This window comes from Camellia sinensis, chromosome 1 (genome assembly GCF_055761805.1).
Source record: "Camellia sinensis isolate YWXY chromosome 1, ASM5576180v1, whole genome shotgun sequence".
Classification (NCBI taxonomy): domain Eukaryota; kingdom Viridiplantae; phylum Streptophyta; class Magnoliopsida; order Ericales; family Theaceae; genus Camellia; species Camellia sinensis.
Genome location: NC_138961.1, coordinates 156,942,438 through 157,014,526, shown reverse-complemented (window position 1 = coordinate 157,014,526; position 72,089 = coordinate 156,942,438). Strand labels below are relative to the sequence as shown.

The 72,089-nt window shown below is 35.0% G+C and overlaps 4 protein-coding genes and 1 long non-coding RNA gene across 18 annotated transcripts; all 5 read left to right on the top strand.

Moving 5' to 3' along the window:
- The first annotated feature begins 24,930 nt into the window (after nt 1–24,930).
- On the top strand, nt 24,931–29,286 carry LOC114323283 (glutamine synthetase cytosolic isozyme 1). The gene is made up of 12 exons (XM_028270852.2): nt 24,931–25,238; nt 26,141–26,180; nt 26,260–26,363; nt 26,502–26,550; nt 26,667–26,773; nt 26,902–26,989; nt 27,448–27,576; nt 27,685–27,759; nt 27,883–27,936; nt 28,092–28,129; nt 28,221–28,380; nt 28,679–29,286. The coding sequence occupies exons 1-12, from the start codon at nt 25,165–25,167 to the stop codon at nt 28,829–28,831; spliced, it is 1,071 nt and encodes a 356-aa protein (XP_028126653.1). The 5' UTR covers nt 24,931–25,164; the 3' UTR covers nt 28,832–29,286.
- Nucleotides 29,287–29,842: 556 nt separating this feature from the next.
- LOC114323290 (uncharacterized) lies at nt 29,843–51,774 on the top strand. 14 transcript variants are annotated; one of them, XM_082887711.1, is made up of 6 exons: nt 29,843–32,635; nt 33,292–33,434; nt 33,758–33,939; nt 34,348–34,461; nt 34,910–34,973; nt 51,123–51,774. In XM_082887711.1, exons 2-6 carry the CDS (start codon nt 33,316–33,318, stop codon nt 51,184–51,186), a joined length of 543 nt encoding a protein of 180 aa, XP_082743837.1. In that variant the 5' UTR covers nt 29,843–32,635; nt 33,292–33,315; the 3' UTR covers nt 51,187–51,774. The 14 variants fall into 14 exon arrangements, 8 of the variants coding, with proteins under 8 accessions (XP_082743837.1, XP_082743859.1, XP_082743833.1 ...); XM_082887733.1 differs by lacking the exon at nt 34,348–34,461 and adding an exon at nt 33,081–33,184; XM_082887707.1 differs by lacking the exon at nt 51,123–51,774 and adding an exon at nt 33,081–33,184 and having other exon boundaries at nt 34,910–35,149.
- A 2,449-nt stretch (nt 51,775–54,223) lies between these two features.
- LOC145798783 (uncharacterized) lies at nt 54,224–54,793 on the top strand. Its single transcript, XR_014340402.1, has 2 exons — nt 54,224–54,355; nt 54,449–54,793. It is a non-coding gene; the product is annotated as an uncharacterized LOC145798783 (long non-coding RNA).
- Nucleotides 54,794–61,769: 6,976 nt separating this feature from the next.
- On the top strand, nt 61,770–64,886 carry LOC145820463 (uncharacterized). The gene is made up of 3 exons (XM_082916145.1): nt 61,770–62,109; nt 62,986–64,245; nt 64,642–64,886. The coding sequence occupies exons 1-3, from the start codon at nt 61,770–61,772 to the stop codon at nt 64,884–64,886; spliced, it is 1,845 nt and encodes a 614-aa protein (XP_082772271.1).
- A 414-nt stretch (nt 64,887–65,300) lies between these two features.
- On the top strand, nt 65,301–66,811 carry LOC145820459 (uncharacterized). Its single transcript, XM_082916129.1, has 3 exons — nt 65,301–65,919; nt 66,035–66,144; nt 66,362–66,811. The coding sequence occupies exons 1-3, from the start codon at nt 65,301–65,303 to the stop codon at nt 66,809–66,811; spliced, it is 1,179 nt and encodes a 392-aa protein (XP_082772255.1).
- Nucleotides 66,812–72,089: the final 5,278 nt, after the last annotated feature.

Sequence of the window (72,089 nt, the reverse complement as noted above, 5' to 3'; positions counted from 1 at the left end):
ACCCAAAGAATATGGTTTGCAAATTGACTAAATCCATCTATGGACTCAAACAAGCTTCTCGTTAGTGGTACTTCAAATTTCATCAAGCTCTCACTTCGTATGGTTTTGAAACTAACGTTGTTGATGAATGTGTGTATCACAAGTTCAGTGGGAGTAAACACATATTTTTGGTTTTATATGTTGACGACATATTGCTTGCCACAAACAATCTAAACTTATTGCATGACACCAAGAGATTTCTATCTAAGAATTTTGAAATGAAAGATCTTGGTGATGCTTCCTTTGTATTAGGAATCGAAATACTCCGAGATCGTTCTCGGGGTATTCTGGGATTATCACAAAGGAGCTATATCGAAAAAATACTCATTAGATTTGGCATGCAAAATTGTAAATCAGGTGAAACCCCGGTTGCTAAGGGAGACAAGTTTAGTCTCAGCCAATGCCCGAAGAACAGTCTTGAAATTCAAGAAATGCAGAAGATTCCTTATGCCTCAGCTGTAGGGAGTCTAATGTATGCTCAAGTATGTACGCGTCCGGATATTGCGTTTATAGTTGGCATGTTAGGCAGATATTTAAGTAATCTTGGCATGGATCATTGGAAAGCAGTCAAGCGTGTTATGCGATATTTACAGAGAACAAAGGAATATATGCTCACATATAGGAGATCGGATAAGTTAGAGGTCATTGGATATTCCGACTCCGATTTTGCTGGATGCCAAGACAGTAGGAAATTCACATCAGGCTATATTTATCTGTTAGCTGGTGGAGCAATTTCTTGGAGGTCTGCAAAGTAGACGCTCATAGCTTCATCCACCATGGCTGCAGAGTTTGTAGCATGTTATGAGGCATCAAACCAAGGGATATGGCTGCGGAATTTTGTCACTGGGTTGCGTATTTTGGAAGGCACTGAAAGACCACTTAAGATATATTGTGACAATAAGTCTGCAGTTTTATATTCCAATAACAACAGGAGCTCGACAAAATCAAAGCATATTGATATCAAGTTCCTAGTTGTAAAAGAAAGAGTGTAGAGTTGACAGATTTCCATAGAGCACATTGGGACAAACTCCATGATAGCGGATCCACTTACGAAGAAACTACCACCCAAGGTCTTTCATGAGCACACTGCTCATATGGGTGTTGTTCTATTTGAGAACATTCTGGTTTAGTGGGAGTTTGTATTTATATTACTGCTATATGTCAGCCTTGAGTTTTATCTATGTAATTAGATTAATTTCTGCAGAAATGAAGTATTCAGTTTTTACGCTCTGTTACGTATTGTGAAGTATTGATCTCAATAAAGTTAAGTAGGACCAGTTGGACATAGGCATGTATGGATCACATCACATGTAATTTCCATGCTACGCATCCATGATTGATCTATGTCATTTAGCTATATTTGTATACGTGACCATTTGTGGGTCGAGTTACGATTGATGTAACGAAGACCGCTTTGATCCTATATTAATATAGTTAATGGACAAGATTGTTTGGATACCCTCAAGTTATGATAACAAATTTCTGAGCTCACTAAAGTTAAGCACATTTTTCAAGATACATATGTGGTCCAGTGGGAGATTGTTAGATAATGTCTCAATGGGACCACATAATTAAATGTGGTGTTATCATTTATAAGAAGCCTACAATTTAAGTGATTCAATTTAGTTAATAGGCATAAGGGTATATGTGTTATGGACCTAATGTGTAGATACCAGTTATATAATTTCTATTTCTATGAGGGGCAGAAATAGAAATTAAAACATATTGGTTAAAGTTGGTTTTCATTACCTTTCAGTTTTAAAACCAATAATGGTTAATTTATTGGTTTTCATTACCTTTCAGTTTTAAAACCAATAATGGTTAATTTATTGGTTTTCATTACCTTTCAGTTATGAAAACCAATTACAACCTTTAAAAGGTTATGGTCCCTATTCCTTCCCAAGGGTGAAAAAAAAAAAAAATAAGAACACTGTTTGTTTTTCTAAATCCTCTCAAGTCAGACGCTTCCGTTTAACCGTTCATCGATGGATTCGGGTAAGTTTTAGTGTTGTTTTCTTGATGATATACATGGTAGATGATCCGAAACATGAAGTTTCATGTTCTGAAATTTATGTTTACAGGTTATACTCTTAGATTTTTTTATTTTTTATTTTTTTAAAAATAGAAAAAGACCCAAATAGACTATAAAATATTTTTTTTATTTTTTATAAAAAATGTAGACAAATAGTGAATAATAAAAAATAAAATTAATTAAAAAACCTACTTCACAACTTATTTAACAAACACTACTCAGCAACTTAAATCTATAATCCAACAGTTATACTAAATATATTAACAGTTTCTGATTAAAGTTGTAATCTATAATTTGTTAAGTTATCATCTATAATCTATTTTAACAGGTACACCAAACAACACCACTGACTTTAGAAAAAATCAACTTTCTCAGCAAGATGAGATCGTGGCCGTTTCTCTCGCTATTAAAAACACCTGGGCCGTGCGGTATAGATCTCACCACGTAAGCAGGACTGGTGCGTACATTTCAAAGATGATCGAAGTGCATTTTCCACGCTCCCCCTACAGCGCGTGATTATGTAACCCAGCCAAGAATCTTTTGCTCTTAAATTTTTCTTTAGAGAAATACAACACTGATTGAGAGCTGTAGGGGAGCTGCTCTAAAAGCAGCTTTTTACTGAGCTGGCAACCACTAAAAAAAAAAAGAAAAAAAAAAAAAAAAAACAATAAATGTTAGTTTAGAGCTACTCTTTTAGAGCTTTAAAATAATTTTAAGGGAAATATTGGTGCAATAATGGTGTAAATGTGAGATAGAAAATGTTTGGGATCCCTTTTGGGGAGATCCTACCACTTATATAGTGATGTAAATTAATAATGTATTTTTTTTTTCTTTTTTACTTGGACCAATTATAAGTGAGTGGAGATTGTGGGGATGATATTTTGTGGGGTAAACTACCAATAAGTCTTAATAGTTAGACTTAATTCCTATCAAGACGTATTGAAAATAAATCTTGATAAAATCGTCGCTAAAAATAATTTTTTTTATGACGATTTTTTATACATGTTGCTAAAAATTAACAATTAGTGACTTTTTTTGTGACAAAATTTTCAAATTGTCACTAAAAGTTGTAATTAATGACACTTTTTTGAGACGATTTTTTTAAACTGTCGCTAAAACTTATGATTAGTGATATTTTTTGTGACAAATTTCATGTTGTCGTTAAAAATTAACAATTAGTGACATTTTTTTAATAGTATTTAATGAAAAATGTCATTAATTATCATAGGACCTAAGGAGTCATTTGGTTTTGGCTTTTTTAGTTGGCTTTTTGGCTTTTTTGACTTTTTTAGCCTGGGACTTTTTTAGTCATTTGGTATTCTTGTTTGGTTTTTTTGACTTTTTGACTTTGGAATGACAAAATTGCCCTCTACTTAGAAATGATGTTTTTTTTACTTTTTGTTTGTATATAGGTCAATTTAGTAATTTTGTAACTTTTTTGCCTTTTTGTGATTTTATAGTTTTTTTTTTTTTTTTTGTCTTTTGTGATTATATAGCCAAAATGGTTTGCCAAACCAAGGCTTATTAGGACCTACACATAAGTCTCCCTATTTTGTGGAGGTCTGAATCTTTACTAATATGAGATAGTCAAAAATTTGTATTTTTATAGTGGTGCAATAATGGTGTAAATCTTCCATATGGATGGTACAAATTCTGCATGTGTGTTAGAATTATATCACAAAAATCTCTAGTGCAATAATTTCTACACTGTTATGTTTATGAAAAATGATCCGTTGCTCGAAAACGGTGGCTCGAAATTAGCTTGAATATACAAAACGATGTCGTTTTGTATATATATTCTTTTCTTTTTCGTGCTTTCAAATGAATACAGACAGACAGAGGGAGAGAGGGAGAGAGAAGAGAGAAGAGGAAGAGAGAAGAGGCGATGGCGGTGATGGCAGAGGAGGAAGAGCAGGAAGATCGGTGATGCCGGTGGGTATCCCTCCTTTGTTTTCTCTGTTTTTTTTTTTCCCCCTTTCTAGTAGATTTGGATCTGGATCTGAATTTTGTTGTTGATGATGATGATGTTGTTGTTGATGATGATAATGATGTTGATGAAGATGTTGTTGATGATGAAGATGTGTTGATGAAGATGTTGTTGATTCTCTCTCTATGTGTTAATGTCTCTCTCTCTATGTGTTGATGTTTGTTGAAGATGATGATGTATTGATTCTATCTCTCTTTTCTTTCTTCTTCTTCTTCTTCTTCTTCTGCTTCTTCTTTCTTCACATTCATATTCTTCATCTTCAGTAAAACGAGAAAGAAAAGCAAAAAAAAAAAAAAATCAAAACGACGTCATTTTGGGTTCGGGCTATTCGAGCCATCCCTTTTTCGAGCTACCAATCGGAGTTGTATATTTATTTGCAATTCCCATTTTTCTTTCCCAATATTTTTCAGTAATAAAATTCTCATAGTATAAAAAACGGAAATACTTCGGTGTGCAATTTTAATACAAAATTACGTAAATTTTCAAGAATTGACATAATTGATCTCAAAAAAATGTGAAAGTTGAATACAAATTCACTTAAATTCGTGAAAACTTATACAAATTTGTAAATTTAAAGAAATTTGTGTTCAAATTACATAATTTTATATTAAGATTACATTGCACCTGAGAAAATTTTCCTATAAAAAATATATAAAATGGTTTAAAATGCATAGTATTTGAATGACAACAGATTTAAAGAGAATTCAATCACTTTATTAATAATTAAAAAAAAAATTGTGGATATTACGTTGGAATGTGTTGTTTTCCTAATAATCTTTGAGGAGAAAATAACAATCCTTTAAGAATGTAAGGTTGTGTTTGGTTTAGAGGTGGAATCATAATTCCACTCTCTTATTTTAGTGTTGTGTTTGGATATAGTTTTTAAAAATTCATTCCATATTCACGTTTGAAAATTCTTTTCAGAACATGTTTAGCAGAGTGAGTTTTTGAATTTTGAATTTTGCAATTGGGTCTACCTGGTCTTTTTTTTTTTTTTTTGTATTTTTTTTTGGCCACCTATTATTTGAAAGAAAAAATTTATATTTGTTTTTGATATGTTTAAAATATATAAATTATTTTTTTTAGACCAAGATGACAAATTATTTGGCCATTTATTTAAAATTAACAAAAAAAATTCAATAAAAATTAATTTGTCACAGTAATTTTTTAAAAATAAAAAATATTTTTAAACAAAACAATTAAAAAAAATTCCAGTCAAATATACAATCAAAAGTAATTTTGAAGCACTAACTAAATACTTTTTTGTAACAAAAAATAATATATATTTTTTAATATTTTAAATAAAAAATATGTTTTGAATATTTTAAATAAAAAAATTATTTTTTTCAATAATTTTTTTTTAATTGAATTAAAAAAGAGTTTGATTATGAGTTTTGAATAGATTTTTCAATAGAGTTTTGAGTTGTGTATTTGGTCATGCGTTATAAGTTTTTTTATTTAAGTTTAAAATACTCTTTTCAAAATTCATAACCAAACAACTTTTCTTATTTTTCAAAAATTCAAAACTCTTTTCAAAACTCATAACCAAACAAATTTTCTCTTCTCAAATCATGATTCAACAACTCACAAACTCAAAATACATTTCCATTATCAAATCATGATTCTAAAACTATACCAAACGTTACCTAAGATTCTCTTGAGAGAGTGGGGGATTTAATTCCTAATTAGGGCATCTCCAATGGTGCATTACTTTTTTCACCAAATTTGAGTAAAAAATTGAGTAAACAACTCTCTTTGATATCGCCTGCTCCAACAGAGGGATTTGGCTTTTCATTAAACTATCGGTCAACCAAGTGGACGATCGGGCGGTCGACCAGTCAATGCAAAATTTTCACAACAATTGAGTTTGCATCAGATCACAACAATTCAAGATCCATTTGACCCTAATTTTTAGAAATCCCTAGGCGCATGTATGTTATAGCGAATCCGATTTTGACTCGACCCATTTGATGTTCCAAATTCAGGTTTTATAGTTTCCAGATGTTGTTCATATCCTTTCCCCTTTATTCTTATTTGAGTTTGGCTGTTAAGTCAGTTGGAACATGTTTGAAACAAGTTGATTGTTTAGTTTTCAAATCTTTGTTGCTTGGATTTTTACTCTTCCTCTCGAGCGGCACTTCTTGCGCTCGAGCGGGTTTTGCGAACTCTCAGTATTTTTGTAGGTCTGCAAAAATAGTAAGAAAGTGTATTTTACGCTCGAGTGGCTCTTTTGTGCTCGAGCGGGGTCAGCTCGAGTGGCCATTCTTGCGCTCGAGCGTTGGTCTGTTGTCTGCAAAACTACTAGATATGTGTATTCTGCACTCGAGCGTCACTTCTTGCACTCGAGTGGAACAACTTATTGTGTTTGACACTCGAGCGTTAACTCTTACGTTTGAGCGAACTGTGCGTATATCATTTTGCGACAGCCACATTTCTCATCTCTTTCTCTCTCTAAAACATTTCAAAACCTTAGATCTTGAGCACTTCATACTCTAGAACTCACTTTCTCTCTACTTTTTCACCTAGATCCATTGGGTTCTCTACCCAGTTGCCTTTGTTAAAAAGGAAGAGCATCTCTAGAGCTCCGTTTTGGTCCTAACAAGGCTTGATTTCGACGTCATTGAAGTTATTCCATTGTTGCTTTGGTCTTCTAAACTCGATGTAGGGATTTTCTACACTCTTTTATTGAGATTTAACTTGGTTATTTATTGTTGGGTAAGAAAGATTGGAACTTGTTGTGATTTTGAACAAACCTAGGGTTTTGAGTCAAAATCGAAAGAGAGGTTTTCAAATGAACGTATAAGAAGTGGTTATGGGAGTGGATATGAGCTTATGTGGTGTTAAAATTATTGATTTTGGTGTTTAAGATGAAATTGGAAAAAATAGAGTTTTACCCTAGAATGTCTTGAATGATTATTTTGTTTAGATAATGAAATTGGTATTGAAAGTGTAAAATTGAGAGGTTGCTTACATGAATGGTGTAGTTGGATTGTTTAATCTCTCACCCATGGAAGTTTGGATAATTTATCTATTGTAAAGATTGTATATCTATTTAGAAATATCTGTTTTGGGCTATCGGTGGAGGATAGCCATGATTGTTGTAAAAATTGCATGAGGATTAGGCAGATTAAAACTAATCTCTTGCTCGTTATCATTGAATACGATTATGAATTCTATACATTGTATATGTATGATATTTAGGAGAAAAAATGTGATATACTCCATATGTGGAAGAGGAAATGTGATATACTCCATATGTGGGAGAAGAAAGGGGATGGACTCCATTAAATTAAATTGCCCTGTGTGTCTAGGGTGAAAGTCCTGAAAACCACGCGTATACATGGGTGCCAATTTCTGCGGACAAAATTTCCGTAAAACGGCAAGTGAATGTATTTGTATGATAGTAATACTAGTTGGAGATCTGTGGGGCGCATCATCTGTTTGATTAATTAAGCGAAGTGGGTATAAATAGTGAATTGGGATAAAATGAATTAAGATGTAAGTTTGGTATAACTTGGTTTTGGAGGAGAATTGTAAAAGAATTCGTTATTTGGCATTGAATCTGTGCATTTTACTTATATCTCTATTAAACCTTATATATTGTGCGAAATTGTTTATACTGGGTTTTGGTTCACCCTATTGGGGAAAAATCATTTTTAGGTGTTGGTGACATACCTCTGCCAAGGCAGTAGCCTAGAGGGATTCAGAGTGAGAGTTTTTATTTTTGTTATATCTATTTTTGTATAGCCTAGGGCTTTAAATTGTGATTGAGCTAGACTCATTTTTGTTGTAACCAAGTAGTGACTTGAAACGATGTAAGCCATTAAGGCAATGATTATCTGTATAACTTTCATTCCTACTTGTATCTGTCTCTCATGTATATCAACTCTGATGAATTAAGGTATGTTAATTTAGTTATATTTCCGCTTATGAGATGGGTTTGTTGTATTTATTTTGGGGCGCTACATATGTTTACGAGTTCATCAGTTGAGTTTGTGATAGAGAAAGAGACAGACACCAAAAGAAACACAAGAGGCGGCGATAGAATCTTGAGAGACTGAGGTGGCGTTGCAGCCAGATCAGCAGCTTCAACTTCTTCTTCAATGGAAAGAAGAAACAACAAGTGGTTGAAAAGAAGAGAGAAATGGTTGATTGTTCCACCAATATAATAATACCTTGGTTGTTTCTCCAAATATATATATATATATATTGGTTATATATGTTTCACGAATTACAACCTCACGTATACCAACCAAAACACTTTCACTTCTACCACTTTTTTCTTTCTTCTAGATACAGTGACTCATTTTTATCCCAAACAACTCATGCCAAATTTTATTATTTGAATATGTATAAAATTCCTAGTATATCCCAAGGTTATCAAAAAATCTTGAATGTTCTATCATTAAAAGAAAATGCATATATCAGAAAGTATTTATCAAGCTGTAAATATTTTTTTTTATAGTATATATACAGGCTACAACATCATTCATATATCCTAATACCCAACTGGGATGGCGAGGGGTGTCGGGGTTTCCCCAACCTAGTGAACTGCCTTAACAACCCCTACTACTTGGGCAGGCGCCAAGTTCTTATCATATTGTACCTTAATTATGCAATTATCCCTTGGCACAACTTGAACTGAAGCTGTATTGCTCCAAGATAAAATGTTGTTACCCACAAGACAACCTAAGAGGGAGGGTGAATTAGATTTTTATAATTAAAAATTAATAATACCCTAATAAAAATTATGACTAGCACAATAGATAAATATAGCTAATGAAATAAAAATAATTAAAACAAGTGTTCTAACAACTATGTCAGTTAATGATTTTAGCACAGTGAAAATATGAAATATAGTTACAGCAATTTAAATAAAATAAAGAGATAAGGGAGAGAGAGGTAAACAAATTTATAGTGGTTCGGCTTTAACTCGACCTACGTCCACTCCTCACGTTTCACTTGAGATTTTCTACTATGCTCTAGCTTCACGGGGGTGCTAGCAACCTCTTTACAAATGGAGTAATCCTCCACGGATTTTACACAGACTTTCTAAGTCAAGAACACTGAGTGTACTAAACTCTTACATGGTTGAAAAAAAAGGTGTTTTTGCTTTCACAGAAAGTTATAAGAATTATCTCTCAAAGATAGATATAAAAATGAAGTTTTGATTTTTCTGTAAACCTCACAAAGGAAAGATGGGCTTAAAACTATACGTCTCAGTGTATAATTTTTGAAAGAGGATGTAAACAAAAATTGAAGAACACTCCCCAGAGAATTTTTCAAAGAATAGATGTGAGTGATTATAGATCAAAGAATATTTTCTGGTTTTTTATAACTTGTTTACATTGGAGACTTTGGTATATGTAATGAAACTTATAGCTGTTTACAGTCGTTGTATTCATTTGAATTTATAGCAGTTTATAGCCGTTGTGCTCCATCATTACTAATTTGAATATCTTCCACTCTATCATTACAAATTTGAATATCTTCCATTTGAATCTTTTGAACTGCTGTTGTGTTGGGCTGCTTGAACCTCTGTTTTTAGGCTGTTTGAACTCCTGAGTTAATCAAATATTAAATACATTCTAACAACATTTAGGATAAAGGTTTAGGTGAGAAATAATGAGACAAAATAAATTTTGATTCTATTTTTCTCTTTCAAATAAATTAAAACATAAAATCATCAAAATAAATGTTGATTCTATTTTTCTCTTTCAAATAAATCATCAAAATAAATTTTGTTTCTATTTTTCTCTTTCAAATAAATCATCAAAATATTTTGATTCTATTTTTCTCTTTCAAATAAATCATCAAAATATTTTGATTCTATTTTTCTCTTCCCAATAAATTAAAAACATAATTAAATAAATCATCAAAATAAACAAATCTAACAATCTCCCCCTTTTTGATGATGGCACACAATGATATTTTGATTTGATTTGAGAGTAAGAAAAGCTCCCTCTCAAGTCATGCTCCCTGAATTCATTTCTAAATACATAGGTTAGCACATGTGTAATAAATAAGTTTTAATTAGAGACATGATATAAGACTAAGATATCAAACTATAAATACATAATCATCAGATTAGTTCTCAAATAATACCATAATACATAACATCATATAATTTCTCCCTCTGTGACATTATCAAAAGGAAATCATGAGTTAGTATCTGGAAGATGAGGAGGAAAATGATAGGGATAAATGACATCAAAAAAATAGATAATCAAAACAATAGAAATTAAACTTAATGGGACGTTGGTGTTGCTGGAATGGTAATGTAAAAAAAATACTATGAGGGTTTAAAAAAAATCAATGTATGCAAAGTTAATTTTACCTCAAGATGCAGAACCAAAAAAAAATTACACGGTTGAAAATAGCAAACTGTTAAGGAGAATAAATGTATGAAGGACTTGAGAGCATTCAACTGATATAAATGTTTCCATATCAATATAGCAATACACATATATCATTTTAACAAAAATTTAAGTTTCACAATCATAACAAAACTTTTTAAGTAGAAATCGACATTCCAAACTCGTCACGAATAAAATTGAAGCGATTTTCGCTTAGGGGTTTTGTGAAAATATCTGCCAATTACTTGTCGGTGTTTACAAATTCAAGTACAATATCCCCCTTTTGAACATGATCTCTTAAAAAATGATGTCAAATTTCAATATGTTTTGTTCGTGAGTGTTGAACCGAATTTTTGCTTAAATTGATGGCACTAGTATTACCATATTTAATAGGGATATGATCATAATGTAAATCAAAATCCTCCAATTGTTGTTTCATCCAAAGTATTTGGACACAATAACTTCCGAAAGCTATATATTCAGCTTCGACCGTTGATAAAGTAACAGAATTTTGCTTTTTGCTAAACCAAGATACTAATGAGTTTCTAAGAAAGTGACAAGTGCCATTGGTGCTTTTTCTATCAAGTTTGCATCCGGCAGAGTCAGCATCCGAGTAACTAATTAAATCAAATGCAACACCTCTAGGATAAAACAGTCCCAAATTTTGAGTGCCAACAAGATATCTAAAAATTCTTTTAACAGCACTGAGATGTGATTCCTTAGGATTTGATTGATATCTAGCACACATACAAACACTAAACATAATATCGGGTCTACTTGTAGTTAAATAAAGAAGTGAGCTGATCATACCTCGATATTTTGTTTGATCAATGGACTTGCCTTTTTCATTCTTGTCTAACTTAATGGATGTGCTCATAGGTGTTCTAGTTATTTTTGAGTCATATATACCAAACTTTTTGAGTAGTTCTTTTGTGTACTTAGCTTGGTTGATAAAAATTCCTTCCTTACATTGTTTGATTTGAAACCCAAGGAAATAATTTAGCTCTCCCATCATGCTCACCTCAAACTCACCTTGCATACACTTAGCAAATTCCTTACACAAGGTTTCATTAGTAGCACCAAATATAATGTCATCCACATATATTTGCACAATAAGTAAATTATCATTTTTAGTTTTAACAAAAAGTATTATGTTAATCGTTCTTCTAGAAAAATTATTTTTAATCAAAAATTTACTTAATCGTTCATACCATGCACAAGGTGCTTGTTTCAAACCATATAAATTTTTTAATAGTTTAAAAACATGATTTGAAAAAGCTTGATCTTCAAAACCTGTGGGTTGTTTAACATAAACTTCCTCATTTATAAAATCATTAAGAAAGACATTTTTTACATCCATTTGATAAAGTTTGAAAACTCTAAAACATGCAAATGCAAGTAACATGTGAATGGCTTCTAATCTAGCAACCGAAGTAAATGTTTCATTGAAATCAATACCTTCTTCTTGATTGTATCCTTATGCAACAAGTCTAGCTTTGTTTTTTATAATTGTGCCGGATTCATCAAGCTTGTTTCGAAAGATCCATTTGGTACCGATAATGGTATGATCTTTAGGTTTTGGCACAAGTTCCCACACTTTGTTTCTCTCAAATTGGTTAAGCTCTTCATGCATAGCTATCATCCAATGTTCATCGAATTTGGCTTCTTGAAAGTTTTTAGGCTCAATCTGTGAGAGAAATGCCAAGTTCCTACAAATATTTCTAAGTGAAAAGCGAGTTTCAATACTTTTTGTAGGGTCACCTAGGATTAAATCCTTAGGATGATTATGAACAAACTTCCATTCTCTTGGCAAATCATCATTGTTTCCTCATTCTTCTTGAGATAGGAGAATAGGTTGTTCAATCTCTTTGTTCAACTTACATGGTTGGTTCTCTTCTTTGTAGATACTTGAATCTTCCACATTTAGTTCCAAATCTATACTATCACTAACAATTTGCTTTTGAGCAGAGATATTGGTTTCATCAAATGCCACATGCATAGATTCTTCCACAATAAGAGTTCTTTTATTAAAAACACAATAAGCTTTGCTAGTTAAGGAATAGCCAAGAAAAATTGCTTCATTAGATTTTAAATCAAATTTTCCTAAGTTATCCTTATCATTATTATGCACAAAATATTTACAACAAAAACACATGCAAGTGATTAATGTAGGGCTTTCTATCATGCCAAAGTTCATAAGGAGCCTTTTTGAGAATAGGTCCAATTAATGCACGATTTAAAATATAGCATGCGGTGTGAACGGCTTCGGCCAAAAAATATTTAGGAAGATTATTTTCGCAAAGCATTGTTCTACTCATCTCTTCTAAAGTTCTATTCTTCCTTTCTACTACACCATTTTGTTGAGGGGTTCTAGGTGCTGAAAAATTATGTCCAATACCATGCTCATCACAAAACAATTCAAATTTCTCATTTTCAAGTTTTCTACCATGGTCGGTTCGAATATTAGTAATAAGAAAGCATTTTTCATTTTGAATTCTACGACAGAGTTTTGTGAAAGAAGAAAAGATTTCATCTTTGTGTGCTAAAAACATAACCCATGTAAATTTTGAATAATCATCAACAATAGTAAGACAATAACGTTTACCACCTAGACTAGATGTCCTTGAGGGACTAAATAAATCCATATGCAATAGTTGTAAAGGTCTAATTGTGGAAATATGAGGTTTTGATTTAAATGATGTTTTAGTTTGTTTTCCTTGTTGACAAGCACCACAAAGATGATCTTTTTCAAATTTAATTTTTGGAAGTCCAATGACCAAATCATTTCTCAAAAGTTTAGCAATTAAATCCATATGAACATTATTAACATATAAACATTTAATATCACTAGCATAGAGATCATTAAGATGAAAAACATAAACATTATCATGGCAATTACCAACGAATAAACCTTTATGATCATTTGTGCTTTCAATTGTACAATGTGATTTATAAAAAATAACTCGATTACCTTTATCACATAATTGACTAATACTAAGTAGGTTATGCTTAAGTCCATCAATAAGTAAAATATTTTCAATAGAAGGGTTAGGAGAAATACCGATGCTACCAATACCGATGATTTTTCCTTTCTTGTTGTCTCCAAAAGTAACAAATCCTCCATCTTTCGATGATAGTTTAGTAAAGAATGATTTAGCTCCAGTCATGTGTCTGGAACATCCACTATTAAGGTACCACTTCCCTTCTTTAGCTTTGGACTTAAAACAAATCTACAAGATGACAATCAAGTGTTGGTTTTTGGTACCTATAGTTTCTTGGGTCCTTCTTGATTAGTTTTGTTAGATCCCTTAACAATCCAAATTTTTTTAATTCCCATGTTTATATTATTTTTGAATGGACAAGAAGATATATAATGGCCTTTCTTTATACAACAATGACAAGTAATATGATGGTGAGTCATGAGAGGTGCCTTTTCAAAAATTGTATTGAGATTCTTTTGTTTTTTAATAGGGTCATATCCAATGCCCACTTTATCGAAAACACATCTTTGATTTCCAAGAAGCATGTTAAGATTATTTCTATATTTTACAAATTTTTTAAGTGTTTTTGTTAAATCATTAACATTGTTTTGTAAAGCAGTTTTCTCATTAGAGATGGTGTCAAAATCATTTTTCAAAACAATTTTTTCTTTCTTTAATTCTTCTACATTAATAGATAAAGATGCAACAGATTTCTTCAACACATTATTTTTGGCACAAATTTTTCTAAATTCATCTTGTAGTTCATGGAATATACTTTCAAGTTCTTCATAAAGAGTAGTTACCTCATCTTAAGTAGAGACTTCATCTTCAAGAGTCATGAGACATAAGTTGGCTATTTCATTTTCAATTTCATCACTTAAGCTTTCATTTTCACTTTCTCTCCAACCTGCTACCATGGCCCTTTTTTTTTTTTTTTTGTAGTCTTTTCCATGATTTTTTAATTTTGGACAATCCATCTTCATATGTCCAGGATTTTTGCACTCATAGCAAATTATAGGCTATTTCTTGTTATCTTTGTTGTACTTTTTCTTGAAAGATCTTCTTCCTTCATAATTATTTTTTTTGAAGTGCTTTTTGAGATTTCTACTAAACATGGCATAGCTTTTATTCTCACTGAAGTTTTCATATTCTTCTTCATTTGATGAGGCTTTGAATGCAATTCCACTTTTCTTTTTGTTTTCATCATCCTCATGTCCTTTCATGGTGATCTCATGAGTTATAAGGGAACCCATAAGCTCATCCAATCCAAGTGTGAAGAGATTTTTGGCTTCTATAATGGCCGTGACCTTTGCTTCCCAATTTTTTGGTAAACACCTAAGAATTTTTCTTACCAACTCACTGTTAGTATAAGTTTTTCCAAGAGATTTCAAAGAGTTTACAATTTCAATAAATCTAGTAAACATACTTGAAATAGATTTATCAGAGTTTATTTTAAACAATTCATAATTATGAACAAACATATCAATACGAGATTTCTTCACTTAGTTTGTACCTTCATACGCTACCTCAAGTTTGTCTCAAATTTCTTTTGTCGAATCACAACTTGAAATTCTATTATACTCCTTAGAGTCTAATCCACAAACAATGGTGAGTTTGGCTTTAGCATTGGCTTGCAATAATTTATGATCTCTCTCATCACATTCATTTTCAGTTTTAGGTACACTAATATTGTCTACTAATTTGGTAAGAATTTTTAGACTTTTGGTGACAATAATCCACATGGCATAATCAGTGGTTTGTAGGTATAGGGTTGTTTTATTCTTTCAATGACTATAGTTGTTTCCGTTAAATAATGGTGGCCTATTTGTGGCTCGTCCTTCAGGTAAGGTTGCCATGGATCAAAACTCCTAGATGGTTAAATCTAAAACAAGAGTCTAGGTTCTGATACCAATTGTTACCCAAAAGATAACCTAAGAGGGGGGGTGAATTAGGTTTTTACAATTAAAAATTAATAATACCCTAATAAAAATTATGACTAGCACAATAGATAAATATAGTTAATGAAATAAAAATAATTAAAACAAGTGTTCTAACAACTATGTCAGTTAATGATTTTAGCACAGTGAAAATGTGAAATATAGTTATAGCAATTTAAATAAAATATAGAGATAAGGGAGAGAGAGGCAAACAAATTTATAGTGGTTCAGCTTCAACTCGGCCTACGTCCACTCCTCAAGCTTCACTTGAGATTTTTCACTATGCTCTAGCTTCACGGGGGTGCTAGCAACCTCTTTATAGATGGAGCAATCCTCTACGGATTTTACATAGACTTTCTAAGTCAAAAACACTGAGTGTACTACACTCTTACAAGGTTGAAAAGAAGATATTTTTGCTTTCACAGAAAGTTACAAGAATTATCTCTCAAAGATAGATATAAAAATGAAGCTCTGATTTTTTTTCTAAACCTCACACAGGAAAGATAAGCTTAAAGCTATACGTCTCAGTGTATAATTTCTGAAAGAGGATGTAAACAAAAATTGAAGAATACTTCTTAAATTTTTTTTTCAGAGAATAGATGTGAGTGATTATAGATCAAAGAATATTTTTCTGGTTTTTTGTAATTTGTTTACATTAGAGGCTTTGATATATATAATGAAACTTATAGCCGTTTATAGCCGTTGTATTCATTTGAATTTATAGCCGTTTATAGCCGTTGTACTCCATCATTACTAATTTGAATATCTTCCACTCCATCATTATAAATTTGAATATCTTCCACTTGAACCTTTTGAACTGCTGCTGTGCTGGGCTGTTTGAACTTCTGTTTTTGGGCTATTTGAACTCCTGATTTAATCAAATATTAAATAAATTCTAACAATATTTAGAATAAAGGTTTAGGTGAGAAATAATGGGATAAAATAAATTTTGATTCTATTTTTCTCTTTCAAATAAATTAAAACATAAAATCATCAAAATAAATGTTGATTCTATTTTTCTCTTTCAAATAAATCACCAAAATAAATTTTGATTCTATTTTTTTCTTCCAAATAAATTAAAAACAAAATTAAATAAATTATCAAAATAAATAAGTCTAACAGTAGTCAGCAATGTTCACAACTTTATGGATTTTATTTGCATCGCGACTCACGAGCCTGCCAATGTTATTTGAAACAGGGTGATCAAGCAATTAAGCATCAACACTGGGGCCTAGATAAGCATGGAGGCTCATTACCCGCTTGTCTACGACTGGACCTCCAACTGTGAAATGATATAGGCTCTGATAGTTTGATCTTCTCAATCCAAGAACCTAATGTACTGCAAAACAAACAACAACAAACAAAATTTGATTTGATGACCCAAAAAGAGAGATTGAGTTGAACTAACATTTGGCATATAATGCAAGATACTAGTGCCATGACGATTTATTCACATATATTCACAAGGAAGAAAGAAGAGGAAATTTATCAAGACTTATCTAAAAGTTATTCAACTTATGGGGAAATTGCAAATCAACTAAGCGGATGACCTTTTGGATATCCGGTCATTCGGTGCTAAAAACAACGGTTTTGAACAGTGAAATGCTGAAAGGTCCCAGATGTTCTCAATTTGGTGAAACATTTTTAATATTCTTGATTTGATACATATTTGGTGAAATCGTTGGAGCAAGAAAAGAAGCTACTTTTCATCAAATTTGAATTTAATGATGGATTTGGTACACGGTTGGAGATGGCCTTAGTAATGCTAAAATAAATAATAAAAAATCACTTTTCTATTCCAATAGATTTCAAATCATGATCAATTTTGTTTGATTTTCAAACATAAAAATTTATTTTTGGATTTTTTATTTTCATATATTTTATTATATTGATTTTTTTTCATATATGTATATATATTTATTTTAAAAGTAAAATATTTGTGAAGAAATTTAATTAAAAAAAAAACTTACTAAAAAATTATAAATAGCACATTTCTATTCTTTTTTTTTTTGAGTGAAATCTTTTTCTTTTTTTTTTAAATCACTTAAAGAAAAATTAATATATGAAAAAAATTCACTAAAAATAAAAAAAGTAAATTCAAAAACATATTAAAAAGCTAACCAAAATATTACTCTTTCAAACTCGGGCTAAAAGATAATTAGCTAGTTGAGCTATTGATTGTGTAACACTACATTATGATGCGAGATTGTGTTAAAAAATCATATGGACAATAGTTTGACAGGGTGACCTTATTTGGAGATTTGGATTTATAATCAAATTTTTTTTTATAAATTATCAAGTTTATATATTTTACATATATTTTTCATAAAAAATTAAAAAACCAACTCTCAAACAAAATCTGTTTGTGTTATCTGTTCTATTTTATTTTATTTTTTAGATGGGACCTCTTCTTCTATTAATAATTACCAAATTAATCCCTAGTAATCTATAATGTGTGCCACATGAATAGATTATGATAATAAAAAAAAAAAAAAATCGATATGGGGGAAGATTCAGAAAGACGGGGAAGGAATCTTATCCAAGTGGAGTCCACACAACACAACGATCCAATTGGGAGAGCCTCTCAAAGTCTACAAGGTGGGTGGTGGGCCAAGTGGATAGGAGACTCCGAACCTCTCTTCACCCGTGGACTCTGTATCTCTCACCTATTATCCTAAAGTCCACTTCACTTACGCCAATATCATCATCACCCAACCACCACCAACACCTCCCTTCTTTACCGTTCGATCAGATTCATACCCCGTCACCGGCCACACCGGTACTCAATTTTTCCCAATACTTATATAAAAATGTTAGAGATTCTATATGTGACTCACTTAAAACTCACATGATATGGGTCTTACTTCATGTGAGACGTTTAATAAAAATTTTAATAAAATTTTTAAGAGCTCTAACATTACTCGTACTTATATTCTAATTTCTTAAACATGAATTTTATTTAATTTTTTTTTTTGGTTAAGTCTTAAATAGGACTTGCTTGGTCTGTTATAAATTTTAAATGCCTTTATCACTTCCTTAAATAGTGAAATTAAAAAATTAAGAAGAAGTAAATAAATGATATGCTTTATGAAATTTTGATCCTTAATGCTGTATGTGGTTAGTGGATTTAAGAAGAAATTTGAAAAGAGAAAGAGAAAAAGTTAGGTGAAATATGAATAAAATATACTTATATTTTACATAATTTTACACACATTTTTCCTTTCCTTTTCCAAATCCTTTCCTAAATCCATCAACCAAACACATCATAAAAGATATAATTTATTAATTCAATCCCTAAACACACGTCTACATCATAAATAAAATTTAACAAAATAAAATTAACCTAAATTATGTGTGTGATTGCTATAATTTTACAACACACCAATTACTATACTGATTAATTTACCAACAAATGCTATAATAATATAATTTCAAAATTATGAATTCCACCTATTATACAAATTACAAAGATTTAAAGTCAATAAAACTATATCACATCATTCGTTCATATACTAATTGATATATCAATTGATGCATAAAATTTTATTCTAATTTTCATTTTTGTTAATTATCCATTGTTATATGGTTTTGATGATATTGAGGACCAAAGTGATAGGTATGTTAATAATTATTCACCCAAAAAATAGGTATGTTAATAATGCATACATAACAATGGTTTTGATGATGATATTGAGGACCAAAGTAATAGGTATGTTAATAATTATTCACCCAAAAAATAGGTATGTTAATAATGCATACTACTTAGGGCTAGCTTTAGGGGTGCAACTCGGGCGGGCTCAACCCGAGCAACCCGAGCCCAGCCCGAGTTTTTTTAGGGCTTGGGCAACTATATCTTGTAATCTGGACGGGCTTGGGCAGATTTTTGATGCCCGAATTGCAATTCGGGCCGAGCTTGGGCAGAACCAATGGCCAACCCGAGCAACCCGAACCCGAATTCAATTTAATATATTATATAAATTATATAATATATAATATATAATATATAATATATATATAATTTAATAAATTATGTAATATATATAAATTAAGTAAAAGAGTTAGTGTTAATTTTTTTTTTTTTTGGTTAGTCTTCTATTAAGTAAAAGAGTTAGTCTTAATTTTTATTTTTTATTTTTTTTTGGTTAGTTTTCTACCATTAGATTAGCATCTTTTATGTCTACCCTTAGATCTACCTACAGGTTTCTGAACTCGGGCAATTCGGGCAATTCGGGCAACCCGAGTTCAAAATACAAAGCTTGGGCCGGGCTTGGGCAACAATGTTCGGGTTCATGGTCGGGCTTGGGCGGGCTTGGGCAATGCCAAATACAATTCGGGTCGGGCTTGGGCAGACCCCCAACCCGACCGAACCCGCCCGAGTTGCACCCCTAGCTAGCTTTGGGCATAAGCCAGCGAAACCGTTGCTTTGGGTCCTTGTAAAATTGATAAAAAAAAAAGTCTTATATTAGCCTATAAAGAAAAATCTCATTGGAATTTGAATTGCCTCAACAAAATCTAATTATGATTCAAAATTAAAAGATAGTTGATGTGATAAATTATTTAGAATTAATAGATAGTTTTTTATTAGAAGAAACCAAAAAATTTATTGATGTGGTGAATTGTTTGAAATTATTGAATGGTAATTCTCTAAATATATGAATTATGTATAGAATACAAGTGACAACTCTTTTTAAATTAAAGTCGATTCAATATTACATTTGCTCAACTATGTCAAATGAAATATTAAATGGATTAACACTTTTATCCATCGAAAATTATTTAGCTTATAAGTTCGATTATATAAGCTAGATAAAAAATTTTACAGCTAAAAATGCAAGAAGAATTATGTTTAAGTAATTTTTGTTATAATTTATTTACTTTTTATTTGGTACTTTTCAATTTAGATTATTTTAATCATTTTTCTTATTGTAAACTTTAATATATATTTAAGTAAATTCTACTCCCTCTGTCCCAAAATAATGGTCCCTTTTGGGGAATTCAACTTTTTTTGGTAGTACAATTATTGCATTTGAAAAAAGTTGATTTTCCAAAATTATCCTTTTGATAGTACATTTTTTGGGAATATCAATGCATAATTGTACTTTTTATGTTGTTTATTAATTTAAAAGAAGGGTAAAATAGGAAATTTATATTATTTTTGTACTTGATTTTTGAAGAGGGACTAATATTTTGGGACAATGAAAAATGAAATAAGGGACTAATATTTTGGGACGGAGGGAGTAATAGATATATACTGAAAGTAACCATTTTACAAGTACAGTCAAATACCAAAAATGAAAATTAGACATATTATTATTATTTTTTTAAATATATATGAAAGATCTCGGATTAAAAGTTTGTTTTAAATTTCGAAAAAGTCAAAACTGGCCCTAATACTACTCATTTGAGATTAGGTTAATTTGACTCAGATTAGCAAAAATTACAAATAGATACAATTGAAACAATAGAAGTTTAAAAAGATTTAAGTGACATGAAAATGCATCTCTAAGAAATCATAGAGGTATTTTATCACCCACACAAAAAAAAAAAATATATATATATATATATATATAATTAGATATTTATTTATTTATTTCCTAAACCTTACAAAATTAGGTTTTAATTCCTGGGCCCCACTTTTGAATATGCATTTTGGCAAAGGAAAGGTAATTTTTCATTATTATTAGATAGGTCCACATCATCATACCACTCAAAACTTGTCAATTAGTCTAAAGTACTGTTTTTTTTTAAAGCCATAATGGCCTACACATCATATCAAGTAGTAACACGTTATATTATTTTGTTCTGTATTTGGTCAAGTCTTCCTCAGCTCATTTTTTCTCTTTATTTTTTTTAATAATAAAATGTTAATAATAACTTAAAAAAGGTTTATTAGCTTCAAATTTTTTTGAAACGTGTTAAATGGATTAATGACCCTTTTTTAAAACAATGTTTTATAAACCCAATTTGATTTGCAATGGACTGTTAACTTTGGCAGGGTAGTTCAAGTTTTGACTTCTCACCTGCTACTAGCTAACTAGATTACCAAGGCAAACTTTTTTGCAAGTTTTTTTTGATCAAATTCTTTTTGCAAGTTTTTTTTTTTTTTTTTTTTGGTGATCAAACCCTTTTTGCAAGTTGGTCACATGATTCAATAGGTCTTTCTTTAGAACAATGATTTATTATGTTTGAAGCAATTTAGCAAGTGTTTCGTAAGTCAGAAATACAAAATGAAAATAAAAAGTAAACAGTTGTCTATAGTAAAAATCATAGAGGCAAAATAAAGTAGAAATTTTTCAACAACAAATAAATAATGATAATAATAAAATAAAGAAGAGTATATCATTCACTTTATATGAGTGAAATAACTCACTTTTTCCTTTTTCTCTCGATGTGGGATTATAAAATAAATCATAGACTAATTATAATTTTATTTTTATATGGTTAAATGAAAATTAACTAATAGAGATTTTTTTAATTGTTTAAAATTAAGAAAATTAGTAATAAATATTGAAATTCTCACAAAGTTTCTCACTAAAACTCTCTTTTATTTTGGAAAGATGATTAAAAGTTAGTTTTTAACCTATTTTGAGTCACATTTAAAAAATTAAAAAAATAATTTTTAACTATTTTTCTAAAACAACTCATAATATATAGATAAATAGATAGATAGATACCCCTTTAAAAGTTGTGTACATTAGAATTTCTCTAATAATTAAAATTGTTTTGTTGACATATTTTATTTAATTTTATGTTTTTTGGACATTGAAGAACCTAAGCTCCATTTGGAAAGATAGTTTTGAGGTTTTTTTTTTGGCTAAAATAGTCACAAAAAACAAAATAAATTTTTTAGCTTAATAAGATAAAGCATTATATCTAACCCATAATCATTATATTCTTTTTCTTACAAAAAAGTCAAAAAAATCTAAAACCCTTCCTAAATCAAAATTTTTAACCTCAGACAAAAATAATCAAATTTTTTAACCTCACTCCCTAAACGGCACCCTAATCAGATCGTTAATTTTTTTGGGTCAAAATTTTACATGGAGTATTTTGGATTGCTGCAACTGGCATGGCCGTTACCCGGTTCAGGATTATCAAAATCCAGATGAAGATTCTCTCAACAACCCCCACTGTGAAACAACCACCTACCTTCCCTAATTTTCTGGTTTAGGGTTTTTCAAAAAAATTTTCAAAAAATTTTATTCTCTTATTTTTTGTATTTTTTTTGTTTTTATTGAATTTTTTTTCATATTTTAAGTATTTTTTTTTTACTTTTTAGACACACCTAACATAAATACACCTAAAAAGCAAAATAATTATAAAAAAAATCTTTTAAAAATTCACTAAATACCAAAAATACAAAAAAAATATAAGAATTCAGTACATTTTTTATATTTTTATGTATTTATTAATTTTTTAAAATATTTTTTCACAAATTTTTTACTTTTTAGATACATCTAAGTAAGGTGAATCTAAAAAAGTAAAAAAAATGTTTAAAATTTAAAAAATATTCACTAAAAACAAAAAAATACAAAAACTAAAAAAATTAATTTTCAAAAAACTTAATCCAGAAAACTCAAACCAAACACAGTGACTAGTTTTTAGGTATTTTGTCCTTTACTTTATTAAAAAATAATAAAAATATAAAATACGTAATTAAATTGAGAAATGTTATGCAATACACACGGTATAAAATTATGTAAATTTTCACAAAATAATTATACAAAAATACGTAAATTAAACATAAATTTATGTAAATTAATGAAATCTATGTGATTATGCGAATTTGTGTTGAATTTACACATTTTTATAAGATCAATTATGTAAATTCATAAAAACTTATGTAATTTTATGTAGAGTTATACATGGTGTGCAATGCACACTGAAATTTTTTCCAATTAAATTTATTAGAAAATATTTAGAGTGTACATAATAATATAATTGGACATACTTTTAGTGAAAATAATGAAAATAACCCATAAAAACATCTTTATTGAGTTCATGGGGTATGTTTGGTTCAATTTCTTGTAAATTAAAAATTAATAATAAAAAAGTAAAAATTAAAAGCATCACTCTCTTAATTTTTAAATAATTATTATTTTTTCAGTATATTAAAATTATTTATACTAGATAAGCTATATACATAAGTTACATTAATTTGTTTAAACAGTGTCACACATACTTTCAAAATAAAAAATATATATAAACTGCACTAAACAACCCTATTGTGTTGACTAATATATTTTTGAAAATCTAATAGGTAAGGTCTTGTTTGGGGATATAATCAAAAAGTTTTTATAAATTGTCACAATATTATTTTATTTATATTTTTATAAAAATTAAGAAAGTAACTAAAATAATTAATTTCCAAACGAGTTATTAATTTTGACTTATTATGAAAATAAGAAAAAAAATCAACTTTTTAATTTTTTTATAATTTTTTTTTAATAAAAATAAAAATATAATATGATCCAAATAAAATAATAAACTTATTTTTTTTTAGTTGTCAAAATGTGGGTACACAGTAGGGATGTAAGAAAAATCGAAAAAATCGACCAAATCGATTGAACCGAACCAAACCGGCTATATTTGGTATGTTTTTTAACAAGAATCGGTCTGTGCGGTTTTCAAATTTGAATTTTTTGGATTTTCGGTTCGGTATCGGTTTGAGCACCTTGTGCACCGATCTAAACCAAAACCGACTGCTTCAACATATATTGTATTTATAATATATATATATATATATATATAATCTATTAATCTAATGATATTAATAAGTATAATAAATTATTAACCTTAATTAATTAACCTTATCATATTCATAACCTAAGTTTGTAAACTCTTATTATATACTTCATCCGTCCCAAAATATTAGTCCCTTATTCCATTTTTCATTGTCCCAAAATATTAGTCTCTCTTCAAAGATCAAGTACAAAAATAATATAAATTTCCTATTTTGTCCTTCTTTTAAATTAATAAACAATATAAAAAGTACAATCATGACATTGATATTCCCAAAAAATGTACTATCAAAAGGATAATTTTGGAAAATCAACTTTTTTCAAATGCAATAATTGTACTACCAAAAAAAGTTAGATTCCCCAAAAGGGACCATTATTTTGGGACGGAGGGAGTATAATCTTAACTCTAACTCATTATTCTTGAAACCTCAGTATTTTTAAACTTTTTGTTTTTGTTTTTATTTTTATTAATTTAGGAATTAAAAAGTATGTATTAAATGGATGAATTGGATACGTTTGAAATGGTAAACAAATAACTAATTTAATATTTTTATATAGATTAATTATTATATTTAAAAATGACTCAAGTTTGAAAAATTTTAAACAGATTAAGGCCAAGTTTGGCATAATTAAAAAAAGACAAAAAGTCAAAAAGTCACTATCCTATTTAAGTCACATCATCTTATTTAAGTCACATCACCTCTCTAACACATCAATTCAAACCCAACCCATATTTCATAAAAAGTTAAAAAGTGCACTTATTTAGTCTTCCCAAACTAGGCCTAAATCACACCAAACAAAACTGTTTCAATTGGTTTGATTCAGTGTAATTTGATGTGAGAACTGTATAAATATTTAAAATAATAAAATCGACATTAACAATTCAATATAATTTTTTATTAAAATACCGAACGTACCAAACCGATTACATCGTGCTACACAGACTCGTAAAAACAGAAGGCATTAATTCGAGGGGGCTGCTCTGCTCTGGACTCTATAAAACCCACTCATGTCCTCTGCTCACGGCTCTGCATTAAAAGCACAGACAGAGAGAGAGAGAGAGAAGCAGAGCGAGAGAGACAGAGAGAGCCATGTCTTTGCTATCAGATCTCATCAACCTCAACCTTTCGGACACTACGGAGAAGGTGATTGCTGAGTACATATGGTGAGTAGTTTTTCATGTGATCTTTCGTTGCTCTTTGTTTTTGTCGGTTGTTGGGTTGCTCTGTTTCGACTCATGCTCTGTTTCGACTCATGCTCTGTTTCTTCAGTATTCTGGGATCTTCTTTGTCTTCCCATGTTCTTGGTTCTGCTACTATGTTTTCTCTTCATGGAGATCAACCTATCGTTTCTGTTTATAGTACTTACCCTTTTCAGAATTTCTTGCAATTGTGTGTTTTTCACTATTATATCATCGCTCGTTCACTATTAATGTTTTAGATGTATGTATATATTTATTTTATGTGTGTGAATCTGTTGCTTTGTTTTCGATCTATTTCTTATGAAAAACCCTTTTTTTACAAGATCTAAACTTTACGTTATTTATTTATTTTAATTGTGAATGGAGTTTCATTAGCAATTCTCTGTTCTGATGAGAATCATGCCTTTTTTCTTTGTTTGTAGGTGGAAATTTGATGCTTTGTTTAAGGTTTTTTATTTATTTTTTATTTTTAGAATCAATATATTTTCTAAGATTTCATACATTTGTTATCACTTGGCTTTAATCTTCAGTTTAGTTTTGTAACCACTCTTGTTTCTATGGAGATCTGGTATACTATGTTGTTGTGATTGATATGGGCTAATCTTTCCATGGTTTTTAAAACTGGGCTGTGTGTTTGGTTCATGAATTTGGTGAGAGATTTGGAAATGAAAAAAAGAAAAGGTGTATAAAATTAAATGAAATAACATTTTACCTACCTTTTCTATTTTCACTTTCCTAACACAGCTTATGTTGTAGTTTTATTGTTGATGAGTATGTTCTGTGACTTTTTTTCAGTGCTATTAATTATTTCCCTTGTTTATCTAGAATTTTTCAACTTTGATATTTAATTTTGAATCTGTGAATAGGATTGGTGGTTCTGGCATGGACCTCAGAAGCAAAGCAAGGGTAATAGCTTTTCTCCCTAATAAAAAATTGTTTCTGGTTATTGTGTATGGTATCTAATGTAATCGATTGTGCTATATAGACTCTTTCTGGACCTGTGAGTGACCCCAAAAAGCTTCCAAAGTGGAATTATGACGGATCTAGCACAGGACAAGCTCCTGGTGAAGATAGTGAAGTCATTATCTAGTATGTGATCTTGCTTTTCAATTTCTTTTACCTTTTTTTACACAATTTTCCCTTACATAGTGTTGTTTGTATATTTGGGTTCACTTAACAATAACTGAAATTAACTTTTGTAAATTGGTGATGTAAAAAACACAACAGCCCTCAAGCAATTTTTAAGGACCCATTCAGGAGGGGAAACAATATATTGGTGAGTTAAACTTGTATTTTTGCATTCAGTTCTTTTGGGTTTGGGGGGCACTTCATTGCGATGTCTTTAACAAAATACTAAACAAGTTCGTTCATCTCTCTTTGTTGTTATCTTAGGTCATGTGTGATACTTACACACCTGGTGGTGAGCCAATTCCAACAAACAAGAGGTTCAACGCTGCAAAGATTTTCAGCCACCCTGATGTTGTAGCTGAAGAACCTTGGTAACTATTATTTTATACCTCTCATAGTGTTGTCAAATTTTATTCACATTGTTGTATTTTACGTGCATCTTTATCCCCCAATAATTTTGGGATGTGGTAATTTACTGGTAATTCATGTTGTAAAATAGGTATGGTATTGAGCAAGAGTACACCTTGCTCCAAAAACAAGTTAAGTGGCCGCTTGGCTGGCCGCTTGGAGGTTTTCCAGGACCTCAGGTAAACGAAACCGATCCTCTTCTAAATACCAACAATTTGCAATTTTCTATCTTGTCTTAATTGCAGTATTTTTTTTCTTGTTTGATGTACTGATTATTGTAATTTACTTTTGGTTGTAAATTGTTTGTTGTTTGATGTATTTTTAGATTATGATTTCTAGTTATTAACTTTTGGTTTGCAAAAGACTACACTGCACCAAACAAAGAAATTTGATCTGATTTTTGTCGTGTATAATTCAATAGCGTTCAATGCCAACTTGTCTGGTAATTTAAGCAACTGCAAAAAGGGATTATGCTTTTTAATGCCTACATTAAATGCTTCTCCCAATTTAAATAGATCCCGAGTTTAGCAGCTGATAATTCTTGTGAGCAACAATGTTTCTATCTTTTGTGATATGTTATGGTGAATTCTTTTTGCCTAAAACAACTGTAATTGAACCTCTTGTTATTGCAACATAGGGACCATACTATTGTGGTATTGGTGTTGACAAAGCTTATGGACGCGATATTGTGGATTCGCATTACAAGGCTTGCCTCTATGCTGGTGTAAACATAAGTGGAATAAATGGTGAAGTGATGCCTGGCCAGGTAAAAGGAGTTACTTTTGAGTTATTTCTTTCATTTTTCTCCTCCAAATCTGAATCACTGTTGTTCTATTCAGTTGAAACTCAAATATTTCGTTGTTTTATAATACAGTGGGAGTTTCAAGTTGGACCTTCTGTTGGTATCTCAGCCGGAGATGAATTGTGGGTGGCTCGTTACATCCTTGAGGTAAAGTTCCTAGTTGAAACTACTTACTACTATGCTAACTATTAATTTTATTTAATTTTATTATGTAGGATTTAATAATACAAAGTTTGTTCTAAACTGCTTTTTATTTTCCTTTATTGACAGAGGATCACGGAGATTGCTGGGGTCGTGGTTTCCTTTGATCCCAAACCTATCGAGGTTAGTTTTTTCATAATTTACTTTGTTCTTCCTTCATTATCCCCCGAGGATCTTGATTTTCTTTCAACACTTGGTTATATACAATAGTTTTGCATTTACTTCAATATCGCTATTATATTCGTTCTAACTCTCACTGCGGGCTTCTTGTATATCAGGGTGATTGGAATGGCGCTGGAGCTCATACCAATTACAGGTAATAGATCAAACTTAAAATAGGGACTAACGGCATAACATGAAATTTGTTCTCCTTTGTGCTAATGATAGAATGTTAATCCAAATTTCAGCACCAAGTCTACGAGGAGTGATGGGGGTTTTGAGGTCATCAAAAAGGCCATTGAGAAGCTTGGCCTAAGGCACAAAGAACATATTGCTGCTTATGGTGAAGGCAACGAGCGTCGTCTCACTGGACGACATGAGACCGCCGACATCAACACCTTCTTATGGGTAAATAATTTGTTTTACAATTTTTTTGATGGTTGAAATCTTGCACTTGGAGATCACCAAAAAATATTTTCTCTATATATGAGTGCTTGTGGTTATTATTTCATTCGTTCTTGCATTTAGTGCCAAAAAAAAAAAAAAAAAAAAAGTCTGAATTGGGAAATTTTTATTTTCTATGAAAATAGAAGAATCCATTTTACTTAATTTATATCCAATTTTTGTAACAGCTAGTGCATGGACCTAGCTCATGTTCATAATACAATGCCATCCTCATGGTAATTTTTTGTTTTTCTTCCAACAGGGAGTTGCAAACCGTGGTGCATCGATTAGGGTCGGGAGGGACACAGAGAAAGCCGGAAAAGGGTATTTTGAGGACAGGAGGCCTGCTTCGAATATGGATCCATATGTGGTTACTTCCATGATTGCAGAGACCACTCTGCTGTGGAAGCCATGAGTACGAGCGTTGTTCACTTATGTTATGTTTGGTTGGGGATTTGAGGATGGATTTGGAAAAGAAAATGGAAAAGGTATGTGAAATGTGAAAAAAATATACTTATATTTCACATAGTTTCACACATTTTTTTCCTTTCCTTTTCCAAATCTGTCTCAAAATCTCCCAATCAAACACAGCGTTAGCGACGCCTACATTTGAATTTAATATTGTGCTCTGCTCTGTCTGTTTCATTGTTTAGTGATTTCAAAGAGGAAAAGAAATTGTATTTCATAATCCCAACCCAACCTTTGTGTCTATTTTTCCAAATTGAAGTAAGTGGAGAGTATGTCTTGTTATTTTCTTGGCACTGTGCTCTGTTTGTGTCTCGAGTAGCAAACATGATTTCCAGTCTGTGTCTTTGAATAAAAACAGTAACATTTTACATTAATAACAATATGGAGGGGTCGAATTTATTATGGCGTTGGGTGTGATATATATATATATATACATCATCTTCAGCAGTTGTATTATCACGAGTAGTGTTGCCTTTCCAATTCTAAAAAATAAAGTTGTTTTTGGAGTTTCGAAAACTGTTTCCCACTGCAATGAAAACTTGACTGCTTTTTTGGACATTTCATTATTTTTTTGGAAAACCCGAAGATGAAAAGGAAGATGAAAATGAAAATGAAAAAGAACAAAACCAAAACAAGACAAGGTCTAGTTGTTTATGTATTTAATTGTTTCATATACTACTCGATTATGAAGGTTGGGTATGTGGAGTATACAAATTGCCATATCATTTGTAAAAAAGTGTTGTTATGATAATACCAAGCCTGTTACCAGTAGTCAAAGTAGCCTCAAATTAAACAAACTTAAACAGAGATAGAACATAATCCAAGCATGAGCACTTGACTCATTATGTTCAATTGAAAACAGTCACTTTGGTAATAACGTGCTGGGTTCATTCAATTGTGATATCCTTGACCTCGTGTCGCCGTGTCAAGCATGTTTTTTTTGTTGAAGCATGCTTAGCCATGTCTTTGTGAAATTTAGAATTGATTGGCCTTTTCAGGTGCTAAATTTGGCCTTTCAAATTGTACTAGATAGAAGGACAGTTCAGTGCATGATGTTTCATCCATTACTATGCAATCTGAAGAAGGTTAAACATATACAATCTTACCTGGTTAGAATTCTAATATATATTGTTCATAAATCAAAGTTGTTCCATTGGATGAAAATCAGTGTGATGAAATTGCTCGCAAGTAAAGAGGTTTTTATCATTTCAAAAATATGAACATATGCTTTTTTATATTTTTTGTGTGAAAAGAACTTGTACATATGGACACACAGACTAAAGTAGAATTAAAGGCCAAACTGTATGAAATGTCAAGTGTACGAAAATTTTTACAAAAAATTTGGGAGAGCCAAATTAAGTTAGTAATGTGACTTCCCAATGTCTGGGTCTTGTAGCCAAAGACTAGATTATCTGAAAATTAGCCAGTTTTTTCAGAGTAAATTGAGGGTGTGAACCTCAATAATGCTGAAAATTCAATTGATCTTTTTGTTGGATTCCTTTAAAATTTTACCACTCCAAAAGGAAAGCATAGAAACTGATGTGGTGGCTTACTCTGTAGCAGCAGGTCAAGGTCCAAAACTATTTGCTTTTGGAAGGATATTGACAATTGAAGATTGTGTTTGGATCAATAATTTAATGAAAAATTTGTTTTACAAATTTTGTCTTATTTTATTTTTTATTTTTACAAATCCTCTCAAATCATTGATTTTAACAAAATGTTAGAGCATGCACATCAGAAATTGGACTTCTTGCTTGGGGTATGCCCCCTTGTACCTTGTATTTCTTGTGGATCTTTATATATCCTCACTTGCTTACAAAAAAATAAAAATAAAAATAAAATAATATTGTTCTTATTAAGAATAAGCAGCCCTTCCAGATGCAAATTGGCACATCATTGTGTACAGCTTCGCAGTGTTTGTTGAGATCAACTAGACCATTAGAATTTTCAGAAGAGGTTCAACTATTAGGCAATCATCTAAGGCTCATATTTGAGAATGTGGCCAAAATTTTAAAGCCCATAATAATATATATTTTCCATTTTAACAAATTTTAGAGCCCAAAATTAGCAAACTTCAAAAAGTGCATTATTTTGGGTTAAAAAAATAAAATCAGGCCTCACATAATAAAAAATTCAAGCTACTTCTCTTAAATTCTTTAACTTATATTGGCTAAAAAAAAAAAAAGTCTATATACTATAATCTTCAAAATAAAAATTGCCTTTTTGTTCTTTAACTTTTGAATGTAGAAGCGTCTTATGTTCCATTTGTTTGGGCAAAAAATATTTTCTAAAAAATATATATATATATATATATATTTTGGTACTTTATACAATGGAAAATAGAAGTCAACAAAAAACATTTTTTGTGATAAATAAAAAATATGCTTACATGGGCATAAAATATTTTAAATAAATTACACTTTTTCCCCTCTATATTTGGCCACTTTCCCACATTAGCCCTTCATGTTTTAAGTTTCTTTCACTTTACTCCAAAAACTAACTTGTGTTCAAAATTATAAAGAAAATGCCACAATAACTGTTATATAACATAAAAATATATTATTATATTAGAGTCTACGTTTATGTTAGAGGTGCAAATATTATATAATAAAATATTTTTATGCCACGTAACTGATAATGTGTCATCTTCTATCTTATTACTTTAGGAGTAAAGTGGGAAAATTTTGAAACATGAAGGGCCAAAGTAGGGAAAAACAAACTTGAAGGGCCAAAGTAAAAAAGTGGCTCAACATAAAAAGTGCAAAGTGTAATTTACCTATATATTTTTCACTTTTACAAGGTGAAAAATATTTTTCGTATTAAAGTTTTACCAATATCACTACACTACTACCACCATTCTCACCTGCACCACCACACCACCATTACCGCAGCCATAGCCACGATCACCGTTGCTATCACCGCCACCGCCACCTCCACCCCACCACCTCCATCTCCATCTTCATTTCACTACCACCACTAAACATAAAAAAATGTTTTCTCTAGAAAATATTTTCTAGAAAAAATTTTCTGTAGAAAATATTTTCCATTTGAAAATGTTTTTTGCCTTAATGAACACTACAAGAATTTGCACCTTTGGCGACCACTTTTGACGACTAAAAAAAATTTAGTCACCAAAAATGTCACTTTGGGCGACTAAAATATGTATTAGTCAGCGTTGGTATAGGATGTAGCTACTAAACATTTTGTGGGGAAATATTATTTATTGGTGACTAAATTGTTTTTTTGTCGGCAAAATTATCACTTTTAATGATTGAATTTTAGGCTTCTAATTTTTTTCAGTCGTCTTATATTATTTTTTGCCTACAAAACAAATGTTAGTAGCCAAAAACCAGGTATATTTTTATGGTTACTCTTTAGCAACTAAAAAATTTAGTGGGCAAATATTATTTTTTCCTGACCAAATGGAGATTTAGTCACCAAATACTTTTGGCGACCAATAAAATAGTCGCCGCTGATTTACCTGTGGCTACCAAATAGGATAGTCGCCAATAAGCACCCTTTTGCCGACAAAAATTTATTTTAGTTGCTAAAGCTTGAAATTTTTTAGGGCACGAACTCTTTTATTGCTGCTCACCCCTTTCTCTGTTACACAAAACAACATTCAAACCTCTCAGACAAAGACAATCATACACCAAACCTCAGAGAGAAACACCTCACCGCAGCCCACCGTACGGAGGACATTGCCACAACCACCACCGCAAAGCACCACCGGCACAACCGTAGATCACAGGTTCTCTCTCTCTCTCTCTCCCTTCCTCTATTTCCCGCTTTTCTGATTGTGGCTTTAGGTTTTATATGCTTGAATCAATTGAATTTGGTGTTCATTTCTGAAATGGGTTTGGCTATTGTGGATTGATTTCTAAACTAGTATGGGTTTGATGTCCGAAATATGGTTTGATTTTACTAGTTTCATATATTTCCCCATCTTTTTCCTTTCTCTTTCATTAGTTTGAGTATGAATTTGTTGTTGATATATGCACTTTCAAATTGTATCTGTAATTCTGTTTTGAAAGTGTTCCATGTTTAATGTATGTGGATAGAATGGATGCATTTGTCTGATTTCTAAAATTAGAATCACAACTGGGGATAAATTACAAATACACCTTTACAAATATTTTGTAGTTCTGTACTGTATAATTTTTTTTTACCATTTGCTGATAAATAAGAATTTGCAGTAGGTGAAAGGATATTTGGGTTGACTAACCTATGGAGTTGAATACTTATCAAAACTTTCTAAAGCAGCAATAGTTGATTTGGCTAACGGCTTCCTCATAATATTGTAAATCAGTTACTATTTGGACCATATTTTCACTTTGTTTATATTCTAGTTATGATCATTGTTAGATCTTTGATTTTTTTTATTTGTTTTTATTTTTATAACTTTAGGGAACTCCTGGAGTAACAGGATCAATGCTTTGGGACAGTGGAGTTGTATTGGGGAAGTTCTTAGAGCATGCTGTAGAATCAGGGACGATGCTTCTTCAAGGCAAGAAGGTCGTTGAATTGGGATCTGGCTGTGGATTAGTTATGTAATAATAACTATTTTTAAGTTCCATCTTTGTCATTATACCGTACCATATGAACAAACAGAGTCCATTTATTTTCTAGTTGGCGAAATGGCTTTCAAATAAGGGAAGCAAAAAAATAAAAATAAAATTACATGGTCAATAAAATAGGACTTTTATTAGAATTCTATGCTGATGAGATGGTAGACCATGTCTATGAATGTGATTAGTAAGTGCGTAGCATGAGGAGTGGAATTTTCACTCAGATTTTTCTATATTTATTTACTAATTTTACATGAAAGTCATTGCTTCTCTTAAATTATGATTTTCTTCTGTTGTGTTTCTAGCTGCATTGCTGCCCTTTTGGGCGCTGAAGTTATTCTTACTGATTTGCCAAATAGATTAAGGCTGCTGAGGAAGAACGTTGGAACTAATCTGTGCGGAAATGTTCGTAGTTCTACAGCAGTGAGTCGACTCATTTGGGGAGAGAAGCCTGTTGTAGAATTGATTCGACCATTACCTGATTATGGTACAAAGATCTTATATCTTCTCTTCCACATAACAAAGGTTTTAAAAATTGGTTGTTTCTATAACAAAGTAGGTATAATGGGTGTTACAACTCCCTTGAGTGCCTGTTATGGTGCCGTTACAACTGTTATGGCTATTGTAATCAATTTTCCTAAGAACCAACACCAGCTCTTGGTTATTGGATTTTGCACCAGGACCTTCCACATGGTGTGTCTTGACCTACGAATTTAGTCTCATGCTCCATATACATTGTCATCAAATTACCTAGTATTTGTTTTATGCTTTTGGGCCAAGTAATGATCTTGTATGAGTTGTTTTGGTGCTCATTTAAAGTTTCTGAATTTTAGAATTTATTTTATTTTTTATATAGACTCTTATTGTGTTTTTCTCTTATTTTGGATGAAAAAAGTGTTGGGGTCGGATGTAATTTATAGTGAGGATGCAGTGATGGATTTATTGGCCACATTACTAGAACTTTATGGCACCCAAACAACAATTATTTTGGCTGGAGAACTTCGAAATGGTACAAAATTTTAAGTTTGCTTTGTTCTACCAAAACCATGAGTGTTTTGCATTTATTTAAATTTCATGGCACAAAGTGCTCAAGGCAAAAATTACAATGGAATTAAAGAGAATTTTGCCAAAAAGAGTAGGTTGGGGGTGGAATAGGTTAAAAGGACATAATGAATTTGAGAATGACAAAAGTAGGCAGAAAAGATAGATGGTTGAAAATAGGACAATCTTGCTTTACATCTGCTTGTACTTCGGGTTATTTGCCCATCTCACTCAAGGTAAAAGGAAATCACATTATGATCTTGTAACTAACGTAGATTAACTAACTTAATTTGCCATTTGCTTGGTGTCAACATGAGAGTTTGATAGTTAACATGTTTTATCATTCTGTACAAGAGTAAGGAAATATGGATTACTCTATGAATTGCAGCTCAACTGTTACAATACCTCTGGTGCAGGGACTTTTGTATGCTACAAGGTGTCTCTTTGGAGGTGTGCTGGGCTCTGTTGGGTGTGGTTTTGGTATGTAATAATCCTGTTAGCTCTTCTTTATTGTTGTGTTCCAAATGTAGGCATATGGGAATATGAATAGTTTATGTTCCTTCAAAGAACCTTTGAGTAGTTCCCTTCCTGATGCTTTACAAACAATAAAATGGAGTTGAATTGGATTAATGCAAGTTGTTCCTTTAATCCCATCATATAATCATGGATCTTAGCATTGTGTGGAGTGTGCGTTGAATTGATTTTTGATAAATGATTTATGTATGTGCCTCTTGTGCAATGTCATTGAACTCAGTGAGCACATGCTGTAGAATTTATGTTGAGATTTGTGAAGAGATTAGGGGTTCAATTAGCTTTCCTGTCTAGTGGACACACTCTTGTGACTCCATTTACTGTTTGGTGGGAATATTGAACTTATTGAGCCCTTTTTAACTATTCACGTGTCTCTTTGGATTAGAATGTGAATAATTTTTTTTAACTAAAAGAAGCAAAATAAATATTAGATGACAACATAGTTGCATAGCTTTTGCAATCCCTACACCAGTGATTGACATGGATCACTTATAAATGTAAAGCAATGTTGATTATGCTTTAATCCTGCAGAGATGCTTGAAACTTTTCCTTACTGGGGTCTACTCGTTAGTGTAGTATAGTTCAACCTGCACAAAAATGTGGTTCTTTTTATTTTGTCTTATATGGATTCTTTGTTCTTAACTATCGTACTACTTTTGTCCTTTAAATTCTGAGATAATGGTACCATGGATTCTAGAGTTTGACTCATGAGCAGATCAATTTCTTAGGGAGTGTACAATAAGATCATAGTTAGATGTTGGTTTTGATGTTGAAATACTGGCTAAGTAGAATGGCATCTTGGTATTTGAGTGTTTTTTTTTTTTCATGCAGAGTTTTGGTGTTGTTCTAAAGATAATAGATGTCTTGAAGCTAAACAAATAAAATAGAAGTTTTTCTGGGAATTCACATTTTGGTGCTTGTGTTTTGGAATGGAAAACTTTCCCTTGAGAACACTATTTTTTTATTTTTTGTTTTGAGCAGCCAAGAATACTAAATTTGGAAACTTGGATTTTTTTTCTTATTAGGTTTCTTTTATAAGGCAAAACATCAAACAATGTTAGGTGTGTACCCAATCTTTCCCCTTCCAAATACATTAATGTGAATAGGTTGTTTTGTTTGTTCCATCACTATTTATTAGGTACGTATCTTTAATTTCTTTCAAATTTAGGGAAAAAAATTAAAACAGCCACTACATTGTTCGGAGACCATCATGGGTACCTCACCCTAGATTAAAAAAACTTTTAAGAGCAAGTGGCGTGTCGATAGGATGCACGATTAGAGAATTAAAGACAAAAATGTGAGAAAAAAAAGGCAAAAATGAGCTGTTGGGTTGGCAAAAATGCAAAACATCTGCCAATCTACTTGAAGACCATCACGAACATATCACTCTAGATCAAACAAACTTGTGAGAGCAAGTGGTGCATTGATAGTAGGGGTGTACACGGTCCGGATTGGTTCGGTTATGAGAAAATCCAAGAACCGAACCGATCCTAACGGTTCTGTGATTTTGAGAACCAGACCAGACCGTTACACTTGTAAAACCGGACCAGAACCAAACCGAAAAAACGGTTCGGTTTCGGTTTGGTTTACGATTCCAAAAATTTCTATTTACAAAAATAAATTATTAATATTAGCAAAATAATTACTCAAACTAATTACATTTAACTCATGATAAAAATTAATAATATTAAGGCATTACTTAATATTACATATCTATATCATCCTAATATCATTAAAATTATAAAAAATCAATTAATAAAAATAAAACTTGATATTATATATATGTTTTAAAATTCGGTTCGGTTCGGTTCGGTTCGAACCACGATTTTTTCATAAAATCCATTAACCGAACCGTTTTTACGGTTCTCATATTTCTTAATCCGAAACTGAACCAATTCTTAATAGAACCGAACCAAATAGTATGATTCGGTCTGGTTCGGTCCGGATTACCGGATCGAACGGATTTTTGAACAGCCCTAATTGATAGGATGCATAGTTAAAGAATTAGAGAAAAGATATGAGAAAAAAGGCAAAAACGAGCCCTTGAGGGGCATAAATGCCAAACAGCTGCCAATCTACCCAAAGACCATCACCGGCACCTCGCCCTACATTAAACAAACTTGTGAGAATAAGAGGCGTGTCGATAGGACGCATAGTTAAAGAATTGTAGACAAAAATGTGAGAAAAAAGGCAAAAACGAGCCATTGGAAGGCAAAAATGTAAAACAGCCCCCGAACCATTGTATAGATGTTACAGACAATTTCATCATGAAAAATAGGACTTGTGGGGATAGACTGGACATAATTAGCACATGTAGGTTGTGAGTTAGAGTCGAAAACGCCTTAAACTTAGTCGAAAAATGACGTTTGGGGGGCGAAAATACAAAACAACCCCCGAACCACTATACGAATATCACAGACATCTTACTCATGACAACTAGGACCTGTGGGGACATATATCACATAATTATCACACGTAGGTTGGGAGTTAGAGTCAAGTAGTTTCCTTGTGACAAATAGGATCTATCGGGACAGACGACACGTAATAAGCACATGTAGGTTGGGAGTTAGAGTCGAAAATGCCTTAAACTTAGTTGAAAAAAGGTGTTCAGGGGGCGAAAATGCAAAAGAACCCTCGACCCACCGTATGAATGTCACGACCAGCTTCCCAATGACAAATAGGACCTGTGACAATAGATGGAATGTAATTTGCACGTGTAGTTTGGGAGTTAGAGCAAAAAATGCCTCAAATTTAATCGAAAAAAGCGTTCAAGGGGTAAAACTACAAAATAGACTCCAAACTATCGTATGGATGCCACAACCAGCTTTTCCGTGACAAATAGGGTTGGTGATAACAGATGGAATGTAATTCGCATGTGTAGGTTAGGAATTAGAGCCAAAAACGCTTTAAACTTAATTGAAAAAGGGCGTTAAGGGGGCAAAAATATGAAACAGTACCCGAACCACCATATGGATATCACAGCTAGCTTCCCTATGATAAATAGGACCTTGGACAACAGATGGAATGTAATTCACACGTGTAGTTCGGGAGTTAAAGCCGAAAACGCCTTAAACTTAACCGAAAAAGGCATTCAAGGGGCGAAACTACGAAACAACCCCCAAACCACCATATGGATGTCATAGCCAGCTTCACCATGACAAATAGGGCTTGTGACAATAAACGGAATGTAATTTGCATGTGTAGGTTGGGAGTTAGAGTCGAAAACGCCTTAAACTTAACCGAAAAATGACGTTAAGGGGGGAAAATGTGAAATAGCCCCCAAACCACCGTATGGATGTCCCGGAAAGATTTTCCATGACAAATAGGACCTGTGACAATAGACGGAATGTAATTCGCACGTGTAGTTTGGAAGTTAGAGCCGAAAATGCCTTAAACTTAACTGAAAAAAGGGCGTCAAGGAGGCAGAAATGTGAAACAGCCCCCGAACCACCATATGGATATCACAGCTAGCTTCCTTGTGACAAATAGGACCTGTGACAATAGACTGAATGTAATTCACACATGTAGTTTGGAAGTTAGAATCGAAAATGCCTTAAACTTAACCGAAAAGGGGCGTTAAGGGGGCAAAAATGTAAAACAACTCTTGAACCACCATATGGACATCACGACTAGCTTCCTCGTGACAAATAAGACTTGTGACAATAGACAGAATGTAATTCGCATGTGTAGTTCGGAAGTTAGATGCGAAAACGCCTTAAACTTAATGGAAAAAGGGAGTTAAGGTGGCGAAACTACGAAATAGCCCTCGAACCACCATATGGATGTCATGGCCAGCTTCCTCATGACAAATAGGGCCTGTGACAATAGACGGAATGTAATTTGTACGTGCAGTTTGGGGGTTAGAGCCAAAAATGCCTTAAACTTAATCGAAAAAAGGCATTCAAGGGTTGAAATTGCAAAACAGCCAGTTTCCCTGTGACAAATAAGACCTATGACTATAGACGGAATGTAATTAGCTCGTGTAGGTTGTGAGTTAGAGCCAAAAACACCTTAAACTTATTCGAAAAATTGAGAGTTTGACATCCAATCAATGTTCAACATTTTGATTGTAAATGACGTCATTGTTTCATCATACGGTGGTCATTTGGGCGGTACACGTATTAAGAAAGCATCATATGGTTATGGAGACAACCTCGTAAGTTATTCATTTATTTTACTTTGACTAGGAAAATGGGAATGAAGAAGAGGTAAATAAAATTACAACCAAAACATTCTAGTAATAAGCATTTATTTTATGAAGAGATATGCTCCTAAAAATTGTATTTTTGTAAATTGAAATCAAGTTTGGAATAAATCTTTCGTGATACGTACATATGATTGTATTTCGAAAAAGGCTTAAATAGATTGTTCTACCTTAAATGCATGTTACAACCTTTTTCTTGTATCTCAATTAATTAATATTTTGTAATGGGTGCAATTTTTTTTAAAAATTTTTTGTAAATGGTTTTTGGCGTGGACTTGTGGATAATCCCTTTTTGTGTACAGAGGATGCTTTACACTTTTGTATTAACTGTCATCCTCTGTTTTTGTGTATATTAGTATTACTGATACAAATAACTTTTGTAATCCAATTGATAATTACTGGTGTGGCATATAGATCACCTTTTGTGGTGGTACAAATTACAATCCAAATGGCCATTTCGCATGGTAGTAAACATATATATTTTTTTTATATATGGTGGGTTGGATTTTTGTATGATTCCCTATTTTGTATGGAAATATAATTTTAGTTTGAACAATAGTTGGTTTGTATGGAATACATATATTTAAAGTTATTTATTTTTGGATGGTTGGAAGTAATATGAATTGTGGAATGATTGATAAAATATGTATTATTTTGTTTATATACGTACTACAGGTTGTACGGAATACGGACAGGGTGTGAAGAAATTACAATTTTGTGATAAAACATAATATTATTTTTTTGGCGACTAAACAATTTGTAGTAAAAAAGGAATTACATGTTTTAGCGACTAAAATGTCAATTAGTAGCTAAAACCCAAAATAAATTTCGAAAAACAATAATGGCGACTACGAGCTTTGTAGCCAACAAAAAAACAGACATTAGGCGACTAAATTTTAGTTGTAAAAAATAATCAAACATTTGGCGACTAAAATATTTTGTAGCTGAAAAACAGAAAACTTTTGCCGACTAAAAGTTTAGTAGCGAAAAATGTGTAGCTAATTAAATAGTTTTGCCTACTAAAAGTTTAGTAGCCAAAAAAATCAGACTTCTAACAACTAAAAGATTAGTAGCCAAAAAGAAAACCAAACTTTAGGTGACTAAAACTTTAGTAGCCAAAAGTAATCAAACATTGGGCGACTAAAATATTTTGTAGCCAATTTTTTTTTGATGAAGAACAAAAACACCTTTGCCAACTATAATTTTTGTAGCTGAAAATGTGAAAATTTAGGTGACTATTCTTTTATTCTTTTAGTAGCTAAAACATAATGACACTTTAGGTGACTAATATATTCAGTAGCTAAAAAAAAAAATAGAACGAAGCAAAAAAAATTTTGGTGACTAAATCTTTAGTCGTTGGATATAAATAAGGTTTTTGGCGACAAAAAAATTTTAGTCGCTAAAAAGTGATATTTAATTTTATTTCAAGGCTTTTGGCTACTCGCCAATTACCTTCCCCGACAAATTTTCAGCGACGAATTTTGCGACTAAAGATTTTAGTCGCTAAAGAGTTTGGACAACTAAAATATGGCTTTTAGCGACTAAAATTTAGTCGCCAAAAGTGCAAATTCTTGTAGTGAAACTGAGTGTTAGAGAATGTTTGATTAGTAGAATTATAGCATAGGATTGAGATTGTTAGTTCATGAAATCACAATCTCATGTTTGATTGTAAATTTTATTAATTGAATTACATGTATGGCGAACATTCAATCTAACAAAATTAACGAATTTTTAATATTGAGAGAGGCCAGGGATTATAATTTTAAGTATGAAAGAAAAAAAAACAATAAATGGTTATTTCACTAATTTAATTGGATAACTAATCCTACACTAATTCATGAAATTATTAATCCTTTCACTATTAATCATGTTAATCAAACAAGGCCTTAATTATTTTCTATTTAACTTTTGAATGTGAAAGAAACTTATCAAAATAGTGAAATGATAAAATTAACAAACTAAAATTTTACTGTGTTAACCTTTTCCTAGACCAAATCTCTCTATGTGGGCCGGGTTCCCATTTTAGACTTAGCTTAAAAATTTTGAAAGAAGGGAAAGCACCAGTTGTTGTATCATAGAGGGTGTTGATTTTCACCAATTGAGAGGTCATCCGGGGGGTCGACCGAGAAGTCAACTGCCTAGTGCAAAAATTTCACAAAATTTTGTCTTGAGGTGTTTATTCCGGAGGACATCCGGTGGTGAAAATACAACGGTAATGAATAGTGATTTGATGAAAGAATCAAAGCATCCTCAGTTTGGTCAAACATTTTTGATATTCTCAATTTGATATCTGTTTAATGAAACCATTGGAGTACAAAAAAAAGTACTTTTTCACCAAATTTAAATTTGGTGATAGATTTGGTATAGCGTTAGAGATGACCTAACTTGACTATATCTAAAGGGTGTTGATTTTCAAGAACACCTCATCAAAGTAATCATGACGATATATATGGTGACGAAGTGATGAGCAATAGAACACCACAAAAGACAACTTCAAATGTTGAAGCTCTACTGGTTTGATAAGGAGAAGTATTCCTTCCTTTTGACTATGTCGTGTAAGGCAAGATCTAAGAAGAGAGGTTGCGTATCGTTGAGCTTTGAGAATGAATTTTGAAAAATAATTTTGTGGAAAGAGTTGATAAAATTTAAAAATTATTTCATTATGAATTTTTAAAATTAATTTTTGAGTTGTATATTTTGAAAATAACTTTTAAAAATTTTAAAATTCAAAATTTGTTTAGTAATGAATTTTCAAAACTAATTTTTGAGTTTTTTTTGGATCTTGTATTTTTTTTTTGGTTTTTTAGTCAAAACTTTTTTACAATGTTACAGTCAAATTTATTTATTTATTTTTATACACTTAATCTAAATGTATTTTTTAGATAATTTAATCTATAGGAAAGAGTTTTACTCTGTATTTTATTATTTTTAATAATTTAATCAATATTTTTCAGGTTTTATATCTACTCAATTTAGAAACATTTAAAAGTTTCACATTTATATAAAAAATCTCTTAGAAAAGGGAGATTTACAGTTAGGTCCCGTTTTAGTAAGTAATGGTCCATTAAGTCCTACTTAAAAAACTTTTTACCTATAAGTCCCATAAACAAGTTTAAATGACGAAACTATCCTTACCAAATAAAAAAACACAAAATATAATCACAACTTTTCATTCTTCACAGCTCATTGGCGCTTTTTCACATCCCTTACAGATTTCATTCTCACATTCATCAATTTCGCCTCACATTTCGTCTTACTTCATCAATCTCAGCTCAGATTCCAGAACAACAAACTAGATCATCAAAGATTTTCAAATTCAAACAACCAAAATGGTGAAAACAAGTAATATTCAAATATCTTAAACCCTAGTTTCTGCGAAATCTTCTTCCATTTCAGTTTGAATGTTGAGTTCCAAAATGGTGAAAACAAGTAAGATTCAAAATATCTTAAACCCTAGTTTCTACGAAATCTTCCATTTTTGAAACTTTTGCTTTTGATTTCCATTTCAGTTTGAATATTGAGTTCGTTACTGCTGTTATAAATGTTCTAAGATTTCGAGTCGATTTGTGTCAAAAATCGTAGTTAATAATGTTATCTTCCTTTAGATTTTAGTTTGAAGGTTGATTTTGGTATCATTACTGTGAATGTTCTCAGATTCTGAATCAATTTGAGTGAAAAACCCCTAGTTAATCATGTTCTCATGCTTTCAATTTAGGTTTCATTGTTGATTTTGGTACCATTGTTGTGAATGTTCTCATATTTCAAGTCAATTGGTGTGAAAAATCCTAGTTAATCATGTTCTCTTACTTCTAATTTAGATTTCAATATTGAGTTTGGTACCATTACTGTGAATGTTTTCAAATTCTGAATGAATCTGAGTAAAAAACCCTAGTTAATCATGTTCTCATGCTTTCGATTTAGGATTCATTGTTGATTTTGGTACCATTGCTGTGAATGTTCTTAGATTTTGAATAAATTTGACTGAAAAACCCTAGTTAATCATGTTCACATGCTTTCGATTTAGGTTTCATTGTTGATTTTGGTACCATTGCTGTGAATCTTCTCTGATACTGAATCAATTTGAGTGAAAAACCCTAGTAAATCATGTTCTCATGCTTTCAATTTAGGTTTCATTGTTGATTATGTTACCATTGCTGTGAATCTTCTCAGATTCTGAATCAATTTGAGTGAAAAACCCTAGTAAATTATATTCTTATGCTTTCGATTTATGTTTCAATGTTGATTTTGGTAACATTGTTGTGAATGTTCTCAGATTTTGAATCAATTTGAGTGAAAAACCCTAGTTAATCATGTTCTAATGCTTTCGATTTAGGTTTTATTGTTGATTTTGGTACCATTTCTGTGAATGTTCTCAGATTCTGAATCAATTTGGGTGAAAATCCAAGCTAATCATGTTCTCATGCTTTCCGTTTAGGTTTCAATGTTGAGTTTGATAAGATTGGTGTGTGAATGTTGTCAAATTTTGAATTGATTTATGTTTAAATACTGATTTTGGTACCTTTACCATAAATGTTCTCAGACTTTGAATCAATTTGAGTGAAAAACCCTAGTTAATCATGTTCTCATACTTGCAATTTAAGATTGGTGTGTGAATGTTCTTAGATTTTAAATCAATTTGAGTGAAAAACCTTAATTAATCATATTCTCTTGCTTTCAATTTAGGTTTCAATGTTAAGTGTGGTACCATTACTGTGAATGTTCTCATATTTTTAATCAATTTGAGTGAAAAAACCTAATTAATCATATTCTCTAGCTTCCAATTTAGGTTTCAATGTTGAGTGTGGTACCATTGTTGTAAATGTTTTCAGATTTTAAATCAATTTGAGTGAAAAATCCTAGTTAATCATATCCTCTAGCTTTCAATTTAGGCTTCAATGTTGATTTTGGTACCATTGATGTTAATGTTTTCATATTTTCAATCAATTTGAGTGAAAAACCCTCATTAATCTTATTCTCTTACTTTGAATTTAGGTTTCAATGTTGATTTTGGTACCATTACTGTGAATGTTCTCAGATTCTTAGTCAATTTGAGTGAAAAACCCTAGTTAATCATGTTCTCATGCTTTCAATTTAGGTTTTAATGTTGAGTTTGGTACCATTGCTGTTAATGTTCTCAGATTCTGAGTCAATTTGAGTAAAAAACCCGACTTAATCATATTCTCTTGGTTTCTGTAGACACCCCATTTTTGACCGACCTTAAGACTCAGACGTCACCGATTGAGCGCTTGGTGATGTTGCATAATGTGCTCGTTCAGAAATCTCAGAGTCGCGGCCGTGAGCCCTGCCTCCGGACTTCCGAACCCTCTTCTGTGCCTTGTCTCGGTTTGCGAACCAGACTCGGTTTCCTTTGTTTCTTTTCCTGAGGGGAGGGAGAGGTCCCGTAGACCATCTCTTAATGTCCGTAGGCTACATTTGGTGGCCGCAGGCCATTTTTCCCATTTCGGAGCCCGGTTTTCGGTTTTCTAGGACCGTCAGGCCGTGTGCCTCGGTTCGGGATCGCCTAACCATCTCCGTTTGCTCTAATTTTTGGCATACTTCCTATTTGCTCCCTTTTGAGGGACACTGGGGGCTGAGAAGCCCACTTCGTGGCCGAATGCCACTTTCGGTGTTTAACAGCCTATTTTCGGGATCCCGAACTGCGCGTTTTGGTCCCCGAGCATTCGTTTTGCAACGATTTTCGTTCATTTTTGGCAGGTACCTCTGTTTTATCACCAGGGAGGTCACTGAAGGGTGGGAGGCTAGTAATTGTTGCAGCAGCTAGTTATATCTCCTCCGAAGCCCTCCGACGCCCGTTTTTCGCACTTCCGGGCTAATGTTGAACACCTTGGAGTTAATGTTGCCAACTTTGAACCACATATCTGTGATCTACACATCTGAGAGGCCCCTAAAAGTTCATGGCCGGCCATTAAGGTCACCTGACCCTTTTGACCCCTTTCTTCCGGGCTAATGTTGAACCCCTTGGACCCTTTTCCCCGAACTTCCAACCACATATCTGTGATGTACACATCTGAGAGGCCACTAAAAGTTCATGGCCGGCCATTAAGGTCACTTGACCCTTTTGAACCCCTCTTTCCGGGCTAATGTTGAACCCCTTGGACCCACTTTCTTAGACTTTTAACCACATGGTTGTGTTGTACACACATAGGGGTACCTCTCCAGTATCTGGCCGGCCAGAAAAGCTCACTGACCCTTTTGACCCCTAGGGGGTGTGGCCGGCCGGCCACCTCCAGTAAAAGTAAGAGGCCGGCCGTATTCTCCTCACTGTACCCTTTCCAGCTGTTAGGCAATATCCCCCAGATATTTTCTGTATCCGGGGGATATTTTGTGGGGGAGTTTTCCTCTCCATTTCCCCCACCTTTTACACCCCCTTTTGGCCCTTTTAACCAGCTGATGGCCTCCTCTACAAGGGTTAGAAAAACTTTTCTTCAAAGCTCCATAGCCACCTCCATCTTCTTCTTCTTCAATTCTTCAAAAAACCCTCAGTCCATAACCTTCATTCCTTCTACACCACCAAGCTCTACCACCACCATCTCATTTCCAGCAGCAAGGAGGGATTCTTGAAGGCTAAAGAAGCTGCAAATCCATCCAAGAAGTAACAAAAGTTCGAATCTTCAAGGGTAAGTTACACTTTTACCCTTTTAACCCTTTTTCTTGATCTATTTCTAAACCCCACTTCCTTTTTGTTTCAAGCTCCGGCCCTAACTGAAAAGGGCCATTTTTTGAGCTCATCTTCACTTCTCATTAAGGGCTCAACCCTGTTTGAGCCCTCTATAATACACTTGCTTCATTGACCATCTTGTATGTCATGGTTTTACATGCTATTTTTGACCCATGAGCAATTTATTTTCGAGCATGTTGTAAACTGATATTAGGCTTATTTTGAGCCCCTCTTCAACATTGGAGAAGGGCTCAACCTTGTTTGGTGTCTCCATGTGTCACTTGTAGTTCAATCCCTTATTTGGCCTCATTTTTGCATAAGTTGATAGCCCTCTTTAATTCTGTTTTTGGACCTTGGTCCGAACTGAAAGTGGCCTTGTTTTGGCTTATACTTCATGTTTCATTCACACCTTTTTTCTGTTTGGTGATTATTTTGTACACTTCATGTTTTAGCACCTTTTGAGCTTCATTTTACATCACATTTTTAGCATATTTGTATACTGATTTTGAGGCTTCTATATACTGTAAATGTTCATATTTTTGGTCCATCTTCAGTGTTGTAGAAGGAAATTTTTCAGTTTGGGTTTAGCTTATACCACTTGCTTCATTACCCCTCTTTTGGCCCCTATTCTTGCATGCTATTTTTCCCTTACCTATGCTTGCTGTTTGGCCATGTTTATAACTGTGAAAGTGCATCTCTTGGGACTGTCTAGCTTCTGTCTTTGCAATGCATGTCCATGTTGTGCATGTTTAGCATAGCTATAGGCCATTTCGGGCGCCTAATGTTGCATTTCGGGACAATTCCGTGCATTTCATGTCATTTCGCCTCATTTCGGGACTGTTTTTCCCATATTTTGTTGCTGAAATTCTGTTAGAATGCTTGCATATCATTTCCATGTCATGTCATCACATTTTGTCATTGCCTCGGTTTGCGTGCCCGTGTGCACGCATTTCGAGGCACTCCATTTTCATCCACCGGCATCCGATGTGAGTGTGGCTGAGGCTCACTCATGTTGGTATAAGCCCATTTGTCATTTCATATCATTTTGTCATTGCCTCGGTTTGCGTGCCCGTGTGCACGCATTTCGAGGCACTCCATTTTCATCCACCGGCATCCGATGTGAGTGTGGCTGAGGCTCACTCATGTTGGTATAAGCCCATTTGTCATTTCATATCATTTTATCATTGCCTCGGTTTGCGTGCCCGTGTGCACGCATTTCGAGGCACTCCATTTTCATCCGCCGGCATCCTATGTGAGTGTGGCTGAGGCTCACTCATGTTGGTATAAGCCCATTTGTCATTTCATATCATTTTATCATTGCCTCGGTTTGCGTGCCCGTGTGCATGCATTTCGAGGCACTCCATTTTCATCTGCCGGCATCCTATGTGAGTGTGGCTGAGGCTCACTCATGTTGGTATAAGCCCATTTGTCATTTCCATGTCATTCCATTGCATTTCATCATTGCCTCGGTTTGCGTGCCCGTGTGCACGCATTTCGAGACACCTCATTTTTATCCGCCGGCATCCTATGTGAGTGTGGCTGAGGCTCACTCATGTTGGTATAAGCCCATTTGTCATTTCCATGTCATTTCATTGCATTTATCACCGCCTCGGTTTGCGTGCCCGTGTGCACGCACTTCGAGGCACTTAATTTCCATTGCATTTATTACCGCCTCGGTTTGCGTGCCCGTGTGCACGTACTTCGAGACACTTCATCTTCATTGCATTTATCACCGCCTCGGTTTGCGTGCTCGTGTGCACGCACTTCGAGGCACTTCATTTCCATTGCATTTATCACCGCCTCGGTTTGTGTGTCCGCGTGCACGTATTTCGAGACACATATCATTTTCTCGGTTTGCGCGCCCGTGTGCACGTACTTCGAGGCATTTCATTTTCATAGCATTCTGTGTATGTTAGGACTATATCTTAGTTGCATTTCATGCATATCATGCATACTGCATCATGTTCGGGATAGGAGTTAGCCCGGGCACGGGAAACGAGGTACATTTCGTACTCCGAGTGACGGAATGTGTCTCAATTCCCCCAGTCTCCGACACTCCGGATTATCCATGATGGAGTTAGGTTTTAGCTGTAGTTTCATGTGCATTCATCCTATATTGAGTTGTGCATTTCGACTCCTCGGCCATCATGCCTCGGTATGCGTGATTGGTGGCACGAGGATCGAGGCATGCATATATCTGTGCAAATACATTGCTATGCCCCTTTCCTGCTCTCTGTTGCAGCAAAATCAGGAATCAGCAACTTTTTGGGAATTGGCACGCATTTCAAGAACAGGTGTAAACAGAGGCTAATTGGGGCATTCCGGTGGATTTCCGCGCAAGACGACCCGGACATGCATCATCCATCAGAAGCAAGGCAGTCCCTGGCTTGCACGCCAGTTTCATTTGCTTTCTTAGTTAATTCTTTAATTAATTAGGATTTTGTAATATTTTGGACTGTAATATTCTTTTATTCGGGACTGTAATATTTGGACTGTATATTTATTCGGACTCTCCGAGTGAGGGCACAACTGTAATAAGTGTGCGTGAGTGTGTTGCATGTCTTCCAACCCCACGTCTTTCTCCCTTTTATTTATCCGCTTATAATGGTTAGATTAGGGCATATTTAAATTAGCATACAGTATGACAGCATGTTTGCATCATTCATCTGTATTGCATGCACCGGGCTCGGCGCACCATACTAACTGCATCGTACTTTCAATTCCAAATTGAATACATGGTAGTTGTAGCATTTCGTATACCATCTTAGAATAGCCGAGCCTGCTATAGTTGCATTTTTGCATGCGTTGCATTAGGCATTTCTGTATACTTAGGATCATGCATGATTTCTAATACAGTTTTTGTTTTGGCTTGGAGTACCCGGTAAGTTTTATGCTTTAGCATCCTTGCATGCGTGTGAGTGTTGCCATGAATAGCATGCTTACCATGAGGCTATGTGCTTACATGATTTAAACTGCCTGAATGCCTGTGGGTGGAGGTTGTGTTATCTGAATTGGAGTAAAACATCAAATGTTTCAAGCCTACCTGCGGGTAGCAAACCATTTTCAAAAACAAGCATGAAATGTTTTGTTCCAATTCGGGCGACCCGGTCTATACTTGTATGCTGTGCGCATCACATAGTAACCTAGGCTAATAACCGGTATAAGAACTCACAATGTTTTCAAAAATTGATATCATGGTTAGTAGAGGCCGGTCTATGACCGGGCGAGCGGGGGTGCTCACGAAGTGACCTTCCCCAATCGTACCCAAGTTCCCGAGCCGAGGCAACTTTGGTGATGACGGACACGTGGCCTTTTGGCACCGAGTCAGGGTTTCCTAAATTTCCCAAAACAAAATATTTAGGTGGCGACTCTGTATCTGGCAAAGCAGTCCATGTTTGGCACTTCTTTCAAAAATCAGTTTTCCTAAAACGATTTGCCAGACTTGGACTCTTTGGTTCAGACTTAGAACCGTAACTACGAAAAGTCGAGTCCGAGCTGTAGCGAGGTCGCCCCCCGCGGGCTTGTTACAGTTTCAATTTAGGTTTCAATGTTGAGTTTGACACGATTGCTATGAATGTTATTAGATATTGAGTCAATTTGACTGAAAACTCTAGTTAATCATGTTCTTTTGGTTTCAATTTAGGTTTCATTATTGATTTTGGTACCATTACCGTTAATGTTCTCAGATTCTTAGTCAATTTGAGTGAAAAACCCTCATTAATCATATTTTCTTACTTTCAATTTAGGTTTCAATGTTGATTTTGGTACCATTGCTGTGAATGGTTTTCAGATTCTTAGTAAAATTGAGTGAAAAGCCCTAGTTAATCATATTCTCTTGCTTTCAATTTAGGTTTTAGTGTTGATTTTGGTACCATTACTGTTAATGTTCTCAGATTCTTAGTCAATTTGAGTTAAAAACCCTAGTTAATCATATTCTCTTGCTTTCAATTTCGGTTTCAATGTTAATTTTGTTTTTATTGCCGTGAATGTTCTCAGATTTTGAATCAAATTGAGTGAAAAACCCTAGTTAATCATATTCTCTTACTTTCAATTTAGGTTTCAATGTTGATTTAGGTACCATTGCTGTTAATGTTCTCAAATTCTTAGTCAATTTGAGTGAAAAACCCTCATTAATCATATTCTCTTGCTTTCAATTTAGGTTTCAATGTTGATTTTGGTACCATGGTTGTTAATGTTCTCAGATTCTTAGTCAATTTAAGTGAAAAACCCTTATTAATCATATTCTCTTACTTTCAATTTAGGTTTTAATGTTGCTTTTGGCACCATTGTTGCTAATGTTCTCAGATTCTTAGTCAATTTGAGTGAAAAACCCCAGTTAATTATATTCTCTTCCTTTCAATTTAGGTTTCAATGTTGATTTTGATACCATTGTTGTGAATGTTCTCAGATTTTGAATCAAATTGAGTGAAAAACCCTAGTTAATCATATTATCTCATTTTCAATTTAGGTTTCAATGTTGATTTTGGTACCATTGCTATTAATGTTCTCAGATTCTAAGTCAATTAGAGTCAAAAATCTGACTTAAATCATATTCTCTTGCTTTCAATTTAGGTTTCAATGTTGATTTTGACACAATTGCTGTGAATGTTATCAGATTTTTAGTCAATTTGAGTGAAAACCCTTGTTAATCATGTTATCTTCTTTTCAATTTAGGTTTCAATGTTGAATTTGGTACCATTGCTGTGAATGTTCTCAGATTTTGAATCAATTTAAGTGAAAACCCTAGTTAATCATATTTTATTTCTTTTAATTTACATTTTAGTATTGATTTTTGTACCATTGCTGTGAATGTTCTCAGATTCTGAATCAATTTGAGTGAGAACCCCGACTTAATCATATTCTCTTGATTTCAATTTAGGTTTCAATGTTGAGTTTGACAAGATTGCTTTGAATGTTCTCAAGTTTTGAGTCAATTTGATTGAAAACTCTAGTTATTCATGTTCTCTTCCTTTTGATTTAGGTTTCATTGTTGATTTTGGTACGATTGCTGTGAATGTTCTCAGATTCTGAACGGATTTGAGTCAAAATCCCTAGTTAATGATATTCTCTTGCTTTTGATTTCGGTTTTAATGTTGATTTTGTTTTTATTGCCGTGATTGTTATCAAATTTAGACCTCATGAGAATGACATTGGAGTGATTCTTTTAGGAGTATTCTCAGTGTTAATATGTCTTCTATGTTCATTTTCTGTACAGGAAATCAACTCATGAAAACACTAAGACTGAAGAGCAATACAAGAAAAACAATAAGCAGGCGTAAAGAATCGACTTGGTGGGAGAAAAAGCTAAAGGGAAAGCAAAAAGAATGGAAAGTAACTTTCAGATCAAACATCGTGACAATAGTGAAGCTGTTACCACACATCAAACTCAGAAACGGGAATATTAAAGGGTTGAAGAAAACCCCGTTTTGGTTATTGTTTGATGCAAAATTGAAGAACAAGTTGAATTATAAACAATGCAGAAAATATGATGATATTGCATTCAAAATAATTCAAACATACCAGTCAGGCAGCAGTGGTTTGTTCCAGTTGGGACTGGAAACTGTAAAGCTAACAACAGAAGACATCAAGTCCATTTTCGGTATATCTTGTGGAGATGAGCTGATGAATCTTGGTTATGGAAATAAAAGTACATCATTATTTCTAACAAGAAGATCCATACAAACTGAAAGGCTATCGAGCACAACCATCATGGACTCGTTGCAAAAAGCATTGAAAGGCAATAAGAAATAAGACACCGAAGATGTAATTAGGATGGTGTGCATGTATACTTGTATGAAGCTTTTTTTCTCTACATCAGGAATGATAGTTGGATGTGTATTTCTTAATTACATGGAAGACATAAACTCTATGAGAAAATACAATTGGGTAGAGGAACACACTGATATCTTCAATTGAAAAATATCACAAAAATCCAGCAAAAGTCATAGGATGTGTTATAGCTCTCTTAGTAAGTACATGTTTATGCTAATCTATTAGTTTGTTATTATTTCTTATTCAAATGACACAAATTCTTTACATTTGGTTTGTAGTATTGGTTGTTTAAGCACACACTGATCATCCACTCTGAAGTTAGCGAAGCATGCCCAAGGGTGATCAAGTGGAACCATATCAAATTACATTAACGTATGAAAGTCATATCACTACATGAGCTAACAACAAGACAGGTCCATTTGAATTTCAATTCAAGTTCGAAAAATTCCCTATTTTTATATACAGAATTATTACTGAGAAACTTTTTAGTTTTCTAAACTTCAATTATTTCAAAAACTAATATCTACTGTATGCTGACCTACAGGTAACTGGTGCTCAATTGAGTGAGAAAAGTGATGAAGAACATGATGACACTGAAGAACAAGAAGAAGAAAAAGATGCAGAACAAAAAAAAGAAGAAGATGCTAAAAATACTGAAAAAGAAGAAGCATAAGATAGTCAAGATGCTAAAGAACGCCACCAAGAACAAAAGCCAGCAAAATAAGAAATTACAAAATTTTGAAAGCATAGAAACTGCCAGCTACATGAGAGATGAATGGGATGTCAATCAACAAGACACAAATGAAGACTTTGATGGCTTGTGCAACATTATAATCAATGATGCACCTGAGGGAGAAGAACATATTGGTCAACAAATACTTGAGAAACTTCAAACTGAGAACAATTTGCAACTTGACAACACAATGAAGACCGTCTACATAAATAAACTTGAAGAGGATAACAAGCTACTCATAGCACAAATTCAACAATTAAGAGATGAAAAATTCTTGATTGCATAACCAATTGGTTGAAAAATAGGTTCATGAGATAACCCAAGAAGTTTGTGCAATAAAAAATTCTGGGACAGATGCAAAGAATGGAGGTTATACAATAAAAGATAAAAATTCTCAAGTGGTGTAGAAAAAGGTCCATGAAAATTCTGAAGTGGTGGACAAAGAGCTCCATCAGAAAGAGGTCCATAAGATAATGCAACAAGCCTTTGCAACAAAAGATTGTGAGACAAATGCAAATGATGAACGTCATACACCAAAAGATCAAAATTCTCAGTTGCAGAATCAATTAGTAGAGGAAGAGGTCCATGACTTAACCCAACAAGTTTGTGCAATAAAAGTTGATGATCTGATAGAATCAAGACAAACAAATCTGCAAAATTCCATGATTATAAAGATCAAAGCTAAAGCAAGGAAGACTACTGAGATATCAGATTATAAGTATAGAGGCAAGAAAGTTAGAGTTGAGAAAGAGAAGAAAAATAAAGATGAAACAATTTCTAACAAGTATGCTGTGGCTCAATGCCTACCACCTAAAGATAAATATAAACTACAAATTCTTTGGAAAAAAAAGCAAACAGAATCAAGGTATAATCTTACATAAATCTTGCAATTTTTCATATAGTTCAAAATATGAAATAAAATTGAGAAATAACTCTATTTTCTAAAAATATTTTGAATTAATTATTAACACATTTTTTTATTGTTTTGTAGTGTTTGTATATGGTTTGGTAGAAAATATGATAATTGTGTGTTTATTAAAGATATTAAGAACTTAGTAAAAGGGAATGACATATCCAGCTGTGTACGTATAAAATTTGTAATTTTTTAACACTGTGAAACTTCTCATTAATTTATTAACATCGTTTTTGTGTTCTAATTTGATAGACAATTGATGCATATGTCGAGATTCTTGAAAAAGAACCGCAAGCACAACATTCTGGTGATGGAGCAGAGCATAATGGCAAGTCTTTCGTACTATCAAGTCTATATTGGGTAAGAAATAAATGTTCATGTGTTAATTCTATACGTTATCTTCCTTTCAATTTTGGTTTCAAAGTTGATTTTTTGTGTTTGTTATCATTGTTATGAATGTTCTTAAATTTTGAGTTTGGTATCATTGCTAGGAATATACTCAGATTTTGAAACAATTTGAGTGACAAATCATTGTTAATCATGTTTTCTTGCTTTTAATTGAGATTTGAATATTGAGTTTCGTACCATTACTGTGAATATTCTCATATTTTTTGAAAAAAAAAACAGCCAATATTGAAGAAGGAAACTTCAGAAAAAAGGGAAAAGATTTTGAAAAATACTTTGTAAGAATCCCTCACATATAGATACATCCATATCCCCATCAACAATTCCAATCATTGGACATTACTTGTTATCGACAAACACTTGGGGACTTGGAAACATTTCAACTCTTGGAGACCAAGAAAAGGAAAGGACAAGCACTACAACGTTGCAGATCAACTGGTAAGAACAATTTTAGATGACCATTACAATAATCAGATGTAAATCATTACATACTTTATATTGATTTTTTTGCAGCAAAAAATCATCAATGAATACATGAAGATACATCTTGTCAAGTAGAAAAAACATGGAATCCTGATGTGAAGAATGAATCTGTCAAAGACAGCCCTTAACAAGAAGAAATGACGTATGTTATGTTTATTCTAATTAACAAATTTTAATATTTGTTTTAATTTTTTTTTTATTTTTTCTCTAACTGTGTCAAAAATGATTTCTGTAGGGCTGATTGTGGAATTATTGTTTGTTACATCATAAGACAATACATAAGGCATCAATCAATCCAAACACATTACCATCAGGCATATCCACAAGACTGAGAGCAGACATAGTACATGAGTTCCTTAGTGATCCATAAAGATCAATTAGAGTCAAGATTGCAACATTCAATGAAATCTTTTTTGATGTGTAACTCAATAAACTCTTTTTTGTCACACTCAGATACAATGACTAATGTTTTTGTTGATAGTTGCAAACATATTGCCTCACAAACATATTACAATTTCTATGATGTGTAATGGAATATTTTGTCATACTCTCAAAGATATATGTACCAACACTTTCTTGATATTTTTGTTCATATTTTCAATTTCTATTATCCTGTTCCTCACACTATTATATGGAAAAAGTGAAAATACAATTACATGTGAAAATAATGGTTTCAATGGACCATGTACACAAGACTTTACCGTATCACAATCAGTGCTTTGTTGATGTTTTTGTTTATATTTTTAGTTTCTATGCAGTGCTTTTTTGCCTCACAATATTTTCACAATCACTTATTTTGAAATTAAAAACTTAAAATTGAGAATATTTTCAGTTTTATACAGTGTTTACTAAATTTTCAAAACAACAAATATTACCATAACAATTTATTTGCTGCCTCACAATATTATCACAATTTGAAAAACTAAAATTCAAAATAGGGAATATTTTTATTTTCAACCCACTGTTACTTTATTCAAAGCGTTAGCATTGATCACATCTATTTACAATATTAATTCACATTCATTCAATTGATCACATTTATAACTTGTTCTAATTCACAACAAGAGTCTCACACTATTATCACAAAATCAACTATTTTGAACTAAAAACTTAAACTGAGAATATACTCACTTTTTATACAATATTCACATAATCTTCAAAACAAATATGGTAGGTATTTCATCTAAAAACTTTTCAGCTCTTGACCCACCTTCAATCTTTAACTCAACCAAACATTGATGAAATGTTTCTTCAGTTGGAGCATATACACATTTCCCAAACAAAGTGATCAACTTTTCTTTCAATCCATGAAACTTACGACGCAAATGATGCCTCAAGTTTATCTTCAAATGATATAAACAATAAGCTTGGAAAGCCATTGGGAAAACCTTTGGCAAAACTTTAACTAATCCAAGGTTACGATTTGACACAAATGTAATATTTCGTCCTGGTGAAACAATTGTACTCAAATGTTCCAAAAACCAACGCCAGTTGTCTTGATTCTTAGAGCCAACAATTGTAAAACAAATAAGAAAGAACCCTACATGTACAAAATAGAAAAAATGAGGATATTCTCTTATTCTTAGACAATGGTAACACTTTAATATTCAAAATATCAAACAATAAAATGAATAACTGTTAAAATAAAAAATGCATATACATCAACAATATTATATAAAATTTAAAACATTTAATCATATTTCAGAACAGAGAAAAGAGATTTCTTGTGTACCTTGTGTAGGTGTTGATTTCTGACCACACTGCCAAATTAGTATTCAACTAGAGAGCACTGGCAGAATAGATGACGCCTGAATAACCTGTAACAGAAAGATGAGATTTCGGCGGTGATTCGTCCACCTGGGGGTATTTCGACGATCAAGTCAGTTATCTCTCAAAGATAGCAAAAGTGCTTAACTCACTAGACAAAGCATAAAAGACATACCTTAGACCCATGGAGGTGCCTCTTTTTTATAGCCACCACTGACCTAGTCCCAATAGAAGCCTAGCTTCAATGGATTTAGGATTACTGCTAATCTTGGACTCCCAGTAGGATTGGGATAAACTCTCTAAGAGTCTTATCTTTACTCAAACTGAAGTCCTTCCTCATTCTAGGACTCTTGTCCCTTATCCGCTTATCCCCGATTCTGGTTTCTTCGCAGATAACCTCGGCCTAGCTGAGATCATCTCGTCATCATGACCAGGACACGTTGCACCCCGGCTGGCACTTCGGCCACACCTCGGCCACGTGTCGTTATTCAAAATTTATGTCTCCACAACTGCCCCCTAGGTTCTATTACCTCGGCATCCTAAAGTGATGGAACCTATATCATTTCTTCCATCTAGCACGTCGGCTAAGCTCGCTTCATCATTTATTACCGAAGTCAAAACTCGTCGGCTCTACCTATAGTCTACTTTCATCAATGCCTCAGAACCATTAACCAGGTTTGTTCAAATTTCTCAGCTGAGATCATCCTCCAAGCCGAGGTACCGCTCCATTAAATCAAGAACTCCAAGAGCTCCTTCACGCGTATGAGCTGTCACGCACAACAACTCAATCGTTCTTGCTACGCATCTTTCTCCTTCTGGGCTGTACCTGACACTCGCCACTAAGTCGCATCGTTTTTTGCGTGCACTGTCTGACATGTACGCCGTCTTAGGCATATTAATTGCCTTTATGCCGCCATTTCGAGTTTTGACAAAAACTTTTCCCTCTCTCTTTGTCGCTTCACTTTTGCATCTTCACTCTCGTGCAAACTTTTTCTCTTTCCTCCCCCAAATCCGCCATTGCTCCAAACTCTTCAAGCTCTGTAACCATCGCCATTTACCTCCTCCGACGAGGCTCTTGTTGATCTTCTCTGTTCGCTACCATCATCTGACTCCGGCATACTCAACACCAGCTTCATTTTTCTTTGGTGAGTCACCGTTTCTTTCCGATTTAACTTTCTGTTTTAGTTTCTTGTTCCTCTTTAATGATCTCCACGGCTTCACTCGCTGCCTATGCAATCATGCTCATGTATTTGTACCTTGAATTCCACCATGTATTGAACATGTTTGTTCCATGATTCTGTTTTTGCCCAATCCATTCTTGAATATACTACTTGCATATTAGTCGATTCTTGCCACTGTTCTTGGCCTTATACACCCGCACAGACTTTACCACTGTGTTCTTGATGTTTCATCACTGTTCTTGATTCTGAATCACATTCTTGTCTCTGTTTGCTGTGTTTTTTTCCTGATCCTTGTCTTCAACCTTCATTTGACTAGACTTAGGTTTGAGTTTTGTCGTAGAATTCACAAATCTTAGGGAAAACTGAGACGAATCCCTCTTAGATCCTCACAAATTCCGACCACAGTGCACATTTAGGTTTTAGCCGAGGTCCCTCAAACATTCGCAAAAGCATTTCCTTTTGAACTCCAACACCTTCTACCAAGCCGATATCATGGGTATGTGGAGGCATAGGGTAGACACCCCAACCAAGTTAGAATACTTCAGGCAGGAGTTTGACATCCCGGCCGACGTTCACTTGAGGTTGGCTGGGGAGAACGACTCCATCATGCCTGATGAAAACCTCATGCCTTTCCCTGTCGTTGCCTTTATAGAATGTGGACTTAGGTTTCCACTAGACATCCTTTTTCGAGAAGTTTTCCATCACTATAAATTAAACCCGATGCAGTTTGCCATTAACTCTTACCGAGTTATCAATGGCATAATTGCCTTAGCCAAAAAAGAGAAAGCTAGGGTTACCCTTGCTGACATCCAGTATTGCTACACCATGTGTGGCCTTAAATTAGAAAAATGCTACATCTACTATCTTAAGCCGAGGTCCACAGACCATAAACTTGTTGCCGACCTCCCAGACTCCAACAAGGGAGCCGGGGATGATTACTTCATTGTTTCGGGCAACTGGGAGTTCGCTCCAGATGAAGACCTTCATCTCTACCCTCTTAGCCGAACAGTATTTGTAGAGGGTAATGGTAAGAACCAAGTATTACATAGACTTATTTTTCAAGTCATTAAGACTTTATTGTTTCTGTACTTTTTAACGTTTGTGTTCTTTCATACAGCTCTTCCACAGCCACCAAAGGACTTTCGCAAGTCTTTCTTTCCCAGTAAGGACCTCAAGAAGCTGTTGGATCTGCCAGTTCAGAGGCAGATGCTCCCTTACTGCTCAACTTCATTCCAACTTACAAGTCGGTTCTTCTCGACATTCCGAAGAAGAAGAAGAGCAAGTCTCCTCCGTCCGTCACTACACCTCCAACAACTTCATCATCTCGGCCAGATCAGGGGTCAACCTCTGATCCAACAGAGCAGCCATCTACCTCGGCTCCACAACTGATCCCACCATCTCAATGCCGACGCCAACGTCGAATTGCAATTGCCGCCGAGATGGGTCGCAAGAAAGTAGTCGCAGAAGATCTTCTAGCCGACATCCTTGACACCGTCCACGCTCAACCAGCCCAACCAAAGCCAAAGCCCAAAAGACTGAAGAAGGTTCAGCCCAAGGCAACGGTGACTCAGATTGACATTGAGGACACCTTGCGTATTTCAAAATTGGCTAAGAGTGAGAAGACCCCCTCCGCCGCTGAGAAGAGGCCCGCCAAGGCCAAACCATCCCAATCAACTCGGTCAAAAAGGCCAAGGTCTAAGTCGGCCACAACCTCGGGGCCCATGAAACCAGATGCCCCATGGGCTCCTCCGATCACCATCGAGAACAAGCCGGTCAAAGCTGGCGACAGTGCGACTGGCCTCGAAGTCGGCGTTGCCCTCTCTACGGCTTTGCTCCTTCCTAATGATCTCAATTGCAACGCCGAGATGAGCGAATATGAAAACTTCGCTTTGATGCTACAACATTCCGTTCAAGTAAGTTCCTTATACTTGGTATTTTTCTTTCTCTATTTTTCCATACTTAGAGGATTTTTACTAAGTTTTGTTCTGTCCATTTTCTTTCAGGCGATCCAGCATGCCCACTCCTTTTCAATGCAAGCTTTTGAAATGAGGAAGGAGTTGGCCGACAAGATTATGGAGGTTGCTGGTTTACAGAAGACCATCAAAAAGGCCGAGGCAAAAATGAAGACCTTGTCAGACTAGGTCGAGGCAGCCATTAAAGCTAAAGATGAGGCTGAAGAAAAAGCAGATGCTGCAGAGGCCATTAAGAAGGTTCTTGAGGCCCAGCAGAAAGAGGCCGAAGAAAAGATGGCCGAGGCCCAAAAAGAACTTCAGGATGCCTTGGCCACTGATGAGAAGCCGTATGCTGAGGGGCGGCCGACATCAAGGAGGACTACAAAAGGCAAGTGAAGCAGGCATGCAACAAGGGTTTCACCCTTGGTTAGATGGCTGCCCTCAAAAAGCTCGATGTCCCCGAGGACTCCCTCCTCAAAAATGCTGACGTCCTCCCCCTGCCATTCCCCCCTACTCCAAGCCAATCCGAAGACAATTCTGAGTTTGAGGAGGAAGCTTTGGTGAAGGAAAAAGAAGGAAGCTGCTGGGGCCAAGTCCTCCACTCTGAATGAGTAAGTCATAGACTTGTCTCAGGATGAGGAGGGTGAGGTCTCTAAAGATGCCTCCTCTCAGAAGACAAACTCCAATGTGCCAATCGCCGAGAAGAGCCTCGATCAAACTCTTCAGGAAATTGATGCTGAGCTCGCGGCTGAGAAGGCTGCTGAGAAGTCTTCCCAACTGTCTTCTGGGGGTGAGACACAACCTGCCGCCGACGCCAAGTAGTTTATTTTGATGTTTCCTTCTTTATTTCTTGTACCTTGTACTCTGTTTATGTTAGGCTTTTAGCTGGCCGATGTGCCTTCTCTTGAATGCAAATACAACTTCCTCTCTTTTGAATGCTTGTATGTTTTTCTTCTTTTAATGCCTTTATATTTAGAATAATTTGTTTGTCTTCTACATACACCTTAACTGTTCAATCTTCTCGGGGTGATATACCTCAGTTATACAAACCAATGCTTTTATCTCGCAAGTACTTCTTTCGTTTCAACCTTGGCTTAACTTGTAAATTTTTTCTAAAAATTTCAACAAGTGTTTAGACCAATCTTCCCTTAACACAACGTCGGTTTAACTTCAACTTGTAAATTAAAAATTTCAATAAGTGTTAAACATGACCTTGGTTTAACTTCAGCTTGTAAATTTAAGTTTCAACAAGTGTTAAACATGACCTCGGTTTAACTTCAACTTGTAAACTTAAATTTCAACAAGTGTTAAACCATCTTTTTTTGGTATAACCTCGGCTTAACTTCAACTTGTAAATTTTTTTCAAAATTTCAACAAGTGTTAAACCATCTTCCTTGTAAATTCCATCTCCCAAGCATTATTCTAGAAACTAGATCAAATTCTCTACGAATCATAGGAAGACCGAGTCCGGTGAAGGATCTAAACTAGCCTTTCATTTTAATCTTTATGTGATATTAAATCTGAAAATATTTGTTATGTATGGATGTTTTATGTCCTGGTATTCATGAAAATGTGTTATGATCATATCTTGGCAAGATATTTTATGTGTTATGTTATGTTATCTATCTTTCTCATCTTAAAGATGCATGTTTATGTGGATATTATTATCTTGTAAGTTGGACTAACCTTGACTTAAAACTTTTAACTCAACGGGAAACCTAATTGGGAGGGTATTGGGTTTTCGAGCACTTGAGTAATGGGAAGATGAGAAAATGTGTTATATGGTTGTTGGGATGCGTCCCTAATTGGAAGTTAAAGTCTTGCGTAAGTGGTTTTCGGAACCCTTGAACGGAGCGGTTGTATTCGGACCCTAGGTGGTTTGGTGTGACGAGGGTTTTGGGCAAGGCCCTATTTCACCGTCTCTTTTGAGGCCTTGCGGTTGGCGCTACGCGGTATATAACTGATGGTAGGCATCCGAGGTTAGTTCTGCAACAAAGTAGCAAAAGAGGGGGCATACCGAATAATCCGAGTCCGATTCTTGTGGTTGGGAGGACGAAATCTCTTTGGGAGATTTCTAGTTTACTAACAGTTAACTTGTAACCATTTATTTATTTGTTGTGTTATGTATCATGCTCTACTACTTGATGTTATATTTGTGATTGCGTATTGGACTCAGGAAAAATGGTTGGGGTGTGTGTGTGTTTATTGGGCATTCAAAGCTCACGGCGTGTTATGCCAGGTGCCGAAGAGGAACATATAGCTGGAGACGACAAGCCTGAAACATTCGAAGACCTTTGGCTATCTTAGAAAAGTTAAAAATTTCTCTTTGGATATTTTGTAAGACTCGTATGAAGATTTAAATTTTCTTTAAGATGTAATGTAATGGAACAAGCTTTTGAAATTAATATTATTATGGTTGTTATGTATTGGTATTCTATAGAAGTAGACGTATACACCTTAACAGCGCCTCTCCCTTGGCTACAATCAATAGTGTAGTATCGGGGCGTTACAACTTGGTATCAAAGCCTAGGTTCAACCCTTAACCCACGCAACCCAATATGCGACTCTAGAAGCCCTTACTCCTTTATCTTATTTTATCTATCACGCTACTATATTTAAGGTAGATTGACAAAGAAAAATCTTTTTCCACCTTAGGATGTCAGCGGGAGACTATCCAGGACGCGATATCAGTCTCGACTCATGGGGTACTTTCCGTATGCAAGGAAGGAGGGCCATGTCTGTCCGCCCCAACTTTAGCCGCCGACGCTGTGTGAGTGCCGCTGAGGAAATGATCAGAACGGAGATACGTAAGGTGGAAACGGAGTACTCCCGCTATACGTGGGAGCAGAAGAGGTCTCTGGTGCGGCGCCGCCTACAATTTTTGAGCCGGGCAGCGAAGAAGGCGGTCCAAATGGAGCAAGATGATCAGAGGATAGACTCCTTGATACACCGAACTTTGACCACCATAGCATACCACCGACCACCAACAGAATGGAGTAACCCCAGCCTACCCTATAGAGGTGTCGTCTGAACACAATCCCCCCTCACCAACGTACACCCGCGCTCTCCGAACCAAGCCACTGACTTCGCTGAGGAAGATCCACAAGAAGACTTTGATTGGTCGGGAAACAAGAACTAGTTCGAGAAATAGTAAAGCTAGACTTTTGTAAGATCCGTTGATGAGATCCTTAGAATAAGACAGCTTGAACTTTGTAATGCGTAGATGCCCTTTAAATGTAACTCCGATTAGGAACCCTTTTGGAATGATGCCTATTATAATATACGAATGATGTGTTGATCTATGTTGTTGACTGTTATTTGTTTTAGTAAGGAAACTGAACTTTTATTTTAAATCTAAATAGTAAGATTTTCTAAAATCGGAACCAGCAACAACGCACGAAACCGCCCCAAAAACCAACGCGGACCCGTCCCCACAGGGGCTGACATTCCTAATAATCCAGGACATCAAATTTTGGAGGGATTAGGGCAAGTAAGGAACAATCGGCAGAATGAGAGGACTCGACTCTTTTCTGAGTTTCGAAAGCAAAGGCCCCCAAAGTTCACTGGTGTGCCGGATCCAAAGGTAACTGAAAACTGGCTTCGGTAGATAGAGAAAATGCTAGACACCATGGGCATAACCGAGGCCATTGATAGAATAGCTTTGGCAGTATTCGAGCTTGATGATGAGGCTGACCACTAGTGGGAGTTAATCAAGAACACTCGTGACGTAGCGAGCCTATCATGGAACCAGTTCAGGGAACTGTTCCTAAATAAATATTTTCCAAATACGGTCCGTCGAGAGCGAGTCAAGGAATTCCAAAACCTAGAACAAGGAAACGTGACCGTGACCTAGTATGCTGCAAAATTTGAAGAACTAGCCCGTTACGCAACTAGATTTGTAGCAAATGATGAAGAGAAGGCAAGGATGTTCAAGTGGGGGTTGGACCTTACAATCAGGGGAAGAGTTCTTCCGCAACGACTCCCCACATTTGCTGAGGTGCTGGATACGACGTTAGAGTCTGAGAGGGAAGTAACAGACGCTAGAAAGGCTTGGAACAAGAGGAGAGGGAGTCAGACGTCTGTTGGACCTCAGAGGAACCACAAAGGAAACATGACGCCAAAGCCCTACTCCAGACCACAACCACAACAGCAACAGATCCAGAGAGGAGGCTATCAACAAAGGCCGACGGGACAAATCCAGTGCTTTCTTTGCCAACAATTAGGGCACAAAAAGAGCGAATGCCCCCAACTCCCTCCATCTAGGTACCAAAGAGGAGGTTCCGGAGCAAATGCCCAGGCATTAGGTGGGCAGAAGCCTTGGACGAACAAGACAGGATCGATTGGACTGCAGCACCAGAAGAATGGGGGAACTCAAAACACCAAGACCAGTGGCAACCAGAAGGCAACCGACAGAGTCTTTGCCTTGCAAGAGAAAGAAGCAGACCCGTCTGTTATTGAGGGTAATTTAGAATTATACAATTCTTGGGTGCATGTTTTATTTGATACTGGTGCATCACATTCTTTTATATCCTCTGCTTGCGCTCAGTCATTAGGATTTGTATGTGAACCCTTAGAAACTGCCTTAAATGTAATGTCACCTATGGGAGGATGCATTCGAATAGGATTGATCTGTAAGGACTGTAAGATAGGAATGTCAAACCTACACTTAACGTGCGACCTTCGTGTCATGGAAATGTCAGACTTCGATATTATTTTGGGCATGGACTGGTTGTCTGCCCATCGAGTATTGATCAACTGTCATCAGAGGAAAGTGGTAGCTCACACACTAGATGTAACTTGTTTCCAGTTTAAGGGGGATAGACAAGACCCCATGGCTTCAACAAAACATAGGACGCAGTGGTGCGATCAAATTGCGGGTAGGATAACAAGTCTGATTTTGAATGAGGAAGGCCAAGGAGAATTAAAACTTCCGCGCATAGTATGTGAATATGCAGATGTATTTCCTTCGGAGTTAACGGGATTGCCACCAACCCGGGAAGTAGATTTGAGCATCGAGCTACAACCTGGAACCGCCCCAATATCCATGGCCCCGTATCGTATGGCACCAGCAGAATTACGAGAATTGAAGACACAACTACAGGAATTGCTCGAGAGAGGATTCATTAGGCCAAGTATTTCACCATAGGGAGCACCTGTGTTGTTTGTTAAGAAGAAGGATGGGTCGTTGAGGCTATGCATAGATTACTGTCGACTTAATCGAGTCACGATTAAAAACCGATACCCACTCCCAAGAATTGATGACCTTTTTGACCAACTTAGAGGCTCAGGGTGCTATTCAAAGATCGATCTCAGGTCAGGTTACCATCAACTACGAGTCAAGGAGGAGGACATACCAAAAACTTCCTTTCGTACTAGACATGGCCACTATGAGTTCGTAGTAATGCCCTTCGGACTAACCAATGCACCGGCAGTATTCATGAGCCTAATGAATAAGATCTTTAGACCATACCTTGATTAGTTTGTGGTAGCATTTATTGATGACATCTTGGTATATTCAAGATCTGAAGAAGAGCATGAGCAACATTTAAGGACTGCCCTTCAAGTTCTTAGGGATAATCGGTTATATGCCAAGGCAAGCAAATGTGAGTTCTGGTTGAATGAAGTAAAATTCTTAGGGCATGTAGTATCAGAGAATGGGATTGCGGTGGATCCAAACAAGGTGGAGGCAGTATTAGATTGGAAACAACCAAAAACTGTGTCAGAAATTCGCAGTTTCTTAGGATTGGCCGATTATTACCGGAGGTTCATCTAAGATTTCTCCAAAGTAGCCAAACCAATGACTCGTTTGATGCAAAAAGGAGTAAAGTATGAGTGGGACGAAGCTTGCGAAAAATCCTTTCAAGAGTTAAGGAAGAGGTTAACTAATGCACTAATTTTGACCATCCCAGAACGAGAAGTGAGGTATACTGTGTATTGCGATGCGTCTAAAGAAGGGTTAGGGTGCGTGCTCATGCAGAATGGAAAGGTAGTCGCGTATGGATCCAGGCAGTTGAAACCTCATGAGCGTAACTACCCAACACATGACCTGGAGTTAGCAGCCGTAGTTTTTGCCCTAAAGCAATGGCGACATTACCTATATGGGGAACCATTCGAGATTTTCACAGATCACAAGAGTTTGAAGTATCTATTTACACAGAAGGACCTCAACTTGAGATAGAGGCGATGGATGGAGTATGTTGAGGATTTCCAGTTCACTCTCTCATATCATTCTGGTAAAGCCAATGTAGTAGCAGATGCTCTCAGTTGTAAGAGCAGAGGGATGATGGCTAGGTTCTCCATCAAAGAGTGGGATATGGTTAAGACACTCAATGAGTTCAGGATCCAAATAGAATCTCAAGATGCAAACGAATATCTTAGTACACAGAAGGTGATGCCTAAGTTGATGAATGAGATCATAGAGGCCCAGAAGCACAATCAAGAGGTAGCCTATATCAAGGGACGTCTGGAATTAGGAGAACCCATGCTCAACTGGGAAATTCACCCCGATGGGAGTTTAAGATACCGAGGTAGATTGTTTGTACCAGGTGACGAGTTACTTCGAGAAAAGGTACTTAAGGAATGTCATCATTCTGCATTTACAATACATCCAGGAGGGACTAAAATGTACCATGATTTAAAGAGGCAGTATTGGTGGAATGGAATTAAGAAGGAGGTGGCTAAATTTGTGGCAAAATGTCTAACATGCCAACAAGTGAATGCGGAGCATCAAAAACCAGGGGGAATGTTACAACCTCTACCAATAGCCGAATTGAAGTGGGAGTACGTGACAATGGACTTTGTGACAGGTTTGCCTAAGTCGCCTAGAGGGCGCAATGCTATATGGGTAATAGTGGATCGCCTCACCAAGTCAGCACATTTCTTACCTTATAGGATGACCGACACTTTAGAATCCATGTGCAGGCTCTACATTGGAGAGATCATTCGACTACATGGAATTCCAGTATCTATTGTGTCAGACCGTGATCCTCGGTTCACCTCTCGATTCTGGGGAAGCTTGCAGGAAGCTCTTGGTACTGAGTTATGTTTTAGCACCGCCTTTCACCCGCAGACGGATGGACAATCTGAACGCACCATCCAGACACTCGAAGATATGTTGAGAGCGTGTGCAATGGATTTTCAAGGAAGTTGGGGATGACACCTACCCCTAACTAAGTTCGCCTACAACAATAGCTTCCAAGCTAGCATTGGTATGGCACCCTTTGAAGCATTATATGGACGACCATGTAGATCGCCGATTTGTTGGGTGGAAGTGGGACTCTGATAGGACCCGAACTTGTTCTAGAAACTACTGGGAAGGTCAAATTGATCCGACAACGGTTAAAGACTGCTCAAGACCGTCAGAAGAACTATGCAGATAGGAGGAGAAGGCCATTGATATTTGAAGTAGGCAATCACGTCTTCCTAAAGGTGCAACCTAGGCGTGGAGTAGTACGTTTCGGGAAAAAAGGAAAACTGTCACCACGATATATTGGGCCTTTTGTGGTATTGGAAAGAGTGGGTGAAGTAGCATATAGACTAGCTCTACCTCTGCAGTTAGCAGGGATACACGACGTCTTCCATGTATCTATGTTGAGAAAATACATCGCTGACTTATCACACGTCCTCAAATGGGACGAAATCAGTCTTGACAAAGATGCTACATTTAAAGAAGGACCGGTAGCAATACAGGATAGTTGAGAGAAGAACCTTAGAGGCAAAACGGTTCACTTGGTAAAAGTGCTATGGCGTTATCGGGGAATTGAGGAATCTACTTGGGAACGCCAGGATTGGGTGAAGGCAAACTACCCCGAGCTTTTCGAAGGCAGTATGTAGTTGAATTTCGGGGACAAAATTGTTTTAAGGGGGATAGGTTGTGAAGCCCTGAAAAATGTTTTCTCTTTAAAAACAAAAAAAAAAGGTTTTAATTATTTGCTTAAAGCCCCTCAGTTATGAGAATTATTTCGAATCTTGTTGATTAATATTGTTTTTGTTGTTTTATCAAAACAGGAATATCCTTAATAGTGGCCATTCATATTCCAACTAGTGTCCAATCATAATCTAACTAGTGTTCATTTAATTCTAATTAGTGTTCATTTAATATCAGTTAGTGTTTAGTGTTCATTTAATATCAATTAGTGTTCATTTAAATCTCAAAGTAGTGGTTCATTCATAACCTAACTAGCGGGCTAGGGTCCTTTCATTTTTCAAGTAGTGGTTCCTTCATATCCTAACTAGTTGGCTATAATGACAACCTTTCAATACCAACTACACCAAGGTTGCCTATAAATATCACCAAGCAACACTCTCACACTTCCACATTCGACCTACGGAGAGGAAAGAGAACAAGAGAGGAGTTTTGAGAGGAAGAGGAAGGGAGAAGAGAGCCATCTTGTTCAAAGCTTAGCATGTAAGCCACAATACAACCTTCTCTTTCATTTTTCCTTTTTCAAATACATGTCTTAGGGTTCTAGATAATGTTTCAGATCTGTTATTTATTAGTTACTTGTGTTACAAATGCTAAGAGGTGAGTATTGATTCTATCTCTTTTGTATTTTCCCATCTCAGTACAAAACCATCTTTTTCTCCATATCAATCTCTCAACTTTCCAAGGACACACATTCAAGCAAACTTTCTGAGTTAAATATATGCTGGTTAGCATGTTTTCTTCACAAAAGAAACGAAACTTTCCTTTGGGTGGAACCCTTTTCTTATAAATCTTCTTGTTTTGGACATCTACCCTAGAAACTATTTTTATAGCCCACTTTCAAAAATTCCAGAAAAATGTATAAAATTATTATTGACCTCTATTTTAGGTCACAATTTTCCTTAAGGAGTTAGCTTTCAAATAAAATTGGTTTCATTGAAAAACATTAAGCGGTTTGCAAGAAAATCAAATTTTCGTAACGATCGACGGGTCTGGACAGAATCTGGACAGCGCTGGAATGTTTTCTAAATAACTTAAAATCTGGAAAAGCAAACCCATTTCTGAAAAATGTTCTAGAAAATAGATCAAATTCTCTACGAATCATAGGAAGACTGAGTCTGGTGAAGGATCTAAACTAGCCTTTCATTTTAATCTTTATGTGATATTAAATCTGGAAATATTTGTTATGTATGGATGTTTTATGTCCTGGTATTCATGAAAATGTGTTATGATCATATCTTGGCAAGATATTTTATGTGTTATGTTATGTTATCTATCTTTCTCATCTTAAGGATGCATGTTTATGTGGATATTATTATCTTGCAAGTTGGACTAACCTTGACTTAAAACTTTTAACTCAACGGGAAACCTAATTGGGAGGGTATTGGGTTTTCGAGCACTTGTGTAATGGAAAGATGAGAAAATGTGTTATATGGTTGTTGGGATGCGTCCCTAATTGGAAGTTAAAGTCTTGCGCAAGTGGTTTTTGGAACCCTTGAACGGAGCGGTTGTATCCGGACCCTAGGTGGTTTGGTGTGAGGAGGGTTTTGGGCAAGGCCCTATTTCACCGTCTCTTTTGAGGCCCTGCGGTTGGCGCTACGTGGTATATAACCGATGGTAGGCATCCGAGGTTAGTTCTGCAACAAAGAAGCAAAAGAGGGGGCATACCAAATAATCCGAGTCCAATTCTTGTGGTTGGGAGGACGAAATCTCTTTGGGGGATTTCTAGTTTACTAACAGTTAACTTGTAACCATTTATTTATTTTTTGTGTTATGTATCATGCTCTACTACTTGATGTTATATTTGTGATTGCGTATTGGACTCGGGAAAAAGGGTTGGGGTGTGTGTGTGTTTACCGGGCATTCAAAGCTCACGGCGTGTTATGCCAGGTGCCGAAGAGGAACATATAGCTGGAGATGACGAGCCTAAAACATTCGAAGACCTTTGGTTATCTTAGAAAAGTTAAAAATTTCTCTTTGGATATTTTGTAAGACTCGTATGAAGATTTAAATTTTCTTTGGGATGTAATGTAATGGAACAAGCTTTTGAAATTAATATTATTATGGTTGTTATGTATTGGTATTCTATAGAAGTAGACGTATACACCTTAACAGTGACTCTCCCTTGGCTACAATCAATAGTGTAGTATCGGGGCGTTACATGAATTACTACTTTTTCCCTTCATTCCTCTAGCAGATCCAGATCTCGGGCTATGAATGCCTCATTGGCCCCATTTTCTATTCCTTGGGTTCTGATCCCTGGGATGCCGACCTCCAATGGAATGACTGCCTTTGTGCCATAAGCCATGGCAAATGAGGATTCCCCCGTTGATCTTCTCGGCGTAATCCGATATGCCCAGAGTACACTGGGCAATTCATCCACCCACTTTCCTTTTGCTGCTTGCAGCCTCTTCTTAATCCCATCCAAGATAACTTTGTTGGATGCTTCTACTTGGCCATTGCTTTGAGGAAAACTTGGGGTGGAAAAATAATTCTTGATTTTGAACTTTGCGCAGAAGCTCTTGATTAGCTTACTGTCAAATTGTGTGCCATTGTCAGCTATTATTGCTCTTAGGATTCCAAACCTGGTGATGATGTTCTTCCATATGAAGTTCTTCACATCAACGTCCTGAATCTTGACAAGGGGTTTTGCTTCTACCCGTTTGTTGAAGTAATCTGTTGCCACCAGCAGGTACTTCCTTTGTCCAGTGGCTTGAGGTAGTTTTCCAACAAGATCCATGCCCTATTGAGCAAATGGCTAAGGGTTGGACATCGGGTTCAAGTCTGCTACTGGTTGATGTATCAAAGGTGCAAACCTCTGGCACTTTTCACACTTCTTGACATAGGCTTCAACATCTTTCTGCATGTAGGGCCACCAGTACCCTTGAGAAATGGCCCTATGAGCAAGTGACCTGCCCCCAGCGTGGCTTCCACATACTTCTTCATGTATTTCATATAGAAAGTCTTCAACCTGTGTAGGATGCACACACCTCAGAAGGGGTCCAGTAAAAGATCTCCTGTAGAGATGTCCTTCTGCTGTCAAACAGAACCTTAACGACTTCAATCTGATCTTGTGCGCCTCTTTTCGGTCGTCTGGCAGCTTCCCATCTCGAAGGAATACTATTATTGCATCTATCCAGCTTGGTCCCATCTCCACACATATTGCTTCATGCTCTGTGTTCAGTGGTTCTATACTTGATCCTGGCAAGTAATCAACCATTATTGTTCTTGCTTTTCCTGGTTTCATTACACTAGCCAGGTTGGCTAGGGCATCGGCATGGCTGTTGTCATCTCGGCCAACTTGCTGTAGTCGGCAATTTCGGAACAATGCCATCAGTCTACCCACTTCCTTTACATAGGCTGACATCCTTTCATCTCGGGCTGTATACTCACCTGTTGCCTGGTTGACTATAAGCTGAGAGTCGCAGAAGACTATTACCTCGCCAGCTTCCATGGCTGCTGCCAGCTTTAATCCTACTATTAGTGCTTCATGCTCTGCTTCATTGTTTGAGGCCTTAAACCCCAGACGAATGGATTACTGCAGTACTTGCCCATCTGGAGATACTAGCACCACTCCTACCCCTGCTCCTTGTCGATTTGAACTTCCATCAACAAACAGCCGGAAAGAGTCACTGATGTAAATACTGCAGGGCCTGAGTTTTTCTTCCTTCCTTTATTCTGCTGCCCCCTGCTGGGTTTTTCCTTGCTCATTGGGACGCTGTATACCTTGGCTCAACGGAGCTTGATGTATGACGGCGCCTGGTGTGAACTCGGCCACGAAATCGGCTAAGACTTGTCCTTTGATTGTTGTCCTGGGTCTGAATTCCAGGTCGTATTAGCCCAACATTACTGTCCATCTGGCTATTCTGCCTGTCAAATCTCCCTGTTGCAATAGGGACCTCAACGGATGTTCAGTTAACACCACAATTTTGTGGGCTTGAAAGTAGTGATTCAGCTTCTTGGAGGCCATTACTAAGGCTAGTGTTAACTTCTCCAAGGATAAGTACCTGGTCTTTGCATCTGCCAGGGTTTTACTCACGTAGTAGACTACCCTTTGCTCTCCATTTTCTTCTCTGACTACTACTGCACTCACTGCGTGCTCTGACACTGCCAAGTATAAGAACAGCTCCTCTCCAGGCACTAGATTTGAGAGAACTAGAGCTGTGGTCAAATACTTCTTCAAGTCGGCCAAGGCGACTTCGCACTCTTCTGTCCATAAGAAGTCTGCGGCTTTCTTTACTAAGCTGAAGAAAGGTTTACACTTGCTAAAGCTTCTACTTATAAATCTGTTTAGGGCTGCAGCCCTTCCAGTCAACATCTGCACTTGTTTTGCCGATGTTGGGCTCTTCAATTCTAAGATGGCTTTAATCTGATCGGGGCTAGCCTCAATGCCCCTTATGGTAACCAAATATCCTAAGAACTTACCAGTCCCTACTCCAAATGCAGACTTCGATGCATTGAATCGGAACCGATACGTCCTAAGGATGTCGAAGACTGCTTTCAAGTCTTCCAGATGACCCTTAGGTTCCTTGGTCTTCATGACCATGTCATCTATGTATACCTCCACAGTTTTGCCAATTAGATGTCTGAACATCTTTGTCACCAACCTCTGGTAAGTTGCTCCTGCGTTTTTCAACCCGAAAGACATTACTCTGTAGTAATATAGCCCTTGTGAGGGGATAAATACAGTCTTCTCCTCATCTGGGGGGTACATAGCTATCTGATGGTACCCCCTGTAGACATCCAGGAAGCTCATCCTTCCATGCCTTGAAGTGGCATCCACCAATTGGTCAATCTTGGATAATGCGAAGCTGTCTTTGGGACAAGCCTTGTTTAGGTTGGTGAAGTCCACTCAGACCCTCCACTTACCATTCTTTTTCTTCACCACCACTGTGTTTGACAGTCATGTCTGGTAGTTTACCTCTCTAATGGCTCTGGCCTCCAGAAGTCTATCTACTTCCTCTTCTACTGCCTCCACATGCATTAACGTCGGCCTCCTTGCTCGCTGGATTACTAGTTTGGCCAACCTGTCCACATTCAGCCTGTGGCAAG

Coding starts and splice junctions, on each gene's coding strand:
- LOC114323283 (XM_028270852.2), top strand. CDS start 25,165: ATGTCTTTGCTATCAGATCTCATCAACCTCAACCTTTCGGACACTACG. Junction 26,181..26,259: donor ACCTCAGAAGCAAAGCAAGG/GTAATAGCTTTT, acceptor TGTGCTATATAG/ACTCTTTCTGGACCTGTGAG. Junction 27,760..27,882: donor TGGCTCGTTACATCCTTGAG/GTAAAGTTCCTA, acceptor CTTTATTGACAG/AGGATCACGGAGATTGCTGG.
- LOC114323290 (XM_082887706.1), top strand. CDS start 33,316: ATGCTTTGGGACAGTGGAGTTGTATTGGGGAAGTTCTTAGAGCATGCT. Junction 33,435..33,757: donor TCTGGCTGTGGATTAGTTAT/GTAATAATAACT, acceptor TTGTGTTTCTAG/CTGCATTGCTGCCCTTTTGG. Junction 34,462..34,909: donor GGCTGGAGAACTTCGAAATG/GTACAAAATTTT, acceptor CCTCTGGTGCAG/GGACTTTTGTATGCTACAAG.
- LOC145820463 (XM_082916145.1), top strand. CDS start 61,770: ATGTCAGCGGGAGACTATCCAGGACGCGATATCAGTCTCGACTCATGG. Junction 62,110..62,985: donor CCGACCACCAACAGAATGGA/GTAACCCCAGCC, acceptor CAAAATTTGAAG/AACTAGCCCGTTACGCAACT. Junction 64,246..64,641: donor GAGAGGATTCATTAGGCCAA/GTATTTCACCAT, acceptor CAAGATCTGAAG/AAGAGCATGAGCAACATTTA.
- LOC145820459 (XM_082916129.1), top strand. CDS start 65,301: ATGGAGTATGTTGAGGATTTCCAGTTCACTCTCTCATATCATTCTGGT. Junction 65,920..66,034: donor GACAATGGACTTTGTGACAG/GTTTGCCTAAGT, acceptor ATCCATGTGCAG/GCTCTACATTGGAGAGATCA. Junction 66,145..66,361: donor AAGCTTGCAGGAAGCTCTTG/GTACTGAGTTAT, acceptor ACGACCATGTAG/ATCGCCGATTTGTTGGGTGG.